We start from the raw sequence: 70941 nt of genomic DNA, 5'->3' as shown, positions 1-70941 counted from the left end.
AGGGCCCCAGAAAGAGGAACTAGACTTGGATAAAGGGAAACCAGAATATCTATTATATTATGACAGCTGAGCTTGCTTTTGGAACTACAGAAAAGGTGGTGAACCAGTTAAACCACCCCAGGGCCCTAACTGGTTCTTAATCGGTACCAAGAAAATAAGACAGGGTCTCTGGATAGAACTAGGTAATCTATGGACATTATGGTCCTTAGAACCCCCTCAACTCCAGTCCGTCTGAAAGCTTAACCCTGGAGAAATTGTTATTGACCATGATCATATTTGTTGGGAAGATAACGGCCACATAACAACCCTTGCTTCCCAACCTTTTTGAATATTCACATTGAGGAAGTTGATGCAAAATGCATCAAAAGGAGGGGGTTGTTGGGGATTTTCTAAACCCTCCTTATAACCCATGCACAAGACCCCAAGACTCTGTCTCGCAGGCCCAAGTGAGTTGGCTTGGCTTGGCATAAGCAATAGGCCTAGCATTAAGTTGGCTTAGCATAAGTAACAGTAGGCTACTATAGACCAAGTGGAAAATTTGTAATAGTATGATATGGCGTAATTAAAGAGGCCTATAGAAAAGGGGAACCAACGCCTACTGATAATTGTGAAACATGGCCTAGTATAACAGCATATTAGCAATGGAAAATTAATAAAGAGTCTTGTACAATGTAGCCGCACGTGGGTGGGCGCACATGTAGTTGGGAGGGCTTGCTGTGCAACTCTATTGGAAGTAGTTGTATTGGGCAATTTGGTAAACAATAAGGCGTTATTAACAATTAAGATCCAGACCCCACCCATCGGGTCAGAAGCAAACTGCATCCTAACCCCTGCCTTTCAGGCCCAGGTCTGTTAGCAAAACCCAATTGCTATATAGAACAAAGGTTAACTTCTGCAATTCTTGTCTGTCTATATCAGGGGCATGAGGGGGGGGGTGATGAAGAAACCAGAGAAAGGGAACTGAGGAAGCTCAGCTAGAATGCTGAGCCTTATCCAATGCAACCGCAAAGGAGGGTCTTACAGGCAGGCAGACTACCAACGAAAACTGCCCAGAAACAATAAAAGGAAACACCATGTATGAAAAAACGGAAGTAGCTTGCAAATGTCACAACTGATACTCCCAAATAAGGGTATTTTAAGTAAATGCTAATTTGCGGTTTTAAACTTTATAAGCTTGGTAAAATTTGTAACAGGCAGAGGGAGTTTTAACCCTCTCCTGCATGCATGCTTGTACTATAATAAAAGTGCCTCAGTGTGTCTGACCCAAAATCAAAGGCGTGGTCAATTTTTCCACGACACCACCGAGTACAACACTTGTCGCTACCTGCTCTCAACTCCACTGAGACTGTTTTGGGGTCACTCCTTGGCTTTATCAGCTTAGGGGTCTTGGAGAATCACAATTAACAGGTGCTCCAGTGGCACAATTGGTTAGCGCACAGTACTTATAGGGCAGTGCTGGAAGGAGCTATGCTGAGGTTGTGAGTTCAAGCCTCACCTGGAGCACTGGTTTTCATTAACCAAGTGGCATCACCACCTCATTTGCCCCTGGAATGTAGAATTGCAGCCCTGGGGACACTGAGGAAGGGAGTAGTAAAAATGCCCCCTTCACTTATTACCTCCTGTACAGAGCACAGGTCAGAATCTACCATCCTTTCTCTCCCCCCCAGCCCCTGTGCCAGGATCCCTCAAGCAGAGCCTGGAGTCCTGCCCATGGCATCTGTACTATTGACACAGACTAAGTGACAGGGACAAAACACTCAAATCCCGCCTGCTGCGGGGAGCCAGGTTTGATCTTCAAATTCTGTTGTTGGTACATTTCCAGGCCTGGGAATGTCCCACAACAGCATTGAATGGGAAGCTGCCTGCAGAACAGTTACACTGCACAGAGCTCCTGTGGAGGAGGGTGGGAATTAGTAACATTTTGAGGATCGTTTGGGAAATGAGCCTTTGCTGACAAGGTTTGTCTCTGTTCATATTTCACCTTCAGGTGGTATGTTGAGGGATCTTTAGTGTATTTTTGGGAGGTTAATAACTATCTCCTCAACTTTATTTACTCAACTTAAAAATTGGTGTCACTTGATTTTTGCATCTCCCTGTGAAAATACAACTGACACGTGTGGCTTTCTACAGGGGGTCATGATGTTAAAGTTGAGGAATTCAGTCTCTGTACTTCTAGAACGGGGGTTTGCTTTTTTACAGCTGCCTCACTGCCAGGCACACTGGGCTGTTAGCTGCACCCACGGTCCTTGCCAGGGGCCCCTGCTGAACCCTGGGCGGCTGCACTGCAGTGCTGGGGTGACACTGCAGGTGGAGAAGCTGCTGTGGAGCAATGTAGAGCAGGTGCAGGAAGGAGACGACGTCACTATTCACATTCTGAACTGCACAATTTTCCAAATTTGGGAATAGATTCATAGATTCATAGACTTAAGGTCAGAAGGGACCATTATGATCATCTAGTCTGACCTCCTGCACAATGCAGGCCACAGAATCTCACCCATCCACTCCTGTAACAAACCCCTGACCTACGTCTGAGTTATTGAAGTCCTCAAATCGTGGCTTAAAGACTTCATGGTGCAGGGAATCCTCCAGCAAGTGACCCGAGCCTCATGCTGCAGAGGACGTCGAATGTCCGAGAACAATTCTAAGGGGAAGGTGAATGCAGAGCAATGGCACTGGCGATGCCCAGACCTCAAATGGGGGCAGCGTGGAAATTAATAATGGGAAGATCATTTGTGAAATTAGTCATCACTGACAAGCTTTGTCTCTGTTCCTATTTCATGCTGTGGTGTTAGTTAGAAGAATCAGGACATATTTTTACTATATTAATTAAACACTTAATTTTATTTAATCAAGCCAAAAACTTAGCGTCACTTATTTTTTCTCTGTCCTAGCAAGAATGAATTGAATTTTGTGACTTTCTGGAAAGTGCAGCGAGATTAAATGTGGGGAATTCAGTCTCTGTGTTTGTGAGCTGATGTTTTCTTCTCACAGGTCAGTGCCTGCATTGAAATACCAAGAGGGATCTAAGGGCTGGTGTACGCTGGGCACTGAACTGGCAGAGCGACGTCTCTCAGGGTGTGAAGCACCCCACCCCACACACACACAGTTAAGGTGACCTAAGCCCTGGTTAGATAGTGCTAAAGAAAAGGAGGAACTGTTCTGTCCATGTAGCTATTACATGGATGGAAAATCCCTCCAGTCACTATCTACTCCATAGTGCTATAGCAGTGCCACAGCAGCGATTTAAGTGTAGAGAGAGTGAAAGTAGATCTGGTTCCAGTTTGTACTCTGGATGCTCAGACACTAAGTCTACAGTAATAGTAACAACAGCGCAGTACTTGTGTAGTTGGCAGGATTTGAACCTGTGCGGTGAGACCCCAAAGGATTTCTAGTCCATCACTTTAACCACTCGGTCACATCTACTTGATGTATACCTGTGTCATTGCATGATGATTCTGTTCTCACTGAATTGTCACTTCAAATTGTTTGCGCAGACCAGCTTCCCCAGCACACTCACGGCTGCGCATCAGTGTAAGTGTCTCCTTGGGTGAACAGCAACAATTCCTGCCCATTTCCCCTCCGGCTGTAGCAGGATGAGAGTGTGTTTGTGTGAATGACATTGCTGTAGATTGTTGTTCATTCCCCACTCTGACAATTCAGACAGTCCCTTTCCCATTCAACTCTCCAGCACATCGTTCCAATAGCAGGTGGCAGGATTTCTCTGGGGCATGAACTGAGCCTTGCATTCCACCCTTGATGTTTCATGGACTAACAACAGCAGCAGAAAGAAAGAGCCGAGCCAATATCTCACTGTCAGAGGTGAAGGTGGCCATGTCCCCTCTGTCTGACCATCGCTTTGCAGGAGAGAAGGGTTCACTGGAATCGAACGCCCTGGCTCAGACCAGAGACACAGGGAGGTTTTGCTGTTCATGGATCTGTGCAAAGGAAATTGTGTCTTTGTGTGAAATTGAGGCAGGAAATGAAACACCCAATGCCCTAAGGAATGTGGGTGAAGGACTCGGGCTGAGCAATGATTTAACAGGGGTTTGTTTCAATTTATTGGCCTGATTACAACTATGGCGAAAAGCCCCCTGTAACAGGGGCTGCGGGACAGGACAGGCAGTTCTGCGTGGAGTGTTCAGAGCTGCCCCATATCTGCCCTTTCTCTGCACCGCCCCTGCTCCCAGAATGCACCAGGCCCTGGACTGAACTCTTCTCCTGCTGGCCGAGCTGGTTTCGTTTGCTGTGATCCTGTTGGCTTGGCAGGGGGGGAAGTGACAGTCTGACCCCAGAGCCAACTCCCCCCTGTCACCCAGCCCCCTGGCCCCCAGCAGTGCAGGTCAGCCAGGAGCTGGGCCCTGCCAGGCACTCAGGGGCGTCTCCCCTGCAGCTGGGGGCTCTCCCCAGCGTGGTCTGTGGGAGCTCACGCACTAATGGGGCAGCGGCAGCAGCCGCGTGGTGGGTTGGGCTGGTGACCCGGGTCCATCTCCTGGGGTCGGCTGGGTTCATGCTCAGGCGACTGGCCCCAGCCACCGGCCGAGCCCCACGGCCACGCTGCTGCTGTTACCGCACTAGCCCCTCACGCCCCCATTCCCTCACTGAAGCCAGGAGAAGGTTTGCAGGGAGGAGGTGGGAAGGGTTTGACCCCAATATCCCAGAGCTGATTCTCCCCACAAAGGGGTGTGTGCATGTGGTGGGTGCCGTGTGCAATGCCCTGTGCCCATGAGGAGGGGACCGGAGCTCTGCCAGCAGGAAGATTTATCCTGCAGGAGCCCTGCCCCCCTCCCCCAGGGGTTCCCCTGGAGCAGAGAAGCTTTGAATCCTCGCCGGAGACTAGAGACGCCCGAGCAGCACAAGCTGCCTGGCAGAGGTTCTGGATCAGGGCCTCACGGGCACATTGGGTTCATTCCCTCAGGGATGCCCTGCCCAGTGCCAGGGCTGCTCTCACTCCCACGCACAGAGGGGGCTGCAGGCTCTTTGCCAAGCTGGGTCCCAGCTCAAGGCAGATTTAACACTAGCAGGGGGCCCAGGTATGTGATGGTGCCGCTCAGGGAGGGAATCTGGGCCAAAGACTTATTAGAAATTGGGTAACACTGAAGTGGGACTAGAAAGACCCTTGCTGGGATGTGGCGGGTAGGTAGCCCCCATTGTGTACCGTGCCCTCGCCGAGAAGTCTCTGGGAGTGTGGATTCTTCCTGATGGGCCACCAGCACGTCTCATTGGTCCTGATGTCGGCTGCTCCTTTGTTGATACTGACAAGCTAGTTGTGGGCCTTTCCCAATCACCCTATAGCTCCGGGATGCACAGACAGCAACACTGGTGTGGAAGAAACGAACTCCACTCTCAGGTTTCAAGATCCTTGAGATCACTGACTTGCCAATGTAATTGTTAGGGGGTATAGCTCAGTGGTAGAATGTTTGACTGCAGATCAAACGGGCCTTGGTTCAAATCCAAATGCCCCCTTAAAAGCCTGGTCCTTCAACAAAAAGTAATTGCATATCCATTTCCATTATGTTCAGGAGCTCCACTGACTAGGGATGAATGGAAACACTCAACATTTTCCTGTGCAAATGCATAAAAATCTAGCAAATATGTCCCCCAGCTGAAATCAGTTCCAATCCTCTAAGAGTCTAGTTTATGTTTTCATCAATGAAACAAAGGCCCATGAAGACACATTTGCAGGTCCTTGGCCTCCACAGGCTACAATGTGCAGAAGAACAAGAACCACATCCACTTGGGAGGCATGGACTAGTTTGTATTACATTTGGTAAGTAAGTTGCCATTGGGACTGAAAATTCTACTGGAGGTGGACAGGAGCCTGTTGAAAAAATAAAATAACCAAGATTTACCAAACTCCCTGTTACACATTCAATCCTCTCTTTTTTCTATTTTATTAACCTGGGAGCAAGTTACCAGTGACCCAGGGCTGGGGTGGAAGTAGGTGCAAGTGCGGGGAGGAGCCCAGGGCTGGGGCAGCAGGGGCGTATGGGTGGGGAGCCCTGGTAGGGGCGAAGGGGAGAGTCGAGAGCTGGGGCAGCACAGGCTGTGGGTGGGGGAGAGCCCAGGGCGGGGTTGGCAGGGGAGTGAAAGTGGTGGGCGGCCCAGAGCTGGGGAGGCAGGGGGTGCAGGTGTGGGGAGGGGAGAGCCCAGGGCGCGGGCAGCAGGGGGATGGGAGGGCAGACAAATTTTTTTTTGCTTGGGGAGGCAAAAAACCTAGAGCCAGCCCTGCCTCCACATACCGTAAGGTAGGTAGGAGCGGATCATTATTATCCCTACTTGAAGAGGGAGAAGCTCAGGCTGAGACAGGAGAATTGACTTGTCTTAGGTCACACAGCCGGCCAGTGGCAGAGCTGGGAACAGGACCCAAGACCCCTGATTTTCAAACTAACCATCGGATCTTGAATTTCATCCATTGAATGACCTGAATAAAGTGCTCTCAGATGAGCTCCAGACCAACAGTGCACAGTAATTATTCAGCAAGTATTTGAGGAGAACTGCAATGTTAGAATCATGACCTGCTCAGAGACCATTAATGCAGAGAAGCAGCAAAATTCAAACATATGACTGGTTATGACTTATTTCCTTGGTCTTAAAAGAGAACAAGGACCTGAGTCTCCTCCCTGTCAATAACCCCCTGCTCAGCCAATCAGGGTAGAGACTGAGGACGGGAGGCTGAGGGTTCTCACCAGAGAGCCCAAAGGATGGTCCAGGTCACCGGTGGGGATCACTGCCCGAGCACTATTTCAGCCGCACATTTTTGGGTGGACCACCCACAGTGGGAGCTGCCGAGCACTCCCCTGCAAAACACACACACACACACACACACACACACACACACACACACACACACACACACACACACACACACCCCTACCTACCTACCTACCTACCTTCTGGTGTTGGGAGGGGAACAGGTGAAAGGACAAAAGAAGCACGAGACATAGAGAAAGGAGGGAGGGAGGGATGAAGGAAAAGATTAAACAAAAAGGACAAACCCTAATGTCCCCAGTGATTCTAAGGGACAAAATCCCAGGTGCAGAATAAAATTTGGCCTCCTTAAGCTCGTGTTTTCCATGCGTAGAATTCAACTGTCACCAGATGGATCAGACTGAACAGGTTTCAAACCTCGAGGAGGCTCTTACCTTCTAAACAGGGACGGCTGTTTTCTAGTAAAATCAGGAAAAGGGAAGGGGAAAACTCAAAAGAGGTTCCTCCCGGCGCTCACGTACCTGAACCCAAATACTCTCTCAGTCCTCAAAGAGAGACCTGAAGAAGGAGACTTGCTGAAGCAAAGCCACAGGGGTCTCTGAGGTTTCCCTGGCCCCTTGCCCCTGTCCTGCCTGGTTGATGTCAGCATCTCTCTGTGAGGTCACCACCTCCCCACCACCTTTGACCAATAGTCTGAGGGCCTGCAAAAGGCCTTTGTGATGTCACTGCCACACCCCTCCCTTGCTGTGCCAATGTCCTGCCCCTGGCCAGGCACTTTGGAGGTTTGAGCTACTCCCTGGGGATCACCCCACTCAAGGAGCGTTCGTTCTAGGCAGCAAGCCGGCTAGACAGGAAAACATCAGACGCTGCTCCCAGTGCTACACTCAGTTTTTCAGAAATTAGTCAACTTTATGGTCAGAAGAGACCATTAGAGCATCTAATCTGACCCCCTGCATATCACAGGCCTCCTGTATGACACAATAGCTACTTTTGGGGCAAACACATTCCAGAAAGGCATCTAGTCTTTGGGCTTGGCTACACTTGAGAGTTGCAGCACTGGTGTTGGCTTTACAGCGCTGTAACTCACTCACCGTCCACACTTCCAAGGCATATACAGCGCTGTATCTCCCTGGCTACAGCACTGGCTGTACTCCACTTCTACAAGAGGAATAAAGACTATAGCGCTGCTGATGCAGTGCTGCCCCGCCACTGTGGCCACCAAAAGCGCTGTTATTGGCCTTCAGAAGTATTCAGCACTATCCCAGAGTGCCTGTTCTAGCTACTCTGCTCATCAGTTCGAACTCTACTGCCCTGGCCTCAGGTGACCAGCTGTCAGACCCACCCTTTAATGCCCCGGGAATTTAAAAAAATCCCCTTCCTGTTTGCTCAGCCAGGTGTGGAGTGCAATCAGTGAATCTTTCCAGGTGACCATGCCTCCACGTGGCAAATGAGCCCCAGCATGGAGAATGGCGAGTTGCTGGACCTCATCAGTGTTTGTGGGGAGGAAGCTGTGCAGGCCCAGCTGTGCTCCAGCCGTAGGAATTACGAAACCTTTGGGCAGATATCAAGGGCCATGCTGGAAAGGGGCCATGACCGGGATGCGCTGCAGTGCAGGGTTAAAGTGAAGGAGCTGCGGAGTGCCTACTGCAAAGCCCACAATGGAAACCGCCGCTCCGGCTCTGCCCCCATGACCTGCCGATTTTACAAGGAGCTGGACACAATACTTGGGGGTGACCCCACCGCCAATCCGACAACCACGATGGACACTTCAGAGCAGGGGGAGGAGGGGGAAAGCGAGAGTGAGGGTACTGGGGTGGGGGGAGACACCCCGGAGTCCCAGGAGGCATGCAGCCAGGAGTTCTTCTCAAGCCAAGAGGAAGGTAGCCAGTCGCAGCACCCGGTACTTGGTGGAGGACAAACAGAGGAGCAGGTTCCCAGTAAGCGGCTTTTATTTTCAGGATGGAAATTTTTCGGGAGAGGAGGGGGGTTAGGGCTGCATGCATGCATGCCTAGATGCAGAATAGCGCACTGATGTGGTCTATCACGTTGCGGTAATCGGCCTCAGTAATCTCATCAAAAGTCTCATCCAGAGCGTGGGCAATGCGCTTGTGCATGTTTATTGGGAGAGCCACTGTGGTCCTTGTCCCAGTCAGGCTAACGCGTCCGCAAGGGGTGGGGGGATCATTGCTGCACACAGGCAAGCTGCATAGGGGCCAGGGCGGAATCCACATTGCAGTAGAAGACCCTCCCGCTCTTCCCAGGTGACCCGCAGCAGCGAGATATCTTCCAGGATACACTCCTGTGGAAAATGTTGGGATAGTGTTCAGTGTAGGTGCCCTCTGCAGTTGTTGGCTCTCCCCAAGGCACGGAAACCCAGAGGACAGTACAGCCCTGAAACAATTAGTCCCCCTTACTCACCCTTTCGGGGCTCCCGTGGGTTATGTGCGCTCTCTTTGGGATGGGAAAATTACGTTATTGTGAAGACTGTATGTGCCCTCCTTAAGTGCAGGGGAATTACTCTGTCTGGTATAAACAATGCTGCCTCTGTTAAGTGTTGCATTTTGCCTTTACAGATGCAACCTTGAGATCTCGGCTGTCCGTGTTATCACTGGCTGAGAGACTGCAAAACCTCTGGCAGAGACAGCGAAAAAGCAAAGACGACATGCTGCACGAAGTGATGCACCAACCTCTCACAGAGAATCAAAAAGCGCAGAAGTGGAAGGAGAGGGAAAGCAGGATCCGCAAGGAAAATGCAGCGCACAGGAAGCAAAGCACGGAGCGGCTGATAAGCATCCTGGAACACCAAGCGGACTCTATCCAGGCTCTCGTAGCCATGCAGGCAGAGCACTACCGCCCCTGGTTCCCCCCTGCACCCCTTGTCCCAAAGCTCTTTCCCTTGTGCTCCCATATTAGCTCCAACCCCCCTTCCCCAACATCGAGGTTCTCATCACCACCAGCTGCCCCCAACACCTGTACGTTCACCAACCAGCCCTGAGAACTATGACCCTTACCCTCTGCACTCAACCCCCATCACCATGCAGTATAGCCACCCTGGAGTGCAGCAGTCATTGCACAGCACTCCAGCCAGGACATATTCAAACCTGTGAGTGTACAGTTCCCCACCCCACCCCCCTGCCCTTTCAGATTCCCAAAAAGTTGTGTGTCTTTCCATAAAGTAATTTTCTTTTCAATACATGAATTCTTGGCTTTGAAAACAGTCTTTATTATTGCATAAAGTCAAAGATACCTTAGCCCAGGAAAGACACAGGCACTGCAAATCAGCTTAGCAAACACAGATTCCCACTAACATTGTAACCACTGCACTTCACTCCTGTGCAAGGCACCAAACATTACTGTTGGTTTTCAGCCTCAAATTCCTCCCTCAAGGCATCTCTAATCCTTGCAGCCCTGTGCTGGGCCTCTCTAGTAGCCCTGCTCTCTGGCTGTGCAAATTCAGCCTCCAGGACTTGAACCTTGGAGGTCCATGCCTGATTGAATCTTTCACCCTTCCCTTCATAAATATTATGAAGGGTACAGCACACGGATATAACCGCAGGGATGCTGCTTTCCCCCAAGTCCAGATTCCCATACAGAGATCACCAGCACCCCTTTAAATGGCCAAAAGCACACTCTACAGTCATTCGGCACTGGCTCAGCTTGTAGTTGAACCGTTCCTTGCTGCTGTCAAGGCTCCCTGTGTAGGGTTTCATGAGCCAAGGCAGTAACGGGTAAGCGGGGTCTCCAAGGATCACAATGGGCATTTTGACGTCCCCTACTGTGATCCTCTGGTCTGGGAAAAAAGTCCCGGCCTGCAGCTTCTTGAACAGGCCACTGTTCCGAAAGATGCGTGCATCATGTACCTTTACGGGCCAGCCTGCGTTAATGTCAAAGAAATGCCCACGGTGATCCACAAGTGCCTGGAGAACCATAGAGAAATACCCCTTCCGATTAACGTACCCAGATACTAGGTGGGGTGGTGCCAGAATAGGAATATGGGTCCCATCTATCACCCCTCCACAGTTAGGGAAGCCCATTTGTGCAAAGCCATCCACAATGTCCTGCACATTTCCCCAGAGTCACAGTTCTTCTTAGCAGGATGCGATTAATGGCCCTGCAAACTTGCATCAACACGATTCCAACGGTCGACTTTCCCACTTCAAACTGGTTTGCGACAGATCAGTAGCTGTCAGGAGTTGCCAGCTTCCAGATTGCAATAGCCACCCGCTTCTCCACCGGCAGGGGCGGCTCTAGGCACCAGCAAAACAAGCTGGTGCCTAGGGCGGCCAAATCTAGGGGGCGGCAGGCTGCACCGGCGGACCTGCCGCAGTCATGCCTGCGGGAGGTCCACCGGAGCCCCGGGACGACCGGACCTGCCGCAGGCATGACTGCGGAGGGAGCGCTCGTCCCGCGGCTCGGCTGGACCTCCCACAGGCATGACTGCGGCAGCTCAAGCGGAGCCGCGGGATCCGCGAACCGTCCGTAGCCGCGGGGGGTCCAGCCGGGCCACGCGGGACCAGCGGACCCTCTGCAGTCATGCCCGCGGGAGGTCCGCTGCTCCCGCGGCTCCGGGGCACCTCCCGCGCATGACTGCTTGGGGCGGCCAAAACTGTAGAGCCGCCCCTGTCCACCGGCAGGGCAGATCTCAATCTTGTGTCCTTGTGCTGCAGGGTGGGGGTGAGCTCCTCACACAGTCCCATGAAAGTGGCTTTTCTCATCCGAAAGTTCTGCAGCCACTGCTCATTATCCCAGACTTCCATGACAATGTGATCCTACCACTCAGTGCTTGTTTCTTGAGCCCAAAAGTGGCGTTCCATGGTGCTGAGCATGTCTCTGAATGTTACAAGCAATTTTGTGTCGTACGCGTTATGCGACTCGCTATCATTGTTGCACTCCTCACTGTCACTTTGGATCTTAAGGAATAGCTCAACTGCCAAATGTGATGTGCTGGCGAGACTCGTCAGCAAACTCCTCAGCAGTTCAGGTTCCACTTTCCGCAGACCGAAACGGAACACAGAATTGCGCTGCACAGAAAACGTTGAAAGATGCAAGATGGCGCCAAACATGGACGGAAAAACAGGGATTGCTGGGATGTGAAGCGATGCATCACAGGGCATTGGGAGAGGAACCAGAATGATCCACACCCTCTGCACCCTTCCCACAACCCATGGCACCAGAATGGGAAGAGGTGCTCTGTGGGATAGCTGCCCATAATGCACCACTCCCAACACCACTGCAAATGCTGCAAATGTGGCCACACTGCAGCGCTTTCCCTACACAGCTGTACGAAGACAGCTTTAACTCCCAGCACTGTACACCTGCAAGTGTAGCCAAACCCCCAGTCTCACTGATGCCGTGTCACCTCCTGTGATGTTACTGACATAATCTGTAACGGTACAGATCACCGTGGCCACTGTTCTCTATTTGCAGCCAATATTGTAGAAAGGTTGTTGTGTAAGGGGTCTATGTGGAGGTTCTGATTGACTGATTATAATGATGCTATCTCTAGATGTCTATCATTTTTTGTAGTTGACGTTATGAATATTGGCTCTATGCTGCCCATATTTCAAACTTGTGCTTTGCTTCCGGGAAACACCCCAGACAAGTTGGTGTCAGTTCTGCCTCGCCTCCTTGATGGCCCACTAAGGACCATCTACAATCGACCCACTGACAGAAGGCAGATACACCCTGTGACTCAGCAAGGTCTGCAGGGACCTGCCTATGGACAGAACTCGAAGGTTTTTCTGTGCCACGTGCTGGATCGAGTGTCCTTGCGACAAAGAAAGTAAAGACCACATGGCAAGAGACTATAAAAGGCTGATGCCTCATCTCCAGTCCTGCTTCTACCTCTGGAGGACTTTGCTACAAACTGAAGCTCTAGACAAAGGACTGAATGACCCATCCCAGCTGTGGATGGACTCCAGAGACTTGATTTGAACCTGCAGTTTATTCCATCACTGCTACAAGCCTGAACCAAGAACTTTGCCATTACTGGATGTAACTGATTCCTTTAACAATTTTAGCTCTCATCCATATTTCTTACTTTTTATGAATAAACCTTTAGATTTTACATGCTGAAGGATTTGCTAGAGCGTGATTTGTGGGTAAGATCTGATTCATCTATTCACCTGCATTTGGGGCTTGGTCCTTTGACAGAACCCGTTTTCTTTTACTGGGGTATCGGTTTTCATAACCATTCATCCCCATAAGGAGCGGGGCTGGTGGTGATAGAAGGGAACTGGAATAGCTGAGGGAATTGCTTGTATGACGTCCGATTGGCCAGTGGGGTAAAACCAAAGTTCTCCCGGCATGGCTGCTGTGACGTGCTTTAATAGTAAAGGGCACCCAGCCTCGGGCTGTGACTGCCCTGCTCCAAGCAATTTGCCCTGAATTGATACTCTCAGCAGTGTCCCGCCAGAGGCCGCATCGTTACAGGGGTTGTCCAGGATTACAGCTGGGAACTCTCCGAAGCTCCGGATGCGCTTCCTCAGCTAGGGGAAGTATGTAACCCACACACCTCCCGGGTGTGGTGGGGCGTCCCAGCTAGTGGCACCGGGATTACTTAGAGGGAGAGATAAAACGAGTCTTTTCTACAGTCTTAGCTAGCAGCTAGGTGGCTTTCAGTTCATGCTGTAGAGGCCCACGCACTAAGCTCCTGAGTTCCCAGTTCGATCCCACCCACCGACAAGTCACTGACCCGGATCTGTCAGCGTAACAGACACAGCTGCCACCCCAAGAAGGAGAGAGCTGCCATGCCATACCCGGCTGCAAAGAGGTGCCAAGCAGTGAGCTGACACTGTTCAGAGCTTCCTGTGACAAACTGCAAACTTTGGACAATAGTGAGGTGGCAGGAAGTGTTGCCCTCAGAGTGGCCTGGGTCAGAGCCCATGGAGGCCCTGGGCTCCCCCACTATCTGCTGCGTCCTTCCACCCCAAAGGACCAAAACCCTGACCACTAGGCAACTTCCTCAAGAGCGAAGGCTGTCACGAGGCATCTGTCTTTGAAAATTTGCAGAGGATGCGGGAGCAGAAAGGGGAGAGAGGATGAGGTGGCTCTTGGGAAGAGGGAGGGAGGAGGGAGCCTTATGGGAATCTCTTGTTTACCGCCATCAACCCAATGATCAGACCATTGATGCCTAGAATCTTCCCTGACATGTTGTAATTGATTGGATCTAGGTTTTAAAACAGTTACCACATTTGCAGATGGAGAAATGTCAGCGAGTTGAGTGGAAGGCCATTGCAAGCTCAGCTAATTAGGCAATGTGGCTTATGCCCCATCTAACAAGCTCCTTAAACAATAGCTCCCAGTTTTCATTTACATTCTTCTGTTTAGTGTTTTTCTCCAAAACACTTTCACTGATCATTTGGGTCAGCTTTGGAAAGTTAGCCCTTTCAGTGCACCAAATATAAATATTGCTGTCGAGGACTGCCCTCTATTGGTCATAAGAACAGCCAGACTGGATCAGACCAATGGTCCAGCCAGCCCAGAATCCTGTCCTCCCACAGTGGCCAATGCCAGGTGCCCGCGAGGGAATCAACAGAACAGGGAATCATCAAGCGATCCATCCCATCGCCCAGTCCCAGCTTCCGGCAAACAGGCTGGGGACACTTCAAGAGCATGGTTTTGTATCCCTGCCCATCCTGGCTAATAGCCAATGATGGACCCATCCTCCATCAACTTATCTAGTTCTTTGGTACACCCTGTTATAGTCTTGGCCCTCACAGCATCCTCTGGCAATGTTTCCCAGGTTGACTGTGTGTTGGGTGAAGAAATACTTCCTTTGGTTTATTTTAAACCTGCTCTCTATTCATTTCATCGGGTGACCCCAGTTCTTGTGTTATGAGTAAATAGCACTTCCCTACAGAGCCAGACTAACACGGCTACCCCTCTGATACTTCCTTATTTACTTTCTCCAAACCCGTCATTTTATAGACCTCTATCCTAGCCCCGCCTTAGTCATCTCTTTTCCAAGCTGAAAACTCCCCTCAGTCTTATTAATCTCACCTCACATGGAAGCTGTTCCACACCCCAATCATTTTGGTTGCCCTTTTCTGTGCCTTTCCCAATTCCAATATATCTTTTTGAGATGGGAGACCAGCTCCAGTATTCAAGATGTGGGCCTACCACAGATTTATAGACAGGCAATATTATATTTCTGTCTTGCTAGCCATCCCTTTCCTAATGACTTCCCAACATTTTGTTCGCTTTTTTGACTGCCAATGCACATTGAGTGGATGTTTTCAGAGAAGTATCCACAGTGACTCCAAGATCTCTTTCTTAAGTTGTAAGAGCTAATTTAGACCCCATCAGTTTAGATGTAGAATTGAGATCATGTTTTCCCATGTGCATTACTTTGCATTGATCCACATTGAATTTCATCTGCTTTTTTGCTGCCCAGTCATTCACTTTGGTGAGATCCCTTTGTCACTCTTCACACTCTCTTTGGACGTAACTAACTTGAGTTGGTTTGTATCTGTCATGAATAGTTAGTAAAGGGTTAAAAATAGTACCTGGTAGGCACCTGACCTGAGGACCAATCAGGAAGAGAATTTGAAATTTCTAGGAGGGAACTTTTTCCCTCTGATCCTGTGTGTTTTGTCTTTAGCCGTCTGGAGTTACAAGAGTCCAGATGTTTTAATCAAGTCTACAAGTTTCTACCTTTCTGAACTAATTTCTTCTAGTCAAGATAGTGAGTATTAGAAAGATACTTTGTGTCATTATCTAATAATCCTATGTTTGCAATTCTGTGTGTTTGTTATTGATTATTCTTAATTCTGCCTGTACTGGTTGTACTGAGAAGAGAGAGGAGTCTCTCCAGAACTTAGCAAGGTTATACCCTATGAGTGTCCAGCTTGGACTCATAGAGATTCTGTATTTTCTTGTTTTTCTTTTAATAAATTCTTTCTATAAAGATTTGATTAAATCCCTTCTACTGTGGATATAGGGGAAGGGGCTAAGACATTCTCTCTCGGTGGTGAGACAGCTTATCTCCGGGCAGAGAAGGGAGGGGGAAGAGATAGTTCCTCTTGGGTTTGATTCAAGCAGTTTGAATCAGGTATCTCTTTCCTGGACTAGGGAAGGGGAGGGGGAGGTAAGTCCCTCTTTGTGTTGAGTCAAGGATTTGACTCGGTGTATATCTTCCCAGTGGCTAGGAGAGAGGGAGGGGGGAGGTTCCTCCTCTGTGAGTTGATCTGTGTTCCCCAGGGAGTGTCTTCTGAGGGAGACAGGGGGAAAACAGGGGTGTCCCGGCCCACGTAATTGACCGAGGTGGTGGCAGCAAAAGGGAGACCTACCCTAGGATTTTGGGGTGGGGGAAGACATGCGGGTCCTCACCTTGAAACCCCCCAGTTTCAAGTGAGGGTAGACTCTGACAGTATCATCTGCAAATGTTTCCACCTCACTGTTTACCCCTTTTTCCAGATCACTCAGGAGTATGTTGAACAGTGCTGGTCCCAGTACAGACCCGAGGGGGACACCACTATTTACCTCTCTCCATTCTGAAAATCAGACCCTTTCGTTCTTGCCTTTGAACCAGTTACCTATCCCAGAGAGGATCTTCCATCTTATCCCATTTTGCTTCAGAGCCTTTGGGGAGAGACCTTGTCAAAGGTTTTCTGAAAATCTAAGTATTCTATATCCACGGGATCACCTTTATTCACATGCTTGTTGACTCCCTCAAATAATTATAGTAGATTCGTGAGGCATGATTTTCCTTTACAAAAACCATTCTCCATTATGTTCAGGAGCTCCACTATACAAGGATGCTTGAAATGAATGTGAACACTCAACATTTTGCTGTCCAAATGCATAAAAACCTAGCAAACCTGTCCATCAGCTGAAATCAGTTCCAATCCTCTAAGTGTCTAGTTTATGTTTTCATCAATTAAACAAAGGGATCATATGAATGTACATTTGCAGATCCCTCTTCTCCAGGGCTGTGCTGTGCAGAAGAACAAGAACCACATCCAGCTGCAGTTCAGGAGTCTGACGAGCAAAGGCAACTTGCTGCAGGCTAAAGTCACCAGCACTTGGGCTCCTTCACATTCAGCCAACGGCTGGGCCCCCAGGACAAGGCATGAGAAGAAGACAGTGGCTGTGAGCAGGAAAATAGCCACCAAGAAGCTGGCCAAAGCTGTCAAGATCCTCAGGAAGGTCACCATGCCCATGTCTAGAATGTACTGACTGCAGCAGGGACCAAAAAGGCAGAGAAAAGCCCTCAAAAGTTCTAAGCTGCCAAGCCCCAGAAGGTGATCACAATCCTACCTAAAATCAAGACAGGATAAGGCTAATGTCATCTCCAAAGCCAGGGCTAAGAAGGTAACACTGAGAAAGAAGTGGAGAGATTTCCATTGGGATGACTCCTGCTCCCCTAATGGCTCTGTTATGAATCACCATGGACCACCCGGAGAGATCAAAGTCCTGCAGGACAAACAGCCCCATGGACAGTATAATGAAGTGGTGGCGGTGGGGGGAAGTGCTGTGTTTTGTGTAACACCTGCCAGGTGAGTGATGCACTGACAGGGCAGCTGCCCATGAGCTCATTCTCTTCGATCTGCTTCTGCTGTTACTTCAGAGCCAGCACTACTGGGAGTGTGTCCCTGTCACTTCACCAGCTCTAGAACAGGCTCTGTCTGCAGCCCAGCTCTGATTAATCCCACTTGTTAATGTATTCCCACTGCGATACTTTCCCAGTTCTCTGCCTCATCCTAACATTCCGGTCAGAGACTGAATATGGAGAGGGATGGACTAATTTGTGTGACATTCGGTAAGTTGCCATCGTATGTGATTGAAACCTCTGCTGGAGGTGGGCAGGAGCCTGTTACACACATAAAATAGCTAAGCTTGACCAAACTACCTGCTACACATTCAAACCTTCCTGTACACACACAATAGAAATTGGGGCTCTGAGAAATGGCAACTTTCCTTTAACACAGATCATTGTTTTCTGTACTTCCAGAGGCACTGAAGTAGCAGCTGTTTAAAGGTAATGTGCTTCTATTTCATGATCAGCAGCAGAGCCTCTGTCAATTTGCCACCCATAGAGCTGATTGTTTCTAACTGCAGGGTTAGCCAGACCATTCAGTAACATTATCGCTCTGTTCACAAAGCCTTTGGTTAGTGACAAATCATGAGACTTATCCCTTCCTGCTGTAATTCAACTGACTCCAGGGTCTCTTTCCCCATTTCTGGTTCCAAGAAAATAAATTAAAACAACCTTCAGAACTAACATGCTGTGGGAAAGTGGAAATGTTGGTAGCTCAAATAATTCAGTTTCTTCTGTATCTTGTGTGTGTCTATCTGCTTTGCGTGTGTGACCAGTGGGGCTTTTTGTTTGCTCCTGGCAGGTGCAACCCTGTCAGATTTGTCTGTGGGGAGGGGCCAGAGAAGACAGACACCCTGGCCTTCCAGGTTGGGGTTAGGCAAAGGAATAACAACCCTGTCCCACAAAAAACAAAATATGTTACAGAAACAGTGGTAGGAACAGTGCTAGAGAAACTGGTAAATAATCACAATGCCCTGGCTTGAAGTAATCGGAAACACAGAATTCAAAAAGCAAAGCTCAGGGGCTATTTCGGGTTTATTCTCTGAGCTTAGCCATGTGCTATAGCACAGGGAGCACTTTGGGAAGTCTCCCATCCCACAACGGGGGAAAGGAAAAGGATTCTTAGGCTCTAGCACGGATTGAACGAGGATGGTGATGGGGAATAAGGGAATCCCTCTGACTTACCCTAACTACGTCTGTTGTTACAATGGGTGAAATGACATTTTTCCCTACCCCTGCCCTGTTCCTGCTCTTTGTTATAGTTCAATATATTTTAAGTGTGGAAAATAATAAAAATATCTGCTCCCCAGCACAACCTAAAGCAACATCAGAGCAACTGGGAATGAAACAATTGGTTCCCCAAGGGAGAACTCGATGACTAACAATTGTTGTGAAATGAGGGAACAGTATAACCGTGATGCTCAGGGTTTGTTTAGACTAGGAAAAGTGATGGAGTTTAGGTCAGGTCAAGGGGAAAGCTAATGCCAACCACTGCACCTGGGCTGCATCTGCTCTACAACTATAATTGTCTTGTTACACCAAGATCACTAACTTAAGCAGCCGCCATGTTCAGCCCTAGTGGATGTCAGGCACAGGTACTTTTTGCCTCAGTGTAGCTTGTTGGGATCAAACCTCTCTCCCACCTGGAGCTGATGAACATTCCTGGCAGGAGGGACACACACTCCTATGACTCAAAGGAAAGGAGTTGATAGAAAAGATCACAGGACTGACCCCAAAGAAGGGTGAGCTGCAAAAGGCAGAAGCAGGCAACTGATCTGATGGAGCTGAGACACCTTGGTGAAGATGGTGCAAAAATCACTATGTGGGAATTAGCAAATGTAATTAAAAAAACCAAACTTTGGCCAGCCCTAGTCAAGGGATTTATAACAGTTCTCTCTCATGTGGATTTTCTGATGTCTAATAAGGCTTGTGTGCTGATTGAAGCTTTTCCCGCACTCAGAGCATGTGTAGGGCATCACCCCTGTGTGGATTCTCTCATGTCTGATAAGGTGAGAGCGCCGATTGAAGCTTTTCCCGCACTCAGAGCACGTGTAGGGCGTCTCCCCTGTGTGGATTCTCTGATGTGTGATAAGGTCAGAGCTCCGCCCGAAACTTTTCCCGCACTCAGAGCACGTGTAGGGCGTCTCCCCTGTGTGGATTCTCTGATGTCTGATAAGGTGTGAGTGCCGATTGAAGCTTTTCCCACACTCAGAGCACGTGTAGGGCATCTCCCCTGTGTGGATTCTCTCATGTCTGATAAGGTGTGAGCTCTGCCCGAAGCTTTTCCCGCACTCAGAGCACATGTAGGGTGTCTCCCCTGTGTGGATTCTCTGATGTGTGATAAGGTCAGAGCGCCGCCCGAAGCTTTTCCCGCACTCAGAGCACCTGTAGGGCGTCTCCCCTGTGTGGATTCTCTGATGTGTAATAAGGTTTGAGCGCTGATTGAAGCTTTTCCCGCACTCAGAACACGTGTAGGGCGTCTCCCCAGTGTGGATTCTCTCATGTCTGATAAGGTCTGAGCGCTGATTGAAGCTTTTCCCGCACTCAGAGCACATGTAGGGCGTCTCCCCTGTGTGGATTCTCTGATGTGTGATAAGGTTTGAGCACCGATTGAAGCTTTTCCCGCACTCATGGCACATGTAGCGTCTCTCTTCCAGGTTGATTCTGTTGCGTGGAATAAGGGCTGAGTGGCTACTGTAATTTTCCTCTGGCCTCTGCTGAGTCTCACAGGCTTTTGTGCTTTCTGGGAGTGCACAACACCCGGAAACATTCCCTTTGGATCTTCCTGATAACATCCAATGTGGATCTACTTGCACAGTGTCTTCCTGCTGGGGTTTCTCCTCCTCGTTCTCACTCACCAGCCCATCGCCGGATGGGAGACAGACAGAATCCAGACATAGGTCACTCCCTGTGCCTGAGAAAAAGGAAATGTCAGAGAGAGGAATGGAAAAAGGGATGAACAAACCAAAATATATATGGGAGAGATCAAACTTATCAGGTGCTGATTTTCCCCAAGCCCTTCCACAGAGAAGGGAGGAAGGCATCAGTTCTGGGTCCTCATTGCACCATAACTCTCAGGGGAAAGTTTGGGAGGGACCTGCTGCCAGTTGTCAGTCAGAATAGGAGGGAAGCCATGAGTGACATCTGCCATAATGATTCCACATCTGCAGGGAACAATCCTGAACTTGAAGAGCTCACAGGGTCTTTGTAGGGCATCCCAAATGTTTCCTGCATTCCTAAGCAGTTGTTGAGTTGTTTAACCAAGTCCTCACCTGTGAAGGCAGCTCGGGATCACTTCTTTCCCAGAGCCCTGGAGGTCCGGGACCCACGGTTCTTCCTCGGTCCATCTGCGAGATCACATCAGGTTTGGAAATTGGAAACCCTACTGCAGGCAAAGAAAACAAGGGAGGTCAGTGGAATTTGTGGGATACTTGTCACAAAGAATATTCCATAGTTTTAACCCCATCTCATTTTTAGGTAGTAACATCTGTAGCCCTCAGGATTCATCTGCTTGCCTGCATCAATATCTCTTTTCTTATAAGTACAGTATTGTGATAGGTTTATTAATTCATATTAAAAATATGTTTGGCTGTAATGCAAGAAACCTACAGGCCAAAACCTGCATTTTAAGCTAAAGAAAAGTTAGCATAGCTACATCCTGTGCCCTTTTACCCAGAAAAGGAACTGTTTTTCCTATACCCAAATAAAGTGCCTACGCTTAGGTCTAAGACCCTTTACCTAGATCAACAGACAATGAAGAATAGCAAAGGGGATTTTTCAAAGTTGTACTCACAGACTTAACAAGTACCCCACAAGTGCGCAGATACCTGCTATCCATACGCACACACATACTAGCCTATGGAGTAAGCGTATCCTAACATTTCTATGGGGGAAGACTGAAATTTGGGCATAAGAGGAAGGATTTCGGCATTTATTTCCATAAAAAGAGGTAACCTACCTCTTTTTACCCGCACCTCAACCTCCTCCTCCTTCTCTACACTTCACCATCTTCAACTACGTATTCATGCTATCCATCTACGACAGCTATTAACCAGTAATAGGCCGCACTTATTTTCTTTTCAAACTTTAAGTTCAAAAGGAACTCGGCTAAGCTTGGTCTCTCTAAACTTTATTTTAATTTGTGTGTTAGATTATTTAGTTGAGCTAAAAAGTAAATTCCAAAGTAGCTTTGACAGCTCTTTACATTAGTTTCCCTTGCAAGAGCTGTGAAACCAGAACCGCCAGAGGTGAGGCCAACGCCAGTTTATCAAAACAGGGTGTGAATATTAACCAAAGTTTGCAGCACATAATATTGTATCATCATATGTATCTCTTGAATAACAGTAATACAATTGTAACTCTGTAATTCTACCTGTTTTACAATTTACTTACTATTTCATTGAGTTTAATAAAAAGTCTTTATGACTATATCTGTCTCCGTGTGAGCTTCCTGTCATACCCTTGAAGGTCCCTTTATCAATTCTGTGGAACCTGATTCGAAACACGAACTTTTATCTTCTGATCAAACAAATTGGCGAGCCTAAACTCATATTAATTAATATAAATGATTAAGTATTATTAGTAATTAATTAAAATAATTACAATACACATTAAATTAAGTTGATAAATCAAATCAACATTACTAACACACCCCAAATAAGGCTACGCATCCCAAGGCCATCTTCCTTGGCTCAAAGTGGCAGGAGAGTTACTATTATAACAAATCATATTCACTACCTTAGTGCCTAAGGACCAACTAACAGTGGGTCCCCATTGTGCTAGGCAAAGTACAAACAGAGAATAGTAGATGGCCCATGCCCTGAAGAATTTACAATCTAAATCAGGGTAGGAAACCTGCGGCAGCGAGCTGATTTTCAGTGGCACTCACACTGCCTGGGTCCTGGCCCCTGGTCCGAGGGGGGGGGCCTCTGCATTTTAATTTAATTTTAAATTAAGCTTCTTAGACATTTTTAAAACCTTATTTATTTTACATACAACAATAGTTTAGTTCTATATTATAGACTTATAGAAAGAGACCTTCTAAAAACATTAAAATGTGTTACTGGCACACGGAACCTTAAATTAGAGTGAATAAATAAAGACTCGGCACAGCACTTCTGAAAGGTTGCCGACCCCTGATCTAAATACACAAGACAGACACAGAATGGGGGAAGGGCTAGAACCCACTGTTAGAATAGACATATTCGGGCCTGCCTGTAAAGCCTATAGTTTAAGAATTTAGGGGTATTTTTATCACTTTGTCTTTATACCCCTGTAACTAGCTAAGAATCAAAATCTCAGTCTGCCTGTGTCTGGGCCTTCTCTCACTGTGACAGTCTGAGGCCTTGTTCTTAGGCTAAGGCCTTTGGCTAAGTAGCAGGGGCAGCCATAAGCTGGGAAGCGAAGGGTCACATCCTCACATCCCAAACCAGTCACACTGAAATAAGGTGCTATTGGGCTGTTCGGAAGATGATCCTGTCCTGATAGCGCCCATCACCACCAGATAAAGAAATAGATCTTAAGATGGTTAATGAAAACTTAGTCTGACAGCATCCTGTCTGGCAAGAAATCACTTCTCAATGGTTGTGGTTCTGAAACCCTCATTTCTGTATTGTTTTATCTTTATGGCCACCACTTTTACCTTGTTAATCAGTCTGGTTCTCTAATTGTTTCTGTCTGCTGCATAATTAATTTTTCTAGGTGTAAGTTCATTAGGGCAGTGGAATATGCTTGCTTGGAAATAACCCTAATAAACATCGCATTATCTGTGCTTCAGACTTCTGGTCTTTCGCTGCTTGCTGTCTGCGTGACAAGAACCAGGGAAGTGGGAGGGTGAAGGGAAAACCCTCTAACAAATGGACATGACCTGATAACCAAGAGGTGAGCCTTTAAGGAAGGTTTTAATACACTTTGGAACGGACCAGGGATTCCCCTGAAGACTGAGAGGGAGCGATGGTAAACGCGCATTTAGATTCTTTTCTTGTTTTATATCTTTTCCCCATAAGGCTTAACCTCTGGCACACTGTCATGGATCCATAGGATCTCTGCAATGCCCTGGCTTTTAAACAGTCCTTGGGAGGTGCCTCTTGAGTGCACTAGACACCCAAGGGGTCCCACTCTTCCACAAGGACAGGCCACTTAGTTTCAACACCTGAGACTGAGCCACTTCCTCGGTGCCCTTCCTCCACACTCCTCTCCACTTCTTCCCATTACTCTCAGCCGGCACCACCTGTCGGCACGTTGGGAGATTCTTGTGTTCCCTCTTCACCTCTCACTACCTCGTCCTTCCCTGCTGCTTCTTAGCTCTAACCCTGCACACACCCTCCCCATGTCCTGGCACCCCAGAATTATCTACTCCCCCCTTCTCCTCCCCTCCCATAGCTCTGTTCTCCCTTCACCCGTGGGGTCCTGAATGGCAACATTATACGCTCCTATCGAAAGAGGAGCTCATCTGACTGTCACACAAGCCATGCATGAGTCATACACCTATTTACTCAATTTAGAATTCTACAGGAGGTATATTTTCCTCTTAAAATGAGGAAAAGGCATGAAAGCTACAGTTATTAATGTATCCAATAAGGATACATTAAATTCAATTTAAAATGACTGATGGCACTAAAAAGGCACATGTCCAAAATGATATTAGTGGGTGGGAGATAAGGCAAAAAAGGGGGGGCAAGGAAACTTGTCAAAACTTGTATGACAAATAAAGGTATAAAGTTATCACTACTCGGGTTCTTTAGAGACCCCACAGCTTCTAATAACCCAGGGGACAGGACTCCTTACCCAGCGAGGTCACCGTCTCATAGTTCTCCTGCATGACACCCCTGTAGAGGGCTCTCTGAGCGGGGTCCAGCAGAGCCCATTCCTCTCTGGTGAAATACACAGCCACCTCCTCGAAGGTCACCGTCCCCTGAAAGAGCAAGAGTCCAACATTCAGTACCTGCTGCTCCACTCACAGTCCCATTATTCACAGAACAGCAGCACCAGGTAAATGGAAGCTCCGGGAGGCACATGTTAACAGAGTCCCACCTCACCTTGTCTAGAGCAGCCAGGAGGCATCAGAGGGTGGAAAGAGAGAACCTCTGTGTCTCCCAGCTGACAGACGGAGGCAGGGTCTTCACGTTTATCACATACCTACTAGCCAGAGCTTAATATAGGAGATGAGGCTGTCTCTGGACCCTGCTGGTGGCTCCCTGGTAGGAATCCCAACACTCTCCAAATAAAATATATGGAAGAAAGGGGAAGTCAATAGTAAAGAATAGAAGGTCAGAATTGTAGAAAGTTAGCAAGGGAAGCTATCAGAAATAAATGACCAATTAATGAAAATAAGAAGGAAGTTTTTTAAAAGTATATTAAGTACAAAATTAATCCTAACAATGGAAGTGGCAAATTACTACATGGAAATGGCAGAATTATCAAAAATAATGTAGAAGAGGTAAAAGTGTTAAATAAATATTTCTCTCCTGGATTTGGAGAAAAACGGATGATGTAAGTCATATAAGACGTTGACGACGACAGTCTTTCCATTCCAACAATAACTCACGAGGATGTTGAACAGCAGCTATTACAGTTAGACATGTTTAAATAAGCAGGTCCAGATAACTTGTATCCATGAGTTTTGAAAGACCTGGTGGAGGAGTGTGGTGGACTGTTAATGGTGATTATAATTAGGACTTGGAACACTGGGGAAATTCCAGAAGACTGGACTAAAGCTAATGCTGTGCTAATATTTTAAAAGTGTAAAAGAGATGACCCAGCTAATTACAAGAGTGTTAGTCTGATACTGGGCAAGATAATGGAGCAGCGAATATGGATTTAATTAATAAAGAATGAAAGGAGGGTAATATAATTAGTACCAATTAACAAAGGTTCAGAGACAACAGATCCAACCAAACTAACTGGATATCCTTATTGGATGAGATCAAAAGTTTGGTTGCAACTAATAGTATTGATGTAATATATGCCTTACAGAAGTTTAGGTATGACTTGGTTCAGCACAACATTTTGACTAGAAAACTAGAAAGACACAAAATAAACACGGCATACATTAAATAGATTAAAAACTATGATTGTAAATGGGGAACCATGGTCAAGTGGATTTCTTTCTAGGGGGTTCCCACAAGGATTGGTTCTTGGCCCTGTGCTATTTAACATTCTTATCCATGACCTGGAAGAGAATATAAAATCATCACCGATAACGTTTGCAGTTGCCACAAAGATCGGGGTTGGTGGTAACTAATGAAGTGTCAGTAGGTTCAGGCTCCAGCACTGGGAGTCTGGGAAGTTTTCCCAGCCCTGGCTAGAGGGCTATTTCCTGTTCCACAAAGAGGGGAAGTTCCATTCACAACACTTGTGCCTTGAAATTAGGCCCTGACACTACACCCCACATTCAGCCTAGTGGTATGATTATCAAATGATTAGGACATAATTATGATGCATTTTGTGCAAGATGCGTCATGTTCAGTGTCACTGGAAAAGTTATGATTTGCTGAATATGATTGTCCTATTTGTGTGCATGTTTCATATTCGTATCTGAAGTTATGGATATTGACTCTGTATCTGTATTTCAAATGTGCTTACTCTGGGTAACATCCACAACGAGCCTTTCAGGTACAACAAAGAAGCCAGACAGTGTTCATGGCTCATCAACAAAGACAATGGACCATGGAAGAGCTTAGCCTTCCTGTGAATGTTTCAGCCAGCCTATGAGTCATGGCTACTATGACTCAGCAGGACATGGTAGGGCCTGTGACCAGACCACATGACACTAAACTCCATTTTGGTACCTCTATTTTTCCACAAACTGAGTTTGGAACAAATGGTTCCTGCCATATGGAAAAGCTACATAAGGTGGGGTGTGACGTCATCTCTTGGCCTCATTCCCCACACAAGAAAATTCCTGGAAATACCTGAGGAACAAAGACTGAACTGGGGGAAAGTGTTGGTCCCAGGGTAAAGGGATTTCTAGCTTGTGTATGGAAACTTGGTGGACTGCTTCTATCATCAGTCAGGGTGAGAAATTGCTAATTCAAATTCTATCCAGATAGTATGTTAGGCTTAGTTTGAGTTTTTGGTCATTTAAGTAATCTGCTTTGATCTGTTTGCTACCACTTACAGCTGGGAAATTGGCTTTTGTCTTCTATCTGTCCTTGAGTGACTTAGGTAAAACACTCAGGTAGCTCAGTTGGCTGCATGGCGCCACCTGCTGTCGTGTTGGGTGATAACAGGGCCTGGAGAAGCTGGCTGAATCTCCAGCAAAGCAGTGTGAGAAGGGCCAGCCCAGCTTGAGGGTTAGAGGGCACAGCGGTTCCCAGAAGCCCCCCAGACTGCACCCCGGGGTGACAACCCATCACACCCTAGAGTACACAAGTCTCAGCAGGTTTGTCACATCCTGTCCCCTCCCATTCCACACCCTAGATAGTTCCTGCCTCCCACCCTCCTATACATTTACTGCTCCTCTCCCTCCAAGCAGAACCCACCACCAGCTGTCTGATAATCCCTTACCTGAGCCAGCTCCATTGCAGCCATTTCCTTCCCCCTGGGAGGAGGGGATGATTTGGGGCGAAACGTGGATGTTATTCTGTAGCCTGCCAGGGCGAGAAGGGCAATGTGAGTTCAGACAGGGTTTCTGTCCTTTCCACATGTCGATTCCCCCCAGGATTTTCCCCTGCTAATGGACATTCTAGGTTCTGCCACACTGTGAAGCACAGAGTGACCTTAACCCAGTACAGGCTTAGCCCCCTCCCACCAGGGTGTAACCCTCCGAGACAGGGTGACACCCTCCCAGCAGCAGAGTCTCTCTGTTAAACTTATCAAGTGTGTGGGCGATACCAAGCTGGGAGGGGTTGCAAGTGCTTTGGAGGATAGAATTAAAATTCAAAATCATCTGGACAAACTGGAGAAATGGTCTGAAGTAAATAGGATGAAATTCAATAAGGACAAATCCAAAGTACTCCACTTAGGAAGGAACAATCAGCTCCACACATACAAGACAGGAAATGACTGCCCAGGAAGGAGCACTGCAGAAACGGATCTGGGAGTCGCAGTGGATCACAAGCTAAATATGAGTCAACAGTGTTACACTGTTGCAAAAAAAGCAAGTATAATTCTGAGATGTATTAGCAGGAGTATTGTAAGCAAGACACAAGTAGTAATTCTTCCACTCTACTCCGCACTGATTAGGCCTCAACTGGAGTAGTGTGTCCAGTTCTGGGTGCCACATTTCAGGAAAGATGTGGACAAATTGGAGAAAGTCCAGAGAAGAGCAACAAAAATGCTTAAAGGTCTAGAGAACATGACCTATGAGGGAAAACTGAAAAAATTGTGTTTGTTTAGTCTGGAGCAGATATGATCAGCTTTCAAGTACGTAAAAGTTCGTTTCAAGGAGGAAGGAGAAACATTGTTCTTCTTAACCTCTGAGGACAGGACAAAAGCAATGGGCTTAAATTGTAGCAAGGCAGGTTTAGGTTGGACATAAGGAAAAACTCCCTAACTGGCCGGGCGGTTAAGCACTGGAATAAATTGCCTAGGGAGGTTGTGGAATCTCCATCGTTGGGGATTTTTAAGAGCAGGCTGGACAAACACCTCTCAGGGATGGTCTAGATCAGGGCTGGCCAACATGTGGCTCTTTAGAATTTAATATGCGGCTCCTTGTATAGGCACCAACTCCGGGGTTGGAGCTACAGGCACCAACTTTCCAGTGTGCTGGGTGTGCTCACTACTCAGCTACAGGTCCTGCCCCCAGTCCACCCCTTCCCTCAGCCTGCAGTGCCCTTGCTCCATTCCCCCCCCCCCCCCCCCGAGTGTCTTGCATAGCGTGAACAGCTGATCGGGAGGTGCAAGGAGGGAGGAGGAGGTGCTGATTAGTGTGGCTTCCCATGGGTGGGAGGCGCTGGGAGAAGGGGGTGGGAGCTGATGGGGGGCTGCTGATGTATTACTGTGATTCTTTGGCAATCTACATTGGTAAACTCTGGCTCCTTCTCAGGCTCAGGTTGGTCACTCCTGGTCTAGATAATACTTTGTCCTCCCTTGAGGGCAGGGGACTGGACTGGTGATCTCTCGAGGTCCCTTCCAGTTCTGTGATTCCATAAACCAAAGGCCAGAGACGAGCAGAATCAAAGGAGTCACTCTGGGGATTCTCCCTGTCACTGTTCCCAAGGCAGCTCTCTCAGGTTAACTAAGTTGTTGGATGCTCCAGCCTTTATACAGTCTCTCCTGGCAGTGCCCCTTTCATGGGCTGGGCCTAGTTTTAGCTTTTGGCAAGTGTGACCCCGGGGGCGCTGAGACTGGGCCTTCTTGCCGCAGCACATGTTGTTCCTTTCTGTGGCTCCCCAGCGAGTTCAAATGAGTAGATACTCCTCATACAGACTGTGAACATAAGAATGTGTTTAGTGTTTAGACTTTATTGAATGCTTGTGAGTTGCTGCCTGGGTTAACATCTGACTAGTTGCATTGGGAGCCTCTGTGGCTCTGTAAATCATCAGACAGGAGAGAGACTTTACCTGTGCAAAGTGCTGATTGGCAATAGAATGCATTACACCCTGCCTGGCAGGAAAGGCCCATCAACATCAGAGAGACTATTATGGGACGTTAACAAAGACACAAAAAACTGTTGTTGTGCTCTTGATTTCCCATTAGCTGAGTTTCCAGGACAGAGCACATGGTAGGAAGGGGATATAAAACCCCATGCAGAAGGAACTGATGATCTGTATGCTGCTTGGACTCTGGGGGGCAAAGTTTCTAGGCATAAGCAAGAGATCCCCAGCTGCTTAGCCGGGGTTAGTCCTAAAGAATATGTAGAGCTTGCTTATTATAGAAGCTTCTATTACCTTTGATATTTAAGACAACTCGTCTGCATCTATAGGATTACCTGCTTTAACTTTGTAAACAACTCTCCTTTCCTTTTAAACAAGTCTTAATACAGGTTATGACAGGACTGGCTACAAGTGTTGTCTTTGTTGGAAGATCTAAGATTCAATTGACCTAAGGAAGTGACTGGTCCTTCGGGACTGGCAGTAACTTGAACATTGCTGTGATTCGTGGGGTAAGGCAGGGGTTCTCAACCAGGGTCTGGGGCCCCTGGGGCCGTGAGCAGCTTTCAGGGGGCTGCCATTAGGCTGGCATTAGACTCGCTGAGGCTCAGGGCAGAAAGCTGAAGTCCCAGCGCATGGGGCTGAAGTCCAGGGCCCTGAGCCCCATCACCAGGGCTGAAGCCAAAGCCTAAGCAATGTAGCTTTGTGGGGGCCCCTGTGGCGTGGGGCCGCAGGCAGTTGCCCTGCTTGCTGCCCCTAATGCCAGCCCTGGCTTTTATATGCAGAAAACCAGTTATTGTGGCCCTCATGGGCAGTGGAGTTTTTATAGCATGTGTGTATGGGGTGGGGGGAGCTCAGAAAGATATATGGGATCACCCAAAGGGGACTGTCTGTGATTCCATGTTAATGCTGTTACAGAGCCTGAAGTGTTTACACTGGATTCTAGGTTGGTGAAATCTCCATACAGACCTCACACCCAATTTGGGGTTTGTTCCCTGCTTCTTACCAGTCTGCCCGAGGCTGGTGCTCGTGCTCTCGAGTCACTGGAGACAGCGTTACAGAGAGAGGGGCTGTGACTTCCCCACGGTCACTGAACAGGTCTGTGACAGAGCCAGGAACAGACCCTGTTAGCTCCAGAGCCCCGTCACCCGCAGCTTGGGAAGGTCCCCCGAGCACACTGGATTAGGCTGCAGGAAGAGGTGTGCAGGCACTGCAGATGAGCTGCCCTGCCAAGACAGCCTGTGCATCCCTGGACAAACCACCTCGCTGGGGGGGTGTCCCCTGGGTCAGGAGAAGTCAGTGTCCAGCCCTGTGGGGCTGTGCTCCTGGCTCATACCTCCAGCGCTCACTGCTGCCCCTCCCTTCCCAGCTGCACTGTTCAGCCAGCCCCAGGCCTCTGTGAGGTCACTTCCCCCCACCCCCACCTCAAACCTTCAAACTGGGGCATGGTGCACCAGTACCAATCAGAGTGCACTAGTGTAAATTCTGTCTGTACTAAGGGTTTGCACCAGTGCCTAAAACACCAGGGTGGCAGAGACCTTCAGTGCCCAAAACAGCAGTACGGTGGCACTAGAACTGGGATCTATTTCTAGCTCGGTCACGGACAGCCTGGGTGACCTCGGACACGTCAATGTTTCTCCTCCCAACTTCAGTCTCTTTACCCAGCTGTCCACTCACTGGGGTCTCCTCTCTCTGCAGAGCTGCTCACCACTCAAATCTGTGTGGGTGTCCCCAGAGCTAAGGCAGGGCAGCTCTGGAATAGTCTTACAAGGGGGGCTGGGGAGTCTCTTTCCCTGGAAGTTTTTAAGAACAAGTAGGACAAAGCTCTGTCAGAGATAATCTACAGATACTTGGTCCTGCCTCGGCAGAGAGAGCTGGACTTGATGACATCTTGAGGTCTTATCTAGCCCTACATTTCTAGGATGCGATACAATATATACATATAAAAACCCAACATACAGAATAAAACCCACCACAACATAATGTCAGGCAATTCAGGGGGGAAAAAACACAACCTGCACTCCACAGCATAGAATGACAATACAAAGGAGAAGAAAGCAACACGATGCAAACGATGACATCCTAGGACAAAAGTACACAATGCAAAAGAGCTCAGCTCAAACTAACACAACACAGGCACCAAACAAGCTGAGGCAAAACAATGAATCATAAAACTGCTACACAACATGGTGCGTCACAGTTCCTAATGGCACCATGCAAAACAGCTCAGCGTAGAACAGGACACAGCACAAAAGAGAATTATTTCAGTGTAGGCCTGGAAGGGATCTTGAGAGGGCGTCTACTCCAGCCCCCTGTGATGAGGCAGGACCAAGTATCCCTAGACATTCCCAGACTGGTGTATCTCTAACCTGGTCTTAGAAACCTCCAATGAAGGAAATTCCACAGCCTCCCTTGGAAGCCAATGCAAGGCAAACACAGCCCAAAACAAGCTGTACACACACACGCTGGGCTTGGGGTTAAGGGGAGAGGCAAGAATTCAAACAATCTGGGTTCAGTTCCCAGTTTTGCCCCAAATTCTCCATGCAAACTTGTTAGACACCGGCGGCTGGCCCGTGCCCGCTGACTTGGGCTCACACGGCTCAGGCTGTGGGGCTGTTTAATGGTGGTGTCCATGTTCCAGCTGGGGCTGCAGCCCAAGGTCTGGCACCCTCCCACCTCGCAGGGTCCTACAGCCTGGCCCCAGCCCGAGCCCAGACATTTACACTGCAATTAACCAGCCCCTTCGCCTGAGCCCTGTGAGCCTGAGGCAGCTGCCATGGGCCAGCTGGGGGGGGTTTATGGCAGGGTAGAGATACCCTGGGTGTCTGTTCAGCACCTGTCACAATGGGGACCCTGACCATGGTCAGTGTCTGTGCAGAGCCCTGCACAACAGGGGGCCTGACCTCAGTCGGGGGCTCTGCAACTCCCGGCATAACAGGATCCCGGATTTTGTTTAGGGCCCCTGCAGCGCCTGGCAAAATGTGGGGGCAGGATCTCTGTCAGGGTCTGTGCAGTGCCCAGTACAATGGTGGGGCGTGATCTGGGTCGGGGTCAGTGCAGGGCCAGACCCAACGGGGACACAGATCTCAGTCGAGGTCTCTGAAGTGCCCAGCACAATGGAGGCAGCGGTTTGGGTCGCAGTCGTTCGCTGCCTGGCGCAAGGGAGGGGCCGTGATCTCGGTCCAGGTCTCAGTTTTACCTGGCACAACAGTGGGGTCTGATCTCACCTGTTGTCTCTGCAGCGCCTGGCAGAACAGGGCCCAGACCTCAGTTGGGGTCTCTGCAGCAGCTGTCAGAACAGGGCCACGCTCAGTACGATAAGAGCCCTGATCTCAGTCACACACCTGGAGAGAAAAGTGGGAAGATTTTCGAGAATTTGATATCAGTATTTCAGAACGGAGGAGAAAAATGGGGCACAAACAATATATTTGCCAATATAAGGGACAAGCATCATGTGGGGAGATTTTATGTCACCATTCAACCACTCAAGAGAAAAGAGGGGAAATTTGAGGGGATTATACAGCGATATTAAAACAACAACAGAATGGGATGGATTCTTCTTACCTCACATTCCCATGGCCGGCAGGGAGCCCTGGGCGATGTGGCTTTCACAGGGGAAAGGAGGGGGCTGGAGTCAGGTCACTGGCTGTGGGGAGGGGCTGGCAATGGGGTATGGGAATGTGACTAGCAGGTGATGGAGGAGGCACGGGGGGGGGCTGCTGGGTTGGGCAGGGTGGGGGAGGGGAAGTAGCTGGACTGGGAAACCTGGGGCTGGGCCGTCTCCATGGGGGACACTTGCTCCTCCCTCCCTTCCTGGCCCTTCCCAGGCCCCGTTGCCAGCAGAGAGAGGCCCCCCCCAGCCCAGCCCAGAGGTGTCCCTGTCTCAGGGCCCCCCCAGCCTCTGCCCAGCTCAGGAATCACTCGGGGGAACCATTTCCCACCCGCACAAGGACAAATCCCTGCAGGGAAATGGGGGAAACCCCCAAACCCGAGCTCTGAACTGGCCACTGGCGAAGGAGAGAAAATGGGGCACAATCGGGGGCAGGGAACTTCTCAGGGGTTGGGGGAGGGGGGGTCACCCTGGGGGCTGCTCGTGGCTCTCTAGGGAGAAAGGGGGGGCGGGGGGTCCCCACGGGGGGGGCAGCGGTAAATCCGAGGGGGGCTCAGCCCCCCCCTTTCTCTCCCCGCTCCTCGGGGGTCACCGGCTCCCCCCCCCCGGCCATGTCCGGGCTGCACCGACTCTTCCCCCCGCCCCGCCCCTTTCCCAGCCCCCCCGGGACCCCCCCGGCAGCCCACGCCGGGACCCCAGTGGGCTGGACCCCTGGGGCCCCAGGGCGGAGCCGGGCCGGGCCGGGCCCCCGGGGGGGGGCACTGAGCTCGCGCCAGGACCTGGAGGCTGCAGCTCCGCAGCGGGGGCGGGGCCCAGGCCGGGCGCGGGGGGGGGTTAATGAAGGTCTCTCCCGCCGCGATCTGCGCATGCCCAGAGCCCCAGCGGCACAAACCTTCTCCGGCCCGGGAGAGGCTCCAACGGCCCCGCACGAGCCAGGCAGAACCGCAGCGCCCGGCACCCGTCCGCGCTCCGGCTCCGCCTCCCTGGCCGACGTCACTTCCGGTCCAGGGAGAGTCCGGAACTACATTTCCCAGCCTGCCCCGGGGGCGCGTCCGCCCTCTCCAGCCCGGGTAAGGGAGGGGTCAGCAGCTGGAACTGCGCATGCTCCGCGCGAGCCCCGCTGGGGGCGGGAGAACAAAGCTGCTGCTGCCGCCTCCGTGTGAGCCGGTGAGTGAGAGACCCCGGGGGGGGCGGGCACGTGACTCTGCCCCGGGGAACCTGGGAGAAGCCTCGGAGCCGCCTCGGGAGGGGGGCGGGGGGTTAATTGGCTCCTGTCCCTGTTGGCGCCTCTCGCCCCCCCCCGGCACAGAGTCTCTCCGGTTCTGCCCCGTTTCTCTCCCGGGGTCTCGCTCGGGCTGTAACATCCGGGGAGATTCGCCCCCCCCCGATCCGCTCTCTCGGCTCCCTGTCCCCGGTCTCTCCATGAGTCTCCAATGTCCATTTAAAATCTCCCCGATGGGGTCCGCCCCGTTTTACCTGCAGCGATTTGTCCTTGTCCGGGTGGGAAATTGTGGCCCTGGGGCGGTCCCCAGGACGGGGCTGCCCCTGGCGGGGTGAGATGCCGGTTCTCTGCCAGGGCGGGGCGGGGGCACGTGTCCCCGTGGGGCTGCCCGGACCCCGGTTTCCCAGTTACTGCCCCCAACGACCACCACAGCCACCTGCCCCTCCCCCGCGGCTGCCCCCGTCCCTCATCCAGGGACCTGCCAGCTCCACCCCCCCCCCCCCGTGCCCGCTTAAATCAGCTCCTCACAGGGCTCCCTGCTGCCTGTGGGGATGGTGGGGGGAGCCATCACTTTCTGTATATGTATTGGATAGTAATATAAAATCCAGCCCAACAGTTCCCCTTTTCCCTCTAGTTATTTAGCAGTAATATAAAATCCCCTCAGATCTCGAGAGACTATCAGGATTGGAAGGGACCTCAGGAGGTATCTAGTCCAACCCCCTGCTCAAAGCAAGAACAATCCCCAGATTTTTACCCCAGTTTCCTAAATCGCCCCCTCAAGGATTGAGCTCACAACCCCGGGTTTAGCAGGGCAGTGCTCCAACCACTGAGCTATGCCTCCCCCCTCTCATGTTATCACTTGCGTAGTTTCTGATATGTATTCTCTGCAAATCTAAAAATTATCCTAAGCCCCACTTTTTCTCTAATTGTCTATTTCTAAATGACTATGGCCTGAGATTTTTCCCTGTCTCTTTTAATTATAAAATACTAAGAAAATCTCAGATTTACACCTTTTCTCAGATTCCTGAACATGGATATAAAATATTGGCAAATGTTGCCCATTTTCTCTCTATTCAGTTATGAGATATTGATGTGAAACACTCAGATTTTACCTCGTATCAACAACTGATATAAAATCCCTCTGATTTTCCACTTTCCTCTCTAAATGTATTTAATACCCATCAGATCCAGAGGCCTCCCCCTGTTTGGGGGATCAGTGGTTCCCAGCTGGTAACAGGAGAGTTGGCTGGACCCTTTTCTTTTCTCCAGCTGGCACTGGGTGAGGAGGTCACTCTGAGTGCAGCGTGGGTCCAGAAGTATCCCAAAGCCCATGACAAATGGTCTCTGGGAGGGGTTGCTTCCCGCAGTGCGAAGATGTAGCTAGTGACAGGGCATGGACCTTTCTTGCCCTCCAGGCCTTCCATTCTCCTGTTAAAGCAGCACCCCCCAGGGATCCCTCTGCCCGTGTGACTGGCCAGCAGGGGACAGTGATAACTTTCTATCCACTTAGCAGACACAGTGAGGTAACACTGTTGCTGGGGTAGGGGATGGGGTGTCTGTGTGGGGAGATTGCAGCTGGAGCTGAAGGGGCATTGTGGGAGGGGGAGGCCTCTGGGTGACTGGGCAGGGGGTTCTGGAGGTTTGGGGGGGGGGTTCTGATGTGCCCAGCCCTGAGGCTGTGGGTCCTGGAGGTGGGTAGCACTGGGGACTTGTTGGTGCAGAACAGTGAGGGTGGGCGTCTCTTGGGGAGGCAGGGCAGGGGGCTGGAGGGAGCCTGGTGCTGTGCCAGGGGCTCAGTCGTGCCCAATGCACAGAGCTGGGTGGGGGAGTGCCAGGCGCTAGGTCGGGATGCCAGGCAAGCAGAGGGAGGGGTCCCGTTGTAAAGCATCAGAGGGTCCCAGGCAAACGGCCTGGCAGGTCCTGCTGGAGGACAGGTGGGGATCCTAGGCAGGCAGTAGGGGAATCCTGGGCAGGCAGTGAGGGAATGAATTCCCAGTGAGGGGTCCCCTGGGGGGGTGGTCCCTGGCTGTTGGGGGCTCTTGGTGAGGGGAACCTTTAGGATTCCCAGCCTGCCAGTGATGGTCTGGTGGGGGTTCTCTGGCCAGTGGGGTGCTGAGGGGTATCTGAAGTTCTTGTTCAGGGATTTTGGTGGTTGGGTCCCAGGGAATATCTGGTGGGACTCTGGCTGCGGGGTCTGGGCTCTGGGTACTGGGGGTGTCTGGGGGGCCCTGGATGGAGGCTCTGGGGGCTGCTACTAAACATGCTCCTTCTCTCTGATCAGCTTGTGCCAGAGTCCTGACTCCAAGCACATCCCAGCATTCCCCAGCCAGGCCCAGTCACCATGATAACTTTCTAGCCACTTATCAAACATCTTGAAAACTCCAGGACCTTCCAGATCCATTGGGAAAATTTGTGCCCCGAGTCCTCATACTAGATCTTGGGGGTGCGGCAGGTGGGAAGGGGGCTAGAAATGCCACACAGTGGTCTCTTCCACAACATTCTGGACTCATTCATTCTGAAATCTGGTTTCATTGAGACCATTGTTAATCCAGAGTCACTGCATGGAAAGACAAGGAGTGACTCCAGATGGACAGTGGGGCAAATGAGATCAGCAGTTCTCCCTGTGAGGAGGGGCTCTCATTAGCTGCTCTCCCCAGAGAGCTAAAGGAGGGAAGCTGCTCAAACGCTCTGTCCCTCTCTGCCCGGGATATTGGGGTTCAGCTTCCTGGGTCAGACGCTGCAGCCTCCATTGTGATCTGGGAGACCAGGCATGTATTGCAGCATCCCTGGGCAGAACCACTTTCCAGTGGTCAAGAAAAGGATCAGACAGAGGAAAAGCTGGTTCTTGACTCCATATTCCCCCTGCTGGGGTGTGACTGCCGGGGGGTCAGTGTCCGAGGGAATCCCCCACAGTGACTCCTTTGGTTCTGCTCTTTTCTAGCCTTGTGTTCACAGACTTAGTTATGAGATTGGGAGAGGGAGAAGGAAGGTTAAAAACCTCTCTGTGGGCTTAGCCTGGCAGGAGGGGCCAGGTCTACACTGTAATATGGAGATTGAGCATTTTCCCAGCATGGCAGAGTCTAGGATGTCTGTCTGCAGGGAAAGGGCCTGGGGGAATCGTCCTGTGACATTAACTAAAGCCTGTTCTGTAACCCCCACAACTGCCCTTCTCACCCTCCCACGCTGCAGAATGACGTCCATGTTTCACTCCAGCTCATCCCATCCTGCCATGGGACAGGGGAGAGAAATGGCTGCAGAGGAGGCTGTTCAGGTAGGGATTGTCGGGGGGTTGCTGGTGGGTTCCTGCAGGAGGGAGAGGGACAGCAAATACACCGGAGATGGGAAGGTTTGCACAGTCTGGTTTGGAGCCAGGCAGGAAATGCACAAGGTGGGGAAGGGAGGAGGACAGCTTGTGACATTCCTGCTGGGGGGAGTTTAATGAGTGGCCCAGATTCTAGGAACAGACCCATGAGATTAGGAGGTGGAAATACCCCAATTTGTGAAACAGAAAATAACCCTCCTACGTGGGGCTAGGAAAACTGACCAGACTCCCAGTGCTGGAGCCTGACCTGACTGACCAGCGGCTGCTGTGAGATATGAAGGGGGCACCCACAAGTGAGGTTTAGGGGAGATTCCCTCCCTTCATATCCAGCTCCTCACAATGGGGAGGGTGTTGGGCTTCCTACCAGGGAGCTCTCCCTGGTCCCTGCTAGGGGCTCCATCTCCTTTATCCGTCTGTGGCTAGTAGGAGTGTGATGGATCTGCTGGGAGAGAAAAGGGACTCTCTATTCGTCCCCTTAACCTGGTGTTTCCAGGATGCTCTGAGTGGGGTGGAGGTGGGACTCTGACTGTGATCCACCCAGAGCTTGCATTTGATTGGCTTCTCTCCCCCACAAATAGTGGGGCTGTGAGTGAGGCAGCAGGTACTGAGTGTTGGACTCTTGCTCTTTCAGGGGCCAGTGACCTTCGAGGAGGTGGCTGTGTATTTCTCCAGGGAAGAGTGGGCTCTGCTGGACCCTGCTCAGAGAGCCCTCTACAGAGACGTCATGCAGGAGAACTATGAGAATGTGACCTCGCTGGGTAAGGATTTCTGTCCCCTCAGTTCTTGGAAGGGGAAATGAAGAGATACGGTTCACGCCAGCCCCACAATGCCACCTCTGCTCTGTCCTGTCTCTGCATCACCCCAATATGCCAGTGACCCACACACTGCCACAGACCCTCCCCTGCTGCAGAACACAGGAACAATATTGCACAGTGTCAAATATCTCCTGTTTGCATAAGTAAACTTCTTTGAGATGGGGCGACCACATCTGAACGCAGTGTTATGCTCCTACAAAGCACACGGGATCTTTATAGAGGAAGGTAAACGCGCACACACACACCCTCTGCCAGAACAGTTCATAGTTACCAGTCCGTTGTAGCTCGAGTCAATCTAATGGCCAATTACACTGAGCATGAGTGTGGGGCTGGGCTCTTGTCGGTCGCAATCCAGTGCTCCGGGAGTGTGGCAAGATGAACCCAAACTCCCATGGCCAAGCACCCTGGTTCTTATAGGGTTTTTGCCTTTGTTGAAGTCTATGGATTTTGCTGTATCTGTTTGTGATCGGTTACTACTTAACTGGTGTAAACATTCCAGTGCACCTCTGAGAGGGTCAACCTGTCCTTTGTTCTGATTTAATCAATTGTCCTCAGGGGTGCCAGCCTTGACCTCAGGGTCATCAATCTGCCCTTCGTTATGGATGCGCGTTGTTGATTCTTTGATGTCCTTTAAGTCTCTTGACTCCTTCTTCCTTGACTCTGGCTATAACAATGGCCTTTACACCTTCTCTTTTCCTGATGCATACATCCTCATTCACACAGACCCACTGAGAATACAAACAGTAATGTTTTATATCGAGCAAAAAGGCATTGCAAATGAAACCTTGCCTTCAATGTTTCTCTAATCTACTTAACATAGACACAATAGAGAATCCTATCTCTTATTTACTAAACCTTAAAACAAAGACATGTAGATTTAACTAGAGTGCCTAATTTGTAATACATAGAGGAAACCATAGTAGACAGTGTAACTTATCCTAAAACAAAAGATGACCATAATCAGTCAGAAGGATTGTTCTGGTCTGTCATTCCTTTCTGCTATTCAAACAGGGTGGCTGACAGGATGAAATCAAATCATACATTAAATTCTCCCAGTACATTATAAAATCCAGCTCCTACAGCCGTATTCGAGATGTGGACGTACCATAGATTTATATACAGGCAATATGATATTTTTTGTCTTTTCTATCCCTTGCTTAATGATTCCCAGCATTCCGTTCGCTTTTTGACTGCCGCTGCACATTGCGTGGATGTTTTCAGAGAACTATCCATGACTCCAAGATCTCTCTCTTGAGTGGAAACAGCTAATTTACACCTCATCATTTTGTATGTATAGTTGGGATTATGTTTTCCAATGGGCTGCACTATGTGCTATCCTGACATCTAGTACTGCTGAGATCCTGCATTCAGTACTATCCCTGCCCTTCCTGTTCCCTTTCTCCACTGAACCCCACCAGCCAATGGTTACTGTTCCCAGCTTCCCCAGGACTCTCTCATTGTCTCTGGACCTCGCTGTCAGCAAGAAGCAGTGGTAGGGAGACTTGCCCTCTCTCTGGAGTCTTGGATTTCTGGGACATGGATTTACTTTCTCTGTGTTTTGGGAGCCTCTTTGAAATTGAGTGTCTGTGACATTAACCACAGTGCAATCTGGAGTGTTGAACAGCTGTGTCCCCTCAGTTCCCCAGGCTGGGGTGACTTTTACACTGATTTACTGTGAGAGCAGCCGCTCCTGGGCAGGTAACACACAGTCTCCAGCATGTAACTTGCTCCCAGCTACACAGTATTGAGTGCTGCTAGTCAGCGACCCAGGAGTTACAGTGCAGCACAGGAAAACCCCAGAAAAGTTTCTGTTCCCAGACTTCCCCCAGAAATGTGCATCTTTCCCTGTCCAGCACACTACTGAACAAGGCAAGCTCATATGAAGTCTGTCATTTCATCTGTGGAAAATGACATGCACCAGCCTTGTTATCCCATGTAGATGAGTGGACTCATCCCTGCTGCACCCCCTGCTGGTGACTTCTGGGAATTAGCTCATTCCAGCTCTGGCGCACCCTCAGCAGGCCGGTGATCCGCCTGTCCTCTGGCCCCCCATTTCCCTCCCTGGACCTGGTGCCCCTTTTACCTGGGGTGCTGCCCTCTGGCAGTAACCCCTCAGTCTTAGGGTCTCCCCTCCCCAGGGAACTCCCACCCACTATTCCTACCTCGGCTCAGTATAAGGCCAGTCATCGTCTGGCCCCACCCCCTGGGGCAGGCTGCAGTATCAGCCACTCATCACTGGCAAGGAGAGTTTGGACCTGCTGCCTTTGCCTACCGCTGGGCTGCCCTCTGCAACCCCCCAGTACCTATTGCCTTCTGCTAGGCCACAGCCTGGGGCTTTCCAGGCTGGAGCTCCCCAGCTCCTCTGCCTTTCCCCAGCCCTGCTCCACTCAGGTACCCTGTGTCCAGCTCCCTGCAGCCAGGCCCATCTCCCTCTACAAACAGAGAAAGACTCTATCTGCCCCTGGCTTCTCTGCCTTTATAGGCCAGCTGAGTCTGTTTGGGGCCTGGCCCCAGCTGCAGCCACTTCCCCCAATCAGCCCAGCCTAAAAGCTGCTTTCTCCAGCCACAGCCCCCTCTCAGGGCTGTTTTTAACTCTTCAGGGCAGGAGCGGACGTCCACCCCGCTACATCCCAAATGCAGTTTCCAACACACTTTAATGCAAACACGCTAGTTGGATAAAACAATAAAACAAGATTGTTAATTACCAAAAAAAAAAGATTTTAAGTGACTACAGGTAACGAGGCATAAAAGTCAGAATTGTTTACAAAAGAAATGCAGATAAAACACAAATATATTTGTTAGTCTCTGAGGTGCCACAAGTACTCCTGTTCTTTTTACAAACTAACATGTAGGTCAGGGGTAGGTAAACTACAGCCCGCAAGCCACACCCAGCCTGCTCGGCCCCTGAGCTCCCGGCTGGAGAGGCTCCCCCCTCCCCTCCCCTCCTCTCCCCTGCTGTCCCCTCGCCCCCGCTGTCCCCCTGCAGCCTCAACATGCCGCACCACCAGCGCTCTGGCCCACCACTCCTGGGCAGTGTTGCAGCGGTGGGGCTGCGAGCTCCTACTGCTCTGAGTGGCATGGTAAGGGGGCTGGTCTGCGCGCTCCTGAGGGACCTCATATCTAGCTCCGGCGAGCCGCGTGGCTGTGGTAAGGGGCAGGGGGTTGGATAAGGGGCAGAGAGCCCTGGGGGGCAGTCAGGGGACAGGGAGCAGGGGACGATTGGGCGGGCGGTCAGGGGATGGAGAACTGGGGGGTTGGATAGGCGTAGGAGTCCCGGGGTTTGTCAGGGGGCGGGGGTTTGGATATGGGTTCATATCCAGGACCCCACCCCCTACCCAACCCCGCTGCTACCTGTCCCTTGACTGCTCTGACCTCTATCCACCCCCCTGCCCACTGACAGACCCCTGGGACTCCCACACCTATCCAGCCCCCGTCCCCTCAGAACCTCCGCCCCATCCAACTGTCCCCTGACTGCCCCCTGGGACTCCCTGCCCCTTATCCAACGCCCCCACCTCCTTACCATGCTGCTCAGAGCAGCGTGTCTGGCAGCCACGTGGACCACACGGAGCCAGACACACTGCCCCGCAGGAGCGCACAGCCCCGCCCCGCAGGAGCGCTGCCCGCACGGTGGTGTGGCTGCGGGGGAGGGGCTAGCCTCCCCAGCCAGGAGCTCAGGCACTGGGCAGGATGGTCCTGTCGGCTGGATGTGGCCCGTGGGCCGTACTTTGCCCATCCCTGATCAAGGGCATAAACCTATTGAGTCAGCAAGACATGCAGGGGTATGTCTGTGTGCTGAGACTTCCGAGGCTTTTCCATGCCCTGTGCTGTGAAGCTTGTGTTTGGGACACAGGTAGTACAAGCCACATGGCAAAAGGAATATAAAGGGCAGCTGCATCATCTCCATTTTGTCTTCAATCCCTCTTCCTACCTCTGGAGCAACTTCTCTACAAATTGAAGCCTGGAACAAAGGACTGAAAGACCCATCGAACTTGTGGATGTGTTCCAGACGGACTTTCAAGCCAGCAGCTCAACAATACTGCTAATAACCTGATATATAGATTTTGGAATGCATCTCACTGCTTTCCCATTTAACAACTTTTTTTGTGTCCTGTCCTGTCTTGTCTTTCCATGCTAAAGGATTGGCTGGCAGTGTGGTCTTTTGGGTAAGATCCAAACCTATAGTGATCTTGTAATGTGGCTGACCCTTTGGGGTCAGAAAAACATTTTGTATATGAGCAGAGTTTTTAAATAACCTCTCACTGTACTGGACCTAGGTGCTGATTGGGAGTCGGAGAACTGGAATGCAATAAAGGGGGCCATGTGATTTCTTTTTTCAGCTTCTCGATAACCCGTGTGTGGGATCAGAAGCACAGTTTGTGACTGGTTGTTGAGTTTAACTTCAGTGTTAACCACCAGTTTTGGGAGCATCTGCTCTCCCTTTTTCATCCTGCCCTGACCCTGGCATTTTCAGTGTGGACTGCCCCAGGCACACCCGTCACACTAAGCACTGAGGTTAAATTAATAGAATGTTTTTTATGACAAAGTTATGAAATCAAGTGACCTCCTTTGTTTTCTTTCATCTGAGCAGGGTTTCCAATTTCCCAACCTGATGTGATCTCCCAGCTGGAACAAGGGGAAGAGCCATGGGTCCCAGACCTCCAGGGTTCAGAGGAAAGAGAGATCCTGAGAGCTCCTGCACAGGTGAGGAAATATTAAACCAACTCAGAATCTGTAAGTGCCTGAAGGAAACATCTGGGATGCCCTACAATGCCCTTGGAAGGTCTCTCAGTTCAATATTGTCCCTAGCAGGGGTCGTATCCTTAGGGTAAATATAGCTCATGGCTTCCTGTAGACACTAGCAGACACCAGGCAGTAGCTTCCTCCCTTCCCCCTGTGAATTTGGATGGGATGTGAAGCCTGAATTGATCCCCTCCTCTCTCCTGTTTGGGGAAGAACTTGGGGGAGTTCAGTTCCTGATTTTTATTTGACTTCTCTCCAGTACTTGTATTGGTTTGGCCTTCCCCTTTCCATCCCTGTTTGAGGTTTCTGTCTCTATCACAGCAGGTGACGCAATGGTATGTGAGAAAGAGGAGGAGAATTCTCAGCAGGAAAATGTTGAGCAAGTGGATAAACACAGAGCATTATCACAAAGATCGAAAAGGAATGTGTCCTGGAGTCATGAGCAGGAAAAATCCCATGACATTCAGCACAGACCAGAAGGAGAGCAGGGAAACCAGCCAGGGGAGAAAGTGGGTAAATGTATTTCCTGTCAGGAAACTCAAAAGGACCTCAAGGAAACCACAACACAACAGGAAATCCTCAGCAGAAAGAGAAAAAATACATGCAGTGAGTTTGGGGAAAATGTATGTGATTACTCCATCCTTATAAAGCATCACAGAATCCACACAGGGGAGAGGCCCTATGAATGCAGTGAGTGTGGAAAATGCTTCACTGACAGCTCATCCCTTTCTCGACATCAGAGAATCCACACAAGGGAGAGGCCCTATGAATGCAGTGAGTGTGGGAAAACCTTCAGTCGCAGTTCACACCTTATTACGCATCAGAGAATCCACACAGGGCAGAGGCCCTATGAATGCAGTGAGTGTGGTAAATGCTTCACTAGCAGCTCAGGCCTTTATCAACATCAGAGAATCCACACAGGGGAGAGGCCCTATGCATGCAGTGAGTGTGGAAAATGCTTCACTGACAGCTCAGCCCTTTCTCAACATCAGAGAATCCACACAGGGGAGAGGCCTTATGAATGCAGTGAGTGTGGGAAAAACTTCAGTAGCAGCTCAAACCTTCTTGCCCATCAGAGAATCCACACAGGGGAGAGGCCCTATGAATGCAGTGAGTGTGGAAAATCCTTCACTGACAGCTCATCCCTTTCTCAACATCAGAGAATCCACACAGGGGAGAGGCCTTATGAATGCAGTGAGTGTGGTAAATGCTTCACTAGCAGCTCAGGCCTTTATCAACATCAGAGAATCCACACAGGGGAGAGGCCCTATGAATGCAGTGAGTGTGGAAAATGCTTCACTAACAGCTCAGCCCTTTCTCAACATCAGAGAATCCACACAGGGGAGAGGCCCTATGAATGCAGTGAGTGTGGGAAAACCTTTATTACCAGCTCACACCTTATTAGGCATCACAGAATCCACACGGGGAAGAGGTCCTATGAATGCAGTGAGTGCGGGAAAACCTTCAGTCGCTGTTCACACCTTATTAGGCATCAGAGAATCCACACAGGGAAGAGGCCCTATGAATGCAGTGAGTGTGGGAAAACCTTCAATCGCAGCTCAAACCTTCTTACCCATCAGAGAATCCACACAGGGGAGAGGCCCTATGAATGCAGTGAGTGTGGAAAATGCTTCACTCACAGATCATACCTTATTAGGCATCAGAGAATCCACACAGGGGAGAGGCCCTATGAATGCAGTGAGTGTGGAAAATGCTTCACTCACAGATCATACCTTATTAGGCATCAGAGAATCCACACATGGGAGAGGCCCTATGAATGCAGTGAGTGTGGAAAATGCTTCACTGACAGTTCAGCCCTTTCTCAACATCAGAGAATCCACACAGGGGAGAGGCCCTATGAATGCAGTGAATGTGGGGGAAAATTCAGTCACAGCTCAGACCTTATTACACATCAGAGAATCCACACAGGGGAGAGGCCCTATGAATGCAGTGAGTGTGGAAAATGCTTCACTAACAGCTCAGCCCTTTCTCAACATCAGAGAATCCACACAGGGGAGAGGCCCTATGAATGCAGTGAGTGTGGGAAAAGCTTTATTACCAGCTCACACCTTATTAGGCATCAGAGAATCCACACAGGGAAGAGGCCCTATGAATGCAGTGAGTGCGGGAAAACCTTCTGTGGGCACTTAGCCCATGTTAGTCATCAGAGAATCTGCAAGGGAGATCAACAACATAAACACCTCTAGGGCTATCAATACTTTTTTTTCTCTAATAATTTTCCTGATTCCCACATAGTAACGTTTAAAGCTGTTTGAACTGTTTGCAGCATGGTTATCCCTCAGTTTGACCAGATGAGGGGCCCATTTTTGCCTTTTGCAGTTTGCCCTGTTTTGAGGTGGACCCATTTGTCCTTTCTATCAACTCCATTATCCCATGAGTAATTCTAGTGTGCCCTTCCTATCAGGAACCAGGGAGCATCACATTTATACTATTCTTCCTATTTCAAAGTTATTGTTAGTCACCAGCGATACAGATTGTATCATTGCCACTTGTTCTCACGTTGCTCTGGGTTGTGCTGAAGAGCAGGTACAATGGGAATTTTTCAAATTATAGTTAAATGAAGAGGAGCAGGGGCAGGAAAAAAAGTGTAATTTCAGCCTCTGTGACACTGGAAGGAGATGGGGAGACGCAGAGATTCCCTCCTTCCCCATCACTGCAGAACTGTTACCTTTTGTCTGAGCCATGCAGAGGTTATCATCATCACATTCTATCCATTCACTTCTCAAAGTGTCCTGTGAGGAACAGTTCTTAGCTGTCTGTGCTTGGAGATGATGCTTTGACTTCTTTAATCCTATATCAGAGTCGCTCTGACTGGAGATGAAAGTGTCAAAGACCTGGAAGGGGAATTCAAATGGATCCCAAACACAGTGTGATCATTGGGAGTTTAAATCCCAGGTTCCATCTATTGGTAAAGCCACTTCTGGCAAGGTGTGAGTGGTTTTGTCCCAAATTATAGCAATGCTCAGATACTAAAAATTTTGTAAATAACATAACTGGCTATTGAGACAGTGCTGAGTGAAGTATGTTTGAATGGATCAGAGGAGAATGTGATGGGAGAATCTCTTGTCCTGATTCTGAATAATCAGATGTAACCTGCTCTGGAATTTCACTTCACACTTTCATTGCCATGTATTCTAGCTCTCTGTGATGTGGGTTTCTATCTTTCCTGAAGGCTGTTTGGTCACTCAATTGGATAGTAGTTCAGTTTGATAGGATGTAGTGCAGATTTATTGGAGAATTTAAGACAAATGACTATTTGCTAAAGTCATCATTTCTCACTTCAGCTTTGCTTTTTCCCCATCCCTGCATGATATCATGGAGAAAGGTTGAGGTGCAGTTCTGTCAGCATTAGAGAACTCTCCAATTTACTGGACAGGCTAACAAAGAAACAGCAGTGATTTAAAATCTCTACTCAGAAATTGTGAACAACAGCAGAACCCCAACTAACTGAAGGAAGTGCATATGATCACAGTGTAGTTCAATTGTTTAAGTCAATATTGTCCCAGATGTTCTGGGGAGAAAATTCCATGCTAAGTGATTTTTGAACTAGGCACAATGCCCATGTATTTGGTTCCAAAGCCTTTGTAACCCAGGCCCTACAGAAGTTCTTTCCTAGCTAATCTTATTGTATCGGAGATGCTGCCCTTCATGATGCAGATGTTGAGGAAATAGAAGTGGAGTTTTGTTGAATTTATCCTTTGTAGGTGCTTTAAATGTATATCGAATCAAATCCGTTTTGGAAATCTAATAGCTGCAGAAAAATAGCTATTTTCGAATAGAAACTCCAACTCTGATCACTAATGAAGATTGTGATCCAGCCCTGTATCCAGTCCCTTGCCTGGAACTGTGCCACCAAATTATAGAAAAGCTGGGCATGTTTTGGTAAGCCTCCATGTTTTGGTAAGCCTCACTAACACTGCTGAGATTTGGAGTGGTTTTGTAAAGGATTCTACTTTGGAGAAGTGTAAATTTACCCTAACCAAGACCAAGGATTTGGAAAGAGCTGGGGCTGAAAGAGTCCACATCCAGTTCTTGGTTTCCATCCTAGTAAAGGAAGGTATGGTGACCAATGACCCAAGGAAAATTGTTTGTACAACTCCATTTCCTAGTTCAGTGTCACTGATTACAGTTCCAAAGGATGCCAGGTTACATTGAGAACAATCATCCTTTACCATTTGGATCCAAAGAGAGAGAGCTTCAAAGGACATTCCTTCCCCGTGGATCCCAAACTGGCTGCCTGATTGGGTAACAAGGACTTCAAGGCTGTAGAAATGATGGTAACCAATGAGGCAATGAATGTATCAGGCTCCAATTTCAGACTTCCGGATACTCGCATGTTGAGTTCTGGTTCTATGGTTTTATGTCTGATGCTCTGGCTACACAATAAAGCTGATGTTGGTGCAGCTGCACCAATGTAGCTGCGCTGCTGTAGCGCTGCTATTACAGACGCTTTCAGCCAGTGGGAGAGATTTCTCTCATCGGACTTGATTAGTCCAACCCTCGCAAGCGGCAGTGGCTCTTTTGGCAGGAGAAGTTCTGCTGCTGATGTATAGCTATCTACACAGGGGGTTAGGGCTGAGTAACTACATTGCTCAGTGGTGTGGATTTTTCACACATCGGAGTAATATAGTTAACCGATAAATGTCTTTAGTGCAGACCAGACAGTTCTCTCTTGTGTTTTATGCATTTACATCACTTCTCCTCTATCTTCTCTCACTTTGAAAGATTAAAAGTGTGACACGAGAGGCATTTTTCCTCATGATGCAAAGATTCCCACATAGGAGACCCCTTCCACCAACACATACTGCAGAAGATCCTGAGATATATGAACTCACAGAAGTGGTTGGGACAAACCACATCTTGAGCCAAGGTTCAGTTGTTGGCAATGGGCATTAGAAGAAAACTAACATATATGATAAGAATTTGTGATCTTTGAATGTTTTTATCATCTATTAAAATGAGATTATTGGTGAAGTTATTGGTTAAAGAAGAAGAGACTAAATGTGTGATAATCTGAAGTATTTTGGAAAACTGAAAGTTGTCTTGGTTTTTGTTTGTTTTGTTAGTCGTACAGGAAATGGTGGCTAATCTTGAAAAGTTAATTTGATTTAATTTACCCCCTGTAATATAAAGGGTTCTGGTAGAAAACCTCACTCCAAAGGTTGGGGTGGGAGAATGTGTGTGAGAAAGTGTGTATAAGAGAATATTGGCCCAGTATAGATTTTAATATTTTATGTTTTCAAATAGAATTTATTTTGTTTAGTTTCGAAGTCAATTTCTGTTCAAAGGAAAGCTACTCGAGGTGACAAGTTGTATACATTTTTACCCACTTAGACTGTAAGGGTCACTGTCTTCCCCACTTCTCTAATTTGCAAAGGAAAGGCCTGACATCTGTCACAGGATGTGTCCAGCAGGTAGCACAGCTGCACTCATCAACCATCAATATAAAGAAAAAGACTGAAATCCATTGCCTTTCAGGTCAATAAGCCAGCTAAAGGCTGGTCGATGTAGAAAAGCTCTGTTGGCAGAGCCACATCTCTCAGGGGTGTGAAAAGTCCTCTCCCCTGAGAGAAGTAGTTAATGTGACCTGAGCCCCAGTGTAGACAGTGTTAGGTTGTCAGAAGAATATTTCCAGTGCTTGAAGTGTAGACACAGCCTTAACTTCAATTCCAATTTTGACCCATCTCCCTATGTGTGAGAAAGTTACTGGTATGGAGGGCTGAGCCAGCTGTCTGCTCACCTGGTTCCTCAACTGTAGCTACAGCTCTTAGTGCCCATGAATGCAAAGACTGAGAGAAATGGAGAGTTCCAACCATTGTCATTTTAGTATCTTATTGTTCCTCTCTCTGTTTTTTGTGCTGGCCTTTCTGTTCTATCGGGGTGACTGTATAGCTCAGTGCATCTGTGACAAAAGCTCATTGATGCCAATTGGCAAAAGGGGTCACTGTTCTTCACAAGCAACTCCTGTGTCAGACCTGACAAACTCCCCACACCTAATACACTGATTTTATGATATTTATCCAGGAAGCATAGCAGTGAGATCTCTGCTGAAAGCTTGTAAATTATTGATACTCCTGCGAGAGGTGTGTCCAAGTCATAGTTAAGGGGTAATTAAAGTACATGGAAAATTATGCCCATATGGTATTGTTGTGAAAGTGAGTCATCCCAATCATAGGTCTTGGTGGGGATGGCCCATTCCAGTGGGAGGGAATTGGCACCTCTCCCTTGCTAGCCAGTTATGTGATGTATTGTTCCATTGTCAACCTTTGCACCAACCCAGAAAAGCCAATGGAAAACCATCAAAGACAAATTATAGACATCGAAACCCTGTGGAAGTGACAAGGACAATATGAGAATGAGGAGATTGTCCTTTCTGTGAATATAAAGACAAAAGACTGATTCAGGGTGGAGAAAAATACTCTGGGTCCATTCACCAAGGAGATTCCTAATGACCAGTGGCACTTCATGAAAGGCAGGGCCGTGGTGCCTAGGGACTAGGAATCAGTGAAATTGACTGAAGTGTGAGGTGAGAATCTACTTAGATAGGAAAGGTAACTATTAAAAAGTGTAGGTTGCATTTTCTGATTTTGTTTAGTTGGTAACAGTTGGTTTCTATCACTCACGTTTGTTTGTTTAAATCTCTATCAGTTGTTAAATAAATTTCTGCTTGTTTGATAACTATACTCAAGTGCTGTGTGAGATACAGTAGCAGTGGTCCACAGTAAAACTAGTAACCTGGGATATACCATTGCTTTGGGCAGAGAGAATCTGGGATTTCTCTGAGTATCTGGTGATCCGGGCTGGACCCCAGAGGGGGACACATTGAAGGAAGTCAGGGGTTAGGGTGGCTGCTGTAGCTCAGAGGAGGGTCCTTGAGTGCCTGATGGGCTGGGTGAGTTTGGTCACTAGCATCCAGCTGCCAGATGCAAAACTCCCTCTTCCTAGTGGCAGGTGGCAACAAGGAAACTCGCAGCCCTCTGCTCCCTGAGAAGGGTCACAATGTGTCTCTATGTTGATTCACCTGTCAAATCCACACAGGGAAAGCTCCCTATAGCATAAAACTCTGCCATATGAAATCATGGAACATGTGCTCTTCACTCTGTGAAAGCACGTAAAGAATCCAAGCGCTGGAGGACAGGGTTTGGGTCCAGAGTGACCTAGACAAATTGGAGGATTGGGCCAAAAGAAATCTGAGGAGGTTCAACAAGGAGAAGTGCAGAGTCCTGCACTTAGGAAGCAAGAATCCAATGCAGTGCTATAGCCTGGGGACCGACTGGCTGAGCAGCAGTTCTTCAGAAAAGGACCTGGGGATTACAGTGGATGAGAAGCTGGATATGAGTCAACAGTCCCCTTGTTGCCAAGAAGGCTAACAGCAGATTGGGCTGCATTAGTAGAAGCATTGCCAGCAGCTTGAGGGAAGTGTGTTCGTTTCAAACCTGCAGCTTATTCATTTCATTTGGTGACCCCTCCTAGTTCTTGTGTTATGAGAAGGAGTAAATAATACTCCCTTCCTTGGTCCTTTAGAAGATATTATGTAACCCCCTCCTGTTTGTGTCTCATGTCCTGGGACCAACATGGATACAACACCACCGCAAACAACAAGGTTCAAAGTCAATGCACATGGGAGAAGCATCTTGTGTTTCATTCCTTATGTCCTAGTCCCATCGTGTGGCCATTTCCTTTTCTTCCTTTCTGTCAACAGCTTTGGTGTTTTGCACAGAAACATTATTTCCCCAGGAGAGCCCCAGGAGTGAGGGCTGCATTCCTGTACCAAACAGTCACTAGAAGGGGGCAGACAAGGGCCTTTAGGGCGAGGCATCCGTCACTGTCAAAAAACCAACTCCCTCCTGTGGTTCCGCGGGCAGCAGGAGCAGCCGCAGCTCGGTGGCCCCCGGCAGCAGCACTCCTGGGGTGGCCGGAGCAGCAGCAGGCCCCCTGGGGCTCCCCCCCTGCCGGGGCAGCAGCTGGAGTGGCCGCAGGTTGGCAGGGCTTCTCCCCTGGTAGCTGGCGCTCATTATCCATCAAATAAATCAAAACACTTCCCCCTGCAAGTGGATTTAGCCCAGGACCCTCAGAGTCAGCAGCTCTTACAGCCCCCACTGCGCTCTCTGCTCAGGTGTCCTAGCGCCGGAAGCCTCCTGTTTAGATCCTAAAATAGCATTTTTGCACCAGGGTGGGGCTGAAATTTTGGACTGGACATTGTAGCTCCCCCGTTATTTTATTGAATTGCTTCAAAATAGCAAGTCAAGAAAGTCTCCTAAGGGCCAGGCTCTCTGCCATGGAAACAGCTGCCCCTGCTCTCCAGGAGTCTGTGCGTTCCACCCAGCAACGTACAAACCTGTGCACTGAAGGGGGGTTAGACAGTGACGGTAACACAAATCTTCTGACTGTTAACCCAAGTCCCTTCCTTTCTTTAACCTAGGATGTGCCAGTCAACTGTTAGCCATGGTGTTATCTTCATCTTAAAATACCTCTCAGGACATTTAACAGAGGACGTGAAACCCCCTCCCCCGAATGGCTCCCTGTTGAGGCGTTGTATCGTACCTGCCCCTGGAGACTGTCTGGTTTTATATCCTTAGAGCTTTTTCTCTTCAAACCCCTTATCCCAATCTATGGGCCAACCTCTGCATTTCAGAGTTTAGAATTTACTCTCATCACCCTCGTATGGCACTTTCCATGTGAATTAGACAAAGTGAGTGGGGGAAGCTCCATGGCTACTGAAAACCGATGCTTTGGGTGAGGCCTGAACTCATAACCCCAGCAGTGCGCCTCCCTGACTAGCCAGGTGTGCCCCTGTAGGTGCTTCATAGACAAGCTTGGGAAGTAGGGTAGTTACATGTGTCTGTGAGTAACCACTTGGGTGACCTAATTGAGAGGCTGATGGTTCAAACCCGGGTGAAGATAGAGGTAGTTTTTTTTTTTAGTGATGAGACTCCAGTACATTTTAAGAGGCAGGAAAATGCTCAATTCTGGTCTAGCCTCATTGGGCAAGCATAAGCAGCACTTTTGTCAGATGCATAGGTGGTATAGTGGTGAGCATCGCTGCCTCCCAAGCCGTTGATGTGGGTTTGATTCCTATCCAATACAGAGATGTGATGTTTTCTCTGCTGGGAATTGGTTTAATTTCAGTCACATTGTATCAGTTTAGCAATGGAACGAGAGAATCAATGTGCTGTAGGTCATTAAACACCCAGTGGAGGAAGAAAGGGGCAGGACTATACAATGAGCAGGTGGAGTCGTCCTGGTATTACAATGTTTGGTTTATTTTTTATTTTTTTCCCTTTACTTCCCTCTCCCTTTTAGATTCAGAGCCTTCAAGGTCAGAAGGGACCAATGTGATCATCTAGTCCGACCTGCTGCACCTTGCAGGCCAAAAGACCCCACCCACCCACTCATGTAATAGACCCGGGAGGAGAGGCAGCTCTGTGCTCTGCCCCTACCCCAGGCAGCACATGGAGGCCCTCTGCTCCCCTCCCCCAATGGGTGTGCAGAGATGTGCCAGCAGCACTGAGGTGGCTTCCTGCCCACTCTGCCTCCGTCCCTCCGTGCCGCTCCCAGAAGTGGCCGGCATGTCCCAGCATCCCCTGGGGTGGGGGGAGTGTCTCCATGCACTGCCCCTGCCCCGAGTACCAACTCCGCAGCTCCCAGTGGCCAGGAACTGCAGCCAATTGGAGCTCTGGGGGCAGCACCTGCAGGCAGCGGCACACGGAGACCCCCTGGCCCCGCCCACCTAGGAGCTGCTGCCAGAGGGTTGTGTGTACCGGTCACTCTGGGAGCTGCAGTGCCCAGGGTAAGCGCCACCCCTCCTGCACCCCAACCCCCCCCCCAGCACAGAGCCCGCACCCCGCACCCAAATTTCCTCCCAGAGCTTTGCTTGTCTTCCTTTCACCCAGAACCATCCTTCTCCTGGGCTGCAAGTAGCCACCCCTGGGAAGCCAAGAGGCAGGCACAGGATTCTGCCTCCCAGCAGCCAACCGCACCTCCCCAGGCTTTGCAGAACGACTGGTGGTGCTCTACTAACCCCACTTAGCCACACTGAGGCACTTAGCTTCTGCCCTGCCTTCCTCAGCTCGACTTTCCTCTTTTGCCCCATTCCCGCCTCACTCCCTCCTTTGGCAAGTCACGCAGATGAGGCAGCAGGAAGAGCCGGCTGCCATAGGCCAATCTCCAAGGGCAGAGGAGACCAAGCCACAAGGCTTCAAAAGGTGACTGGCCCAGATCCTCTAGCTTTCCCGTGCTGATGCTAAGGCTTTTTCTCAGCTCATTTCACTACCCTCTGTCATGCAGGGGTTGGGGTTATCGCAGGTGTTACCCGAAATTGGGCCAGCTAGTCAGCGTAGGGAGCACTAATGACCCACCAGTTTGGCAGAAAGCAGCACATTTATTATATTGACAGCTAAGCTCAAAAGAAAGGGGGTGGGGTGTCACACACACTCCCAGGACAGGCACAGCACTGGAGATGTCTGGATTCTGCAAGGTAAGTTTCCCACAGCACCATGATGCATGGTGTGATGAAGGTAAGTCTCCCTGAGGCACAATGAAATACAATGCAGAGAACCACTGGCCAGGCGGTCTGGGCAAAGGGCATTCACTGGAGGTACAAGCTTGTGAGTGCTCTCCTGAGCACAGGGCCCCTTCCCCTTTTAAGGACCTGCTCCTCATGGCCTGTGACTAGAGATTACTTGGCTGCATCTGGTTGGTCACACTCCACCTTGGGCAGTGTCCATGCTCTGGGTGTGTGATCGCTGCCTAATTAGAGTCCCAGACACCTTGTCTACCTGGGAGCTCTTCTGCTCTTCAACCAGAACGTTCATCCCACAAGCATTCCAGGAGGGAGCGGGAGGGGAAAAGCCACTTCACAGGCATTCAGAGAGGGAGAGGAGAGAAAAGTGGGAGCAGGGGAAGTATAACAGACCTTCTGAGCATAGAAATCACTGCAGCTCCTACAACAGCAGGGACAGGCCACTAGGAGCTGGGAAAATTAAACCCACATGTTTCTGTCTGGTTTTGAACCAGGGACCTTTTGCATGTTAGGCAAAAGTGATAACCACTACACTACAGAAACTCTGTCCCAGTGTTCTGCCCCTCCCTTCATAAGACCATAAGAATGGCCATATTGGGTCAGACCAAAGGTCCATCCAACCTCACATCCTATCTGCTAACAGTGGCCAATGCCAGGTGCCCCAGAGGGACTGAACCTAACAGGTAATGAGCAAGTGATCTCTCTCTCCTGCCATCCATCTCCACCCTCTGACAAACAGAGGCTAAGGACACCATTCCTTACCCATCCTGGCTAATAGCCATTCATGGACTTAACCTCCATTCATTTATCTGCAAAAAGAACGAGGAGTACTTGTGGCACCTTAGAAACTAACAAATTTATTTGAGCATAAGCTTTCCTGGGCTAAAACCAACTTCATTGGATGCATGCAGTGGAAAATACAGCAGGAAGATATATATTCACACACACACACAACATGAAAAATTGGGTGTTGCCATACACACTATAACGAGACTGATCAGTTAAGGTGAGCTATTATCAGCAGGAGAAAAAAAACCTTTTGTAGTGGCTTTCATGGCCTTTGAGAAAGCAAGACAGAGCCTTGGAAGACCCAGCAGGGTTTGTGGCACAGGAATTGTTCTCAGATTCCACTGAGACTTCAACTCAGATTGGAGAATTCAAAGTGCTGGCCCTTACACCATGGGACCAGCAGAGCACCTGTTGATTACTGTAGACTTCCAGCAGGGAGGACTCTGTGGGCAGGGGCGGCTTTAGGCATTTTGCCGCCCCAAGCACGGCAGGCAGGTTGCCTTCGGCGGCTTGCCTGCAGGAGGTCCGCCGAAGTCGCAGGACCCTCGTGGCGACCGGCAGAGCGCCCCCTGCGGCTTGCTGTCCTAAGCACGTGCTTGGTGTGCTGGGGCCTGGAGCCACCCCTGTCTGTGGGGACAATTTTTTCTGGCAGGGAGGACTCAGTGGGAAGATGCCTCTCTGGCCAGCCCTGCATTTGCTCAGAAATTCAGCACCCAGCACTTTGCTGCAGGCCCAGAGGCCTTTCTTCCTCCAGACTGTGAGGCCAGTGGACAGGTGAGGCAGTAGCACCTTCAGTCCCAGGCAGTAAAGGACCCTTCCTAGGAAAGGCCATGTCCTGAAAAGGAAAAACTAAAGTCAAGGAGAGTCCTTCTAAAAATCCTTGGGGATGTCACAGGGGGTAAACTGTTTTTTTGCCTGACCAGGGACTTGACCCCTGGACCCTCAGATTAAAAGTCTGATGCTCTGCCAACTGAGCCAGCCAGGCTCACATTTTAAAGAGGCAAATTTCATGCAGAAGAGAAACTAGTCAAGAAAAATGAGGGCAGGAAACAATACAGAAAACCTGCTACTCTCGTTCTCTTAGCAGTCCTAGCCCCAGACGGCTCCTCCATCTGGTGCCTTGAGGCCTTATTCTTTTTTTCGTTAAATATCAAATCCAGGAGAAAACACAGTTATACAAAGCAAAACGAAATCACAAACAGAAATGTCATTGGAAATACAGAAATAAAAAAGGAAAATGCAATTCCCATCACTTCATTGTATCTGGGCCATTCCTGTATCGAGAGCACCCGCTAAGGTCCCTGTGTGCTTACGAGAAACCTGGAGGAACTCATACCACAGCCTGAACATGAAACTCAACTGCTGCCAGGTGCCGCAGTAAAACCCTTTCCCAGCTGTGACGTTGCACTCCATAGGATTTTATGAAAATATGCTAATGAGTGTGAATATAAAATGACTGGACTATGCTTCATGCAAAAGGTCTTTTGTAAGGTATCATTACAAAGCTTATAATCTACTGTGTGTGTTCATCCTATTGTATGAACCGATCATTCTTGGATCTGAAATTAGAAATATGAACTATAACTCTGAGGTCCTGTTGTAATGATGCAAAGTGTGGGCCATTAACAGTGGTTTGGACTCTTGATGGCTCCCATTGACCAGGACAATAGACTGTAGTTGGCTCTGTCCTGCACCATCTGTGAGTCAGGCCAGGAAGAATGAAGGCTTGGGGGTCTCACAGGACATGTGATCATGTCCCCCGGTACAGGAATCCATCTTAAACCTGGGGCTCTTCCCTAGGTGAGAGACAAAAGATTCCTGCCTTGTACCAAAGCTGTATAAGAGGGTGGAACTGAACAAACATGCTGCAGTCATAAGACATCCCCCAGCTACCACCTGAGCTGGAACAAGGGCTATACCAGGTGAAAAGATTGGGTCCAGACAAGAAATAAGTCTAGTCTTTGCAGACGGGACCTTTCCCTCCAGTGCTGGAGGATTCGCACTTCTCATCTACCATTGTCCCAAGCAGCACAGCTGGTGGGAATCTTAAATGTACCAAGGTGACTTAGGAGCAGAAACTCCACCCTGACCTTCCATGCAATTGGCACTTGCCCCTCATGAGCAGGATTAAAATTCCTTCAGGGAGACTGGTGGGCCCCATCCCCTCTGGGGATGAGCAAAGCAGCAGGGTGAAAAGAATTGGAGATGCTGGGGATTGAACCCAGGGCCTCATACATGCAAAGCATGTGCTCTACCACTGAGCTACATCCCCAGATGGGCCATGTGTGCTATAGGTTACACTCAGAGCCCTCCTGTTTCCAAAGCACCTAGTGACCTAAAAGCAGCATGAGGGACACATTCCCTGCTCTGAGGCCAAAATAATACACTGATGATAATAAGAAGTATATAGAAAGATTTTGCAGTCACTATGGGCATAACTATGATGATTGTTTCGTGTTTCACTCTTAATATCTGGCACCACCACTGCCTTTCCCTTTAGTCTTGCCGTTAACAAAGGGTAAAACTAAACATCACTTCAGATACCAGGGAGTGTTTATGTCCATTCCTGTGAGCTACACAGGGGTTTGATGTAGCTGCTTTCAATCCTCTGGTTCTGCCGGGATAAGTAACATTTCAGGGTGTCACTGAACTGAAGAGAGGAGATCATTTTTTGACAGGTTACGCCTACTCTTAAGGGTGTTTGTCTGGCTGGCAGCCCTGGTTCCCAGGTCTCTCCTGAGGGAAGAAAGTTTCTGTGCAAAATACTGAAACTTTTAACAGAGAGGAGGTAAAGGCCATGGCAACATGATGGGGCCAGTATGTACCACAACATGGTTCTTTTATGTGGGATGACTCTGAACATTGACTGATCTCCACTCCCTTGGATTTGAAGAGATGTTTAGTTGTGCACCTGGGAACGTATAAGGCTGAAGCAATGTTATGGATGGTGACACTACGATTGAAGGGTTATTTAATGTTGTAAAAATTGTAAAAACACTGAGCTTAAACTGGAACTGCCTGTTATTAAAGGCTGGTTTCCCCACGTCAGTTCCATAAGCTCTGCTAGAAACACCCTGGCTTCTCTCCTGCCTCGGTGGAAACTGGAGGGAATCGTCCCCTGCTGCCCTTGGCTCCAGGCTGGTTTTTCTGGGGAGGGGACGTGGAATTGGTTTGTTTGCTGTTGAGAAGGGAGCCGGACCAGTTCTCAGGGAACGAGAACTCCCAGCATCTTCCCAGCCCAGCCCAGGCTGCTGCCCTGTCCCAGCCTCTGTTCCCCTGGGGGCCCTGCGTGTTTGACTTTAGAGCAGGCCGGGAGCAGCAGCTGAGGCAGAGGACAGCCTGGGCCGGGCAGATAAGAAGGAGTTTAGCCAGCAAAAAAGGTAAAATGGCAGGGGAGTATTACCGTGGACTCAATGGCATTTCTCCATTGGTCTGTCTGCTTTGGGGCAGGGACAGTAACACGTCCTGCTGCTTTCATTATTTCAAAGGGCAGTTTAGGATTTTCATTCTCACACATGGTGCACAAAGCAGGACTCAACCTTTGCTGTAAACTAAACAAGCTGCTCACAGATTCTGGCAGCCACAATGAGCATTTGGGTGAGAGCTCAGACCTGCCCTTGTCCCAGAGGGAGGAGGTCATCTGTGTGGGGACTGGACCACTGACCTACCCGCTCCTAACTCCCAAACGTTCAGTAACTCTGTTATCAGTGCCTGTGAGTGTTATTTAAACCATAAGAAAAACCACACTAGGCTGGACCAAAGGCCCATCTAGCTCTGAACCTTGTTTTCTGACAGTAGCCAATACCAGGTGCCCCAACAACCAGTCAACAAGGCACCACTGGGAGTTGAACCCAGGATCTCTTGTTTACAAAACAGATGCTTTAGCCAGCTAAGCCATGGTGCCTGTGGGTAACTATAACACTCTGTCTGCCCACACCTGACTCCCTGCCATTGCCACCAGGGCCTGACAAGCTTTGCTTGTGTTTGGATTCTGCAAAGCAGAGGAGCAGGTGAGGTTTTCCTTGCAAGTTGTGTGTGAGTGAATCTTTGGCCAGGTCTGCACTACAAAGTTGTTTCAGCAGAATTATATTGCTCAGGTGTGTGAAAAACACACAACGCTACCTCGGTCGGTAGCTTGTGGCTGGTGTACACACTGCAATGCCATGTCTGGCGACAAAAGTGCCCTGTTTTGCTGACAAAATAAAACAACTTCAATAAGAGGTCTAGAGCTTTTTGCAGCAAACTTAAAGTAACAGAGTAAACACTGCTGTTCATTATATCACCATAACTGGCCTTCCCCAGTATCCCACAATGCCTGCTGTGAACTAGTCTGCCCTGCATTCCTGCTACAGAGCCATGGGCCCCTCCCCTTTCATCACCGCGGGAAGTTCTGACAGCTGAGCCTGCTGCTCTGCTCCGGCTGCCAGGAGCAAATCACTGCCATGGATGCTGCTCTCTCCCGCACTGCAAACACAGAGCAGGTGGCGGGAGTTTCCTTACAGTGTAGGGGGGCCACTGGCATCCGAACTGTGACACGCCCATGACACCCCTTCCCTTGAGGAGGCTCTTACCTTCTAAACAGGGACTTCTGTTTTCTAGTAAAATCACGAAAAGGGAAGGAGAAAACTCAAAAGGGGTTCCCCCTGGTGCTCACGTACGTGAACCCGAATACTCTCTCAGTCATCAAAGAGAGACCTGGAGAAGGAGACTTGCTGAAGCAAAGCCACAGGGGTCTCTGAGGTTTCCCTGGCCCCTCGCCCCTGTCCTGCCTGGCTGATGTCAGCATCTCTCTGTGAGGTCACCACCTCCCCACCACCTTTGACCAATAGTCTGAGGTCCTGCAAAAAGCCTTTGTGATGTCACTGCCACACCCCTCCCTTGCTGTGCTAATGTCCTGCCCCTGCCCAGGCACTTTGGAGGTTTGAGCTACTCCCTGTGGATCACCCCACTCAAGGAGCGTTCGTTCTAGGCAGCAAGCCGGCTAGACAGGAAAACATCAGACACTACTCCCAATGCTACACTCAGTTTTTCAGAAATGAGTCGACTTTATGGCCAGAAGAGACCATTAGAGCATCTAATCCGACCCCCTGCATATCACAGGCCTCCTGTATGACACAAGAGCTACTTTGGGGCAAACACATTCCAGAAAGGCATCTAGTCTTCATTAAATGACATCAGGAGATGGCAAATCGACCTCTTTCCTTGGTAACTTGTTCCTGTGGTGAATCATCCTCGCTGTTGAATATTTGCATCTTATTTGTAATATGAATTTGTCTTTTTTCACCGTCCAGCCACTGGGTCTTGTTATGCCTTTCTCTGCTAGATTCAAGAGCCCTTTCATACCCAACCTTTTCTCTCCATTAAGGCCCCTCAACACTTCAATGAAGTCACCTTTCAATCTTCTTTTGATAAGCTAAACAGGTTGAGCTTGTTCAATAGCTCACTAGAAGGCATTTTTCTCCAGCCCTCAGAACATTTATTGGCTCTGTTGGTGTCACTAGGCCTAAGTAAACCAAAATTGTGACTGCAGGCCTGAGTGAACCAGAGGTCTTCCATGCTGTGAACTTTAACCAGCCTAAGATGCTAAGAGACAGCAAGCAAAATGTGTAACTGTCAGCTGTCTCAGCTTGCAAATGCAGGAGTTTAAAACAGCAGAAGCGGCAGGGAGGAGGGGGAGAGGGGGGAGGAAAATCTGTATGCGTTTGTGCTGTGAAGGCCATAGATAAGCATGCGAATGAGAACTTTTCTAACACGCTGAAATGTAATGTTTAAAGTAACTGCTGTTGGGAAGGGAGGGGTGAGGGGGAAAACCGAACAAAAGGCTTACACAAACAAGAGGGGTATAAATGCTGGGACCCCGCCTGCACGCGGGTGTGCAGGATTTGAGAATGCTTTTTCTCCCTGGCACCTTATTTGGGCTCAAATAAACCTGATTTTGCTTCTCCACCCTGGTGTGTCAATTAGTGCTACGCACACCGGGCAATGAACCCTGCTGTTGCTCCGCCTCAGGCTCTTTAAGCTGGCAACAGCTCTTTGGTTATCAGACTCCTGAACTGCAGCTGGATGTGACTCTTGTTCTTCTGCACAGCACAGCTCCTGGAGAAGAGGGATCTGCAAATGTACATTCATATGATACCTTTGTTTAATTGATGAAAACATAAATTGACACTTTGAGGACTGAAACTGATTTCAGCTGATAGACAGCTTTGCTAGGTATTTATGCATTTGGACAGTGAAATGTTGAGTGTTTACATCCATATCAAGCACCCTGTACAGTGGAGCTCCTGAACAGAATGGAGAATGAAAATGAAAATGTTTTCCTTTTTTTTAAAAAAAGAAAGAAGGTTATAAGAAAACACTGGGGTTTGAATCAAGGACCACTTGATCTGCAATCAAGCACTTTACCACTCAGCTATACTCCCATGATGGCAAAAGCATGGACTCATGATCTCCAGGACTTTAAAGGACAGACCCTCCTTCATCGAGGTCCTTTGCCATTCCCAGGCTACAGATGGTTTAAAAAATGGGGTTTGATTAAACTTGTTAAATGTGGCAAACACCACAGCTTGCACACCCACTGATATAGCTCCTCCCACTGACATAGCTGCCATCTCTTGGGGAAGTGGATTAACTACACCCACAGGAAAACTCTCTCCCTTTAGCATAGAGCAGTGGTTCTCAAACTGTGAGTCAGGACCCCAAAGTGGGTCATAACCCTGTTTTAATGGGGTCACCCGGGCTGGCATTAGACTTCTTAGGGCCTGGGGCTGAAGCCAAAAGTCTAAGCCCCACCACCCAGGGCTGAATCCCTCAAGCTCTGGTTTTGCCCTCCCCCAACTGGATAAGAGGGCACAGTGTGAAATGTTTGGGGACCACTGGTTTAGGGTGATGTTCTCAATCACTTCTATGAAGTCCAATAAAAGCTATTCCTCACCCACCTACCCCTCCATCAGGACCGACTAGGTATGTTCTGCTGCCCTTCACTCATGCAGGAAGGATAATAACATTTCATTCCACTCAATCCTAAAGTGATTTGTAACCCGCCACCAGCCAAAACTGGCCATTTTTGGGAAAGTGGCCCCATCATGCTGCATATCTAGGCAGAGTAGGTTTGTCTATGCAAACATCGTCTGTTCCTGAAGTCTTTCCCCCAGCTCCTCACTAGATGTGAGGAGGGAGCTCATTCAGCCCCTGCTTCCGCTTAGTATTTAAAAATGCCTTATTGCTCCTGTCTCTGCTGACCTTAGATTTCTCCTCCTGTCCTTTTTTTCACACTTTTGATGAGGTGGCCGAGTGGTTAAGGTGATGGACTGCTAATCCATTGTGCTCTGCACGCGTGGGTTCGAATCCCATCCTCATCGGATGCATTTAGTCTTCACCCATCCTTTATAGACAACCATCTCCCCCTTTGGTACAATGACAGATCAAACAATGGTACTTCTTGCAAACAGATACTCAGAACTCCCTTACTTTAAATAAAATGTCTAAATCCCAGATTTCTAAAAAAGAAAAAAATATTCTCTAGTTCTGTATTTCTTAGTTTTTATCTCAAAAGGGAACATCCTCCTCATCTCCCTCAACCACCCTGGCACCTCCCCAAATTATTAAAATATCCTCAACCCGAGCAAGGCCAGAGCAGTGAACCAGAGCTAGTGTCTAGACCAAGCTGTTCTGAAGGAGGCAACTCAAACATTTTCTCCCTGCTTCCCTTGGCAAGGTCTGACTGAGAAAACAAAATTCCCCAGACTGAAAATTTTCTGCTGAAACACCCATACTAGTCTGTTTGGGGACGTTGATTTGAATCTATTATTATTATTCTCTTATGATTCATCTCAGTTCAGTGTTTGTCCTCCAGATGTGTTTACAGGTATTGAGGTGTGGGGGAGAGAGGCCAAGTCATGATGTCTCTTCCTCCCTTTCATAGTTTCTTCCAACTTGCTAGGAAGCTCCTTTGCTACAATGTGAGTCAAGCAGCGTCCATTGTCGCTGTGCTATCTCGGAGAAGCCTGCATTGTACACGGTTCCTGGGATAGTCCTTGGGAGTGTGGATACCTTCAATGGGCCAGCAGCGAGTCTGGCTCCTCCATTGTCACACCTGAAAGGCTGGTGGGGGGCATTTCCCCACCTCATAACATATCTCAGTAACGCACACAGAGCAAAACTTCATAACTTCCCAACCAATGTGAGCACACACAATCCAACACGATTTTAATGTTCAACAGATGAAGACTTTTGAAATGATACCTCACCAGGCAGACTTTGTACAAACCATGTCATCGTTATATGAGAGTGGTGAATATGGGGCTTCCAGGTGCTGCTTTGAGCACAGCGTGCCACACCTGGGCTTACATTGCAATGGAGACGTACCCTTAGAGTCCATCTCTCCTGGGATAAAGATGGCAGCAGGGCTGGCCTGGGTCATCTGACTTGGGCTCCTGGAGCTAAAGCTGAGGGGCTAAAAACTGTGGTGCAGATATTTGTGTTCATGCTGAAGCCTGGGTTCAGAAACCCTCACCCCTCGTGGGGCCTCAGAGGTTGGGCTCAAGCCCATATGTCTGCACTGTAATTTTATAGAGGTTGGGAGGGAGTTTAGCAAGTGGAAATGGTAAAACCACATTGAGGGAACTGGACCACTGACCTATCAGCTCTTAACACCCAAACTTTCAGTAACTCTATTATCAGTGCCTGTGAGTGTAATTTAAGCCATAAGTCCATCTAGCTCTGAATCTTGTCTTCTGACAATAGCCAATACCAGGTGCCCCAAAAGCCACTCCTCAAGGTACCACTGGGAGTTGAACCCAGAATCTTTTGTTTACAGGACAGGTGCTTTAATCAGCTAAACTATGACACCTGTGGTTATTTAAGCCATTGTGTCTGCCCACACCTGAATCTCTGCCAATCCCCACTGGGCCCTGACAAGCTTTGCTCATGTTTGGATTCTGTAAAGCAGAGGAGTAGGTGAAGTTTTGGTCCCAAGGTGTGTGTGTGATTCTTTGGACAGGTCTACACTACAAAATTAGGTTGGAGTAATTACATTACTTAGGCTGACAATGCAGTTATATTAACCTAATTCCAGTGTAAATAGCAGCTCAGCTGTCAGAACTTTCTGGAGCTATGAAAGGGGAGGGACCCAACCTCTGTAACAGGAATGCAAGGCAGGTGATTTCACAGCAGGCATGGTGGGATACTTGTGGAGGCCAGTTATGGTGATATAATGACCAGCAATCCAGCAGCATTTAGACTGACAATTTGTCACTTTGAGTTTGCTGCAAAAGCTCTAGACCTCTTGTCAAGGTGGTTTTATTTTGTCACCAAAAGAGGCAGTTTGTCACCAGACATGGCATTGCAGTGTGTGCACCAGCCACAAGCTGCTGACCGAGGACTGTTGTGTGTTTTTCACACACCTGAGCAATATAATGATGCTGAAATAACTTTGCAGTGCAGACCTGGCCAAAGATATTCACACACACACACACACAGCTTGCAAGGAAAACCTCACCTGCTCCTCTGCTTTGCAGAATCCAAACACAAGCAAAGCTTGTCAGGCCCTGGTAGCGATGGCAGGGAGTCCGGTGTGGGCAGACACGGTAGTTTAGCCATAGGTAGGCACCATGGCTTAGCTGCCTAAAGTGCCTGTCTTGTAAACAGGAAATCCTGGGTTCAACTCCCAGTGGTGACTTGTTGTGTAACTCGTGGGGCACCTGGTATTGGCTACTGTCAGAGGACAAAACACAGAGCTAGATGGGCCTTTGGTCCAGCCCAGTATGGCTGTTTAGATTATACTCACAGGCACTGATAACAGAATTACTGAAAGTTTGGGAGTTAAGAGCTGATAGGTCAGTGGTTCAGCCTGTCACAGATGACCCCTCTCCCTCTGGGACAGGGGCAGGTCTGGGCTCTCACAGCAAATGCTCATTGTGGCTGCCAGAATCTGTGAGCGGCTCATTTACTTTACACCAAGGATTGAGTCCTGCTTCGTGCACCGTGTGTGAGAAAGAAAATCCTAAACCGCCCTTTGAAATAACGAATGCAGCAGGACGTGTTATTGTCCCTTCCCCAAAGCAGACAGACCAATGGAGAACTGCCATTGAGTCCAGGGTAATACTCCACTGACATTTTACCTTTTTTGCTTGCTAAACTCCCTCCCAACCTCGTGGGGTCCCAGAGCCCGATATTGAGCTTGATCTGAGATGTCTACAGTGCAAATTTACCACCCCACGGCCCTAGCCTGGGAGCCTGCACTGGCACGGGGCAGCCATGGGTGTTTCATTGTAGTGTGGACATAGCCTAGCATTATGTCTACACTGCCATTAACACACCCACGTCACTATTCTCAAGCCCTGGGTCAGTTGATTCAGGCTTGTGGGGCTTGTGCTGCAGGGTTATAAAATTACAGTGTAGACACTTGGGCTTGAGCCCAGCCTCCGAGACCCCACGAGGGGTGAGGGTCTCTGAGCCTGGGCTCCAGTCTGAGCCCCAGGAGCCCAAATCAGACCATCCAGGCCAGCCGGGCCAGTGGGATTTTATCACAGTATAGATGCCCTCTCAGGGTATGTCTACACTGCAATGTAAGCCCAGGGTTAGCAGAAGTTATGTCAGCAGCCCCAACACATAAACATAAACCACGAGGGAAAGACCCACCCCCCAGATAAGCTGGGCAGTGTCCTTCTCCCTACGATTTGTAAGTCCAGCAAACAAAAGTCCTCTAACATGAGCCATCCCCTCTCTGCACCCCACTCACAGCTGTTGTCCTTAGTCAGTGCAAGCCCAGAGGTATCTCTGTAGAGTTCACCTGCCATCCTGGGTGGAAAAGGGGGGAAATAAGAAGGCTCCATACTCACTATGTTGTCTAGGGACTCACTCATCTCTTCACAACCACCCTGTCCTAACGTTGGTCTGACACCTCAATTTTAGTATTGAGATCCAGAGCTTGGCCCACTTGGCTTTGGAACCCCTGTCCCCTGCCTAGCAAGTGCTATTGAATTGAGGGTGAGTCCCTCAATCGGGGTCTGCCAAGCACAGTTGTGCTGCCCTCGATTCACACAACAAGGATAAAAACCCTTTATTTCTCCTGCCCCTATAACATGGAGACTGGGAATCCAACACCAGCCACAAGTGATCATTTCGGCAAGCAACCCAACAGATTTCCAACATATTGTAAAATCCACATGCAGACTCCTACACGAAACCTTGCAAGAAAATCTTCCTGAGGGGTCTGAAGCACCTGCTGCTGGAGGGAAGGAGGGAACCGTGGGTTGGGATTGAGGAGCAGCATGAGGAGGAGGGGGCCTGTGGATGGGGATTGAGGGGCACTGGGAATAGGAGGGGGCTGTGGGTTGGGACAGAGGGGAAGGGTGAAGAGGAGCAGGCTCCGGTTGGGAGTGAGGAGCAGTGAGCATAGGAGGGACTGAGGGCTGGGATTGAGGGGCACTGGGAAAAGAGGGGACATGGGTTTAGGCTGAAGAGCATCCTTGTTTGGGGATCCAACAGGAAAGGGGAAGGCAGCAGGTGATTCTAATTCCTTAGGGATTTTCAGGTGTGTGTGTGTGTGTGTGTCTGTGTGTGCGCGCGCGCGTGCAGGGGAGGAACATGCTCTATGCCCAGAGACCTTTATTCCTCCAGGCTGCAAGGACAGAGGGGCTGTCAGGAAGTTGCCCCTTCAAACCCACACACAAAAAGGCCCTTCTGAGGAAAGGGAAAATCCTGAAGAGAAAAAGTAACAAAGAGAACATGAGAAAGACAGTTTAAGATCTTTGTGAGTAGTTTATCACCTGAACATAGACTTGAACTCTGGACCCTCAGATTAAAAGTCTGATGCGCTACCAACTGAGCTAGCCAGGCTGAGAAAGAAACCAAACAAGTTGGTGTAGAGGAGAAACTAATCAAGAAAACAAGAGCGGGAAACAATAGGGGAAACCTGCTGCTCTCTCTGGCCCGGTCAATACTACGATTTTATATCAAATTTAGCAGCGTTAAATCGCATTAACCCTGCACCCGTCCACACAATGAAGCCCTTTAGATCGATCTAAAGGGCTCTTAATACCGGTATCTGTACTCCTCCCCGACGAGGGGAGTAGCACTGAAATCGGTATTGCCATGTCGGATTAGGGTTATTGTGGCCGCAATTCAATGGTATTGGCCTCCAGGCGCCATCCCACAGTGCACCATTGTGACCACTCAGGACAGCAATCTGAACTCGGATGCACTGGCCAGGTTGACAGGAAAAGCCTCGTGAACTTTTGAATTTCATTTCCTGTTTGTCCAGCATGGAGTGCCGATCAGCACAGGTGACCATGCAGTCCCAGAATCAAAAAAGAGCTCCAGCATGGACCGTATGGGAGATACTGAAGCTGATCTCTGTATGGGGAGATGAATCTGTTCTATCAGAACTCCGTTCCAAAAGACAAAATGCCAAAGCATTTGAAAAAATCTCCAAGGCCATGATAGACAGAGGCCACAACAGGGACTCGACACAGTGCTGAAACTTAAGAGCTGAGACAAGCGTACCAGAAAGCCAAAGAATGAAATGGATGCTCATGGAGGGAGGGGCAACTGACGTCTGTAGCTATCCCACAGTTCCTGCACTCTCCAAAAACAATTTGAATTATTGGCTGAGTTCCCAAAGCCTAAAGGGTCAAAAATATTGTCGCAGGTGGTTCAGGGTATATGTTGTCCCCCTCCCTCCCCATGAAAGCAAAGGGAAAAAATCATTTCTCGCCTTTTTTTTCAATGTCGCTGTATGTCTACTGGATGGTGCTGGCAGATGTGGTGCTGCAGCACTACACAGCAGTGTCCCCTTCCCTTCTCTAGATGGTATGGTAGGGCTGATATCCCTCATCGTTGTCCCATGAGTGCTCCTGGCAGGTCTTGGTGAGGTCAGGTGGGGGTGCCTGGGCAAAAATGGGAATGATTATCAGGTAATTCTCTTCTTTAAGCTTTGTCTAATGGAGATTCAGTCCTGCCTGGAATATCATAGCAGCTGGAGGCTTCTCTCCCCTCCCCACTTTGAACTCTACTTGCAGAGGCAATAAAGTCAGTGTTGTTTCAAATTCCTGCATTCTTTATTACTTCATCACACAAATGGGGGGATAACTGCCACGGTAGCCCAGGAGGGGTGGGGGAGGAGGGAAGCAATGGATGGGGTTGTTGCAGGGGCACCCCCTAGAATGGCATGCAGCCCATCATTTCTGCAGGATGTCTGGGGCTCTGAGCTGGAACGACCGTTTGTCTCTCTGGTTCTTTAGGAGGCTTGCCTGATAGTCTAGGCAGGACTGACTCTCCCTTCAGACAAAACTTAAAGAAGGGAATGAGCTGGGGAGTCATTCCCATTTTTGTCCATATACCCCTGGCCAACCTCACCTAGGCCAGCCAGGAGCATCCAGGACAGCAGCAGACAGTACAGTATAACTGGTAACTGTCATTGTAAACTTGCAAAGCAGCACATGGTACAGTATGGCTGGTAGCCATCTTTGCTAACTTGCAAAAAGCAAGGGAATGCTGCTGTGTAGTGTTACAGTACCGCGTCTGTCAGCGCCATCCAGTAGACATAAAGTGACGGTGACAAAAGGCTGAATGGGTTCCATGATTGCCGTGCTATGGTGTCTGCTCAGGCAATCCAGGGAAAAGGGCGCAAAATGATTGTCTGCCGTTGATTTCACAGAGGGAGGATTGACTGATGACATTTACTCAGAATCACCGCGATGCTGATTTTGCCCCATCATGCACTGGTATCTCAACCCAGAATTCCAATGGGTGGGGGAGACTGTGGGAACTATGGGATAGCTACCCATGGTGCAATGCTCCAGAAATCGATGCTAACCTCGGTACATGGATGCACACGGCCGAATTAATGTGCTTAGTGTGGCCGCGTGCACTTGACTTTATATAATCTGTTTCCAAAAACTGGTTTCTGTAAAATCAGAATAATCCCATAGTGTAGACATACCCTGAGACAGCTTTAGAACCCTCTACCCACTATACAGCCAGGAGACAGCAACTCTCAGATCCTGTGTGGATTGTCTGATGTGCTTGGGGCCAAGAGCAAACTGTGTACCCCCTGCCAGAGCAGGAGAAGTAAAAATAGGGGCTTCCCAAAAAATGGGACAGGAAGAAGAGAGAAGTGGAGAAGCAAATGGAAAAGGAAAAGAACATGCAGACACAGGACCCTACCTAAATTCTGAAATAGATTACAAGAAAAAAAAGAGAGAGCAGCATAAAGAAATCTTTAAAATCTTTCAGTAAGTACTGAACTAGAAACTTCTAAAACACCATTTTCACACTACCTTTACTATTTTTTAAAGAGAACTGAAGAAAAGCTTTAAACAAGTTCAGATAATACAAAAAAAAAGCCAAAACATTTATTTTTAAACTTGTTTTATAAGGACTAACCACTCAGTCTGTGCTCTTTTCCTCTCAGCTTCCCAAAAGGAAAACAAGAACACTCATCAATAGCAGACAGCAGATGCATTAAAGCACCACTATCCACTCACTTCATGCTCAGAAAAGAACACTTTAACTCATCCCCATAGTTAGCGAGATCATACACTTTCAACCACACTTCTCTAGTTACAAACTATAGAAATGATCCCTGAAAGTACAGTCTTAACAAAACTGTCCTCGGCTACACATCCAGGCTAATATGCACAAGCTTTCTTCCCACGGTGAATGTTTTCATACAAGGGGTTTCACCCCCAGCGAATTAAAGAACAAAAATCTAAAACCAGGTCCCCATTTCATTAAGCACAATTGAGACAGCTTTAGCACACTGGCCATTAGAAGATGTTTATGTCGCTATTTACAGAAACACACCTCCTGATTAGCATGTGGAGCTCCTAGCAACTAATCAAACCCTCTTGCTTTGCCATACCTCTCACAGGCTCCTCTGTAGCACATGACAGCTTGTCAGGCACAGACAATCCAGACAGGTCAGCCTTAGCTAGCATGCTCCGCAGCTGTTTCTCTCTGTCTTGCTCTCAAATTCATCTGGACTAGAAGTTTTTGCAGGGTTCTATGTTACCGGTGGTACCTGCACTAAATCAGTGGCTCTCAACCTTTAGAGACACCTGTACCCCTTTCAGGAGTCTGATTTCTCTTGCATACCCCCATTTTTTACCTCACTTAAAAACTACTTGCTTACAAAATCAGATGCAATATTTATAAAAATAAATCCCTTGAATATAAGTATTGTACTTACATTTCAGTGTATATAGAGAACAGTATAAACAGATCAACGTATGAATTTTAATTTGTTACAAATTTGCTAGTGCTTTCTATGTAGCCTGTTGTAAAACTAGGCAAATATCTAGATGAGTTGCTGTACCCCCTGGAAGACCATTGGATACCCCTGTTTGAGAACCACAGCACTAAATCACCCTTACTTTTAGAACTGGTGCCACTTGACCCAAGGCATTCTGAACCATTTCAGTGCTAGTAGACAGTGGCAACACAGCTGCACTAGGTCTGTTGTTCCTCCCTGCACAATTCCCACTTGGAAAGAAGATCTCTTCTGGTCTGCCCCTATTTACTATTGTGAGCTGCATAGGCAACTTTCTCTGTGTTATGTGAGCACCATTCACACAATATATATACTACCTCTGCAGCCATGGGTGGCGGGGGAGCCCCCACAGCCCCACACCACTGTATATGGACCCTGCAGCTCCCAGCTCCTACAAGTAGACCCCAGAGCTCCCAGCTGCTGTGAGCGGACCCAGGATTTCCCAGCAGGCATTGATGGCGTGAGGACCCTGCAGCCCCACGTCATTGCTAATAGACTCTGCAGCTCCTTGGAGCTCCCAGCTGACACAGGCAAGCGAGGGAGCCCCCAGCTCTCAGACACCGCAGGCAGAGCCTGGAGTGCGCAGTCACCATGGGGGGTGAGGAGAAGCCTCAGCCAAATGCCATTGCAGATGGCCCCATAGCTCCCAGCCACTGCAGGTGGATGCCAGAGCCCCCAGCTGCCATCGGGACCCCACGGACCATGGCCACCATGGGCAGCGAGGGGACCCCATGGCCCCCAGCCACCACGGGAAGCGAGGGGACCCCATGGACCCCGGGCGCCATAGGCAGTGAGGGGACCCCACAGCCCCCGGCCGCCACAGGCAGCGAGGGGACCCCATGGACCCTGGGCGCCACAGGCAGCGAGGGGACCCCACAGCTCCCAGCCGCCATGGGCGGCGAGGGGACCCCATGGCCCCCGGCCGCCACGGGCAGCGAGAGGACCCCATGGACCCTGGCTGCCACGGGCAGTGAGGGGACCCCATGGCCCCCGGCCACCACGGGCAGCGAGGGGACCCCCCAGCTTCCGGCTGCCACGGGCAGAGAGGGGACCCCATGGACCCCGGGTGCCATGGGCAGCAAGGGGACCCCAAGGACCACGGGTGCCACGGGCAGCGAGGGGACCCCCCAGCACCCGGCCGCCAGGGGCAGCGAGGGGACCCCATGGACCCTGGGTGCCATGGGCAGCGAGGACCCCGGATCCTGGCCGCCACAGGCAGCGAGGACCCGCAGCCCCCAGCTGCCACAGGCAGGAACTGTCACCCAGCGACCAGCAGAAAACAGCAGCGGGCAAAGGCATCAAGCAAACTCTCAGCTTCTGCTGCTGCCACTCCTTCAAGTGGCTCTCAGTCTGCCCTGTTCACTCTGCGTCGCTGCCACTCCACGGCATTGTCCTTCACCCTGCTGCTGAGAGCTCCTGTGTCACCACTTCCCCTGCTGCCACCTGCCTGTCTCCTGCAGCCCCTGCGCCGCCACCTAGTGGGGGAACCTCGCTACAAGTGCAGCCTGGGCAGCCTCTGTCATTGCAACACCATGGGCAGGGCGTGAACCGCCAGCTGGGGGAGACTAACGCCCTGCCCCGCCCCGTCCACCGGAGGCCCCACCCCATATGCGAACACCCCAGTGCCCAGCAAACACCAGCCCTTAGATCCCTCTTGGTATTTCAATGCAGGCACTGACCTGTGAGAGGAAAACATCAGCTCACAAACACAGAGACTGAATTCCCCACATTTAATCTCGCTGCACTTTCCAGAAAATCACAACATTCATTTAATTCTTGTTAGGACAGAGAAAAAAATAAGTGACACTAAGTTTTTGGCTTAGTTAAATAAAATTACGTGTTTA

General features: G+C 49.3%; 2 protein-coding genes and 8 non-coding genes across 10 annotated transcripts in view; 4 read left to right on the top strand and 6 right to left on the bottom strand.

Moving 5' to 3' along the window:
* LOC120375429 (zinc finger protein 551-like) overlaps positions 1 to 19845 on the bottom strand; it is a gene marked incomplete at both ends in the record, with an annotated part of 536130 nt that extends 516285 nt beyond the window's left edge. Inside the window, one exon of the mRNA XM_039496063.1 lies at positions 19289 to 19845. Within this exon, the coding sequence (XP_039351997.1) occupies positions 19289 to 19845 (557 nt within the window). The remainder of the gene's footprint in view (positions 1 to 19288) is intronic.
* TRNAI-UAU lies at positions 1410 to 1503 on the top strand. Its single transcript has 2 exons — positions 1410 to 1447; positions 1468 to 1503. It is a non-coding gene; the product is annotated as a tRNA-Ile (tRNA).
* On the top strand, positions 5392 to 5463 carry TRNAC-GCA. The gene has a single exon. It is a non-coding gene; the product is annotated as a tRNA-Cys (tRNA).
* Positions 19846 to 43066: 23221 nt separating the features above from the next.
* Positions 43067 to 44623, top strand: LOC120375422 (zinc finger protein 420-like; the record flags this gene model as incomplete). The annotated part of the gene is made up of 1 exon (XM_039496057.1): positions 43067 to 44623. A coding segment is annotated over one exon (1557 nt), but the record flags the coding sequence as incomplete, so codon positions are not given.
* Positions 44624 to 53504: 8881 nt separating this feature from the next.
* Positions 53505 to 53577, bottom strand: TRNAV-AAC. The gene has a single exon. It is a non-coding gene; the product is annotated as a tRNA-Val (tRNA).
* Positions 53578 to 54735: 1158 nt separating this feature from the next.
* On the bottom strand, positions 54736 to 54808 carry TRNAK-UUU. Its single transcript has one exon. It is a non-coding gene; the product is annotated as a tRNA-Lys (tRNA).
* A 1215-nt stretch (positions 54809 to 56023) lies between these two features.
* Positions 56024 to 56095, bottom strand: TRNAA-UGC. Its single transcript has one exon. It is a non-coding gene; the product is annotated as a tRNA-Ala (tRNA).
* A 1558-nt stretch (positions 56096 to 57653) lies between these two features.
* On the bottom strand, positions 57654 to 57727 carry TRNAT-UGU. The gene has a single exon. It is a non-coding gene; the product is annotated as a tRNA-Thr (tRNA).
* Positions 57728 to 61102: 3375 nt separating this feature from the next.
* TRNAS-GCU lies at positions 61103 to 61184 on the top strand. The gene has a single exon. It is a non-coding gene; the product is annotated as a tRNA-Ser (tRNA).
* Positions 61185 to 68209: 7025 nt separating this feature from the next.
* LOC120376572 lies at positions 68210 to 68426 on the bottom strand. Its single transcript, XR_005587430.1, has one exon. It is a non-coding gene; the product is annotated as a small nucleolar RNA U3 (small nucleolar RNA).
* Positions 68427 to 70941: the final 2515 nt, after the last annotated feature.

The sequence above is a fragment of the Mauremys reevesii genome, linkage group 12 (genome assembly GCF_016161935.1).
Source record: "Mauremys reevesii isolate NIE-2019 linkage group 12, ASM1616193v1, whole genome shotgun sequence".
Classification (NCBI taxonomy): Eukaryota; Metazoa; Chordata; order Testudines; family Geoemydidae; genus Mauremys; species Mauremys reevesii.
The sequence above is the reverse complement of the archived record's forward strand: the minus strand, read 5'-3'. Positions and strand labels throughout refer to the sequence as shown.